We start from the raw sequence: 60,948 nt of genomic DNA on the forward strand, positions 1-60,948 counted from the left end.
ACTGCCACTACCAGCCTCCACACATACAAACTACAAAATACAAAAACGTGCTCCTCCTTCAGAACTCCCACTGAAACTCCCCTGTTTACAGCTCTGTTTGCTGGCTGCTGTGTCGCTGCAGCTGTCTATGAACTATGTATTGAACTAGATCACCGAAAAGTTGTGTTGTGCAATGGTAGTAGAGTTGCCAGGTGTCCGGATTTCGATCAGAATGCCCGGTAAAAAAGGGACCCTGGCGGCTTCGGTCAGCACCACTGACCAGGCAATTAGGAGTCCGGTCAGCAGCACAACAGAGCTAAGGCAGGCTCCCTGCCTGCCATGGCACTGCGCAGCTCCCAGAAGCAGTGACATGTCCCTCCTCTGGTTCCTACACATTGAAGCAGCCTGGAGGCTCCACATGCTGCCCCCGTTCTAAGCATCGGCTCTGCGGTTCCCAGCCAATTACAGCTGCAGGGGCAGCACCTGCAGACAGGGCAGTGCAAAGAGGTCCCTGGCCACACCTCCTCATAAGCGCCAGAGAGAGGACATATCAGTGCTTCCGGGAGTTGCTTGAGGTAAGCGCCATCTGGAGCCTGCACCCCTCACCCCCTCCCATGCCGCAACCCCCTGCCTCAGCTCTGATCCCCCTCCTCTCCTCTGAACCCCTCGATCCCAGTCCAGAGCAGCCTCCTACACCTCAAACCCCTCATCCTCAGCCCCACACAAGAGCCCGCACCTCCAGCCAGCACTCTCATCCCCCTTCCTGCACCTTAACCCTGTACCCCAGCCCGGAGCTCCCTTCTGCATCCAGAACCCCTCATATATAGCCCCACCCCAGAACCCATACCCCCATCCCACAGCCTGTACCCCCTCACACATCTCAACCCCTTGCCTCAGCCCAGAGCCCCCTCCCATACTTTGAACCCTGGTGCCACCTCCCAGCCTGACGCCCCCTCCTGCAGCCCAAACCCCTCATCCCTAACCTCACCCCAGAGTCTGCATCCCCAGCCAGAGCCTTCACTCCCTCTTGTATTCCAACCCATTGCCTCAGGTTAGAGCCTTCTCCCACAGCCTGAACCCCTCATTTCTGGCCCTATCCCAGACCCCGCACCCCTCACCCCTTCCCACAACCCAATTTCCTCAACCAACCCAGTAAAAATGAGCGAGTGAGTGAGGGTGGGAAGAGCAATTGACAGAGGGAGGGGGGATGGAGTGAGCAGAGGGGAGCCTCAGAAAAGGGGCAGGGCAGGGAAGGGGCCTTGGTGGAGGGACAGAGCAGGGCAAGGCAGCGATGTTTGGTTCTATGCAAGTAGAAAGTTGGCAACCCTAAATGGTAGTAATTGATGTTGTTGCAGCACATGAGAAGGGAATTGTATGTATGTGTTTAAGGCTCTGTTCTACACAGTTGCATTGTATTTGATTACTGTGCAACTGAAATGTAAGTTAACCAATGATCACTTTAGACTTCTGTTTGCTAAGAATAGTGTAAGCAGAGTCAGGCTGAGCCCTGCCCTGACATCTGGTGGTGAATTGTGGCTAGTGTGGAAAAGAACTTGAGGGACTGATCTTGTTTGCATAGGCACACCCACCCTGCCTAGCATGAGCCCACAGCAGCCCAAAATGGTTACTTTGGCACAGGGGTGGCTCCAGGTATTTTGCCACCCCAAGCACGGCAGGCAGGCTGCCTTGGGCGGCTTGCCTGCGGGAGGTCCCCGGTCCTGCGGATTCGGCAGCACACCTGCAGGAGGTCCGCCAAAGCTGCGGGACCAGAGGACCTTCCACAGGCAAACCACCGAAGGCAACCTGCCTGTCCCCCCCCCCCCCCCGGTGGCTTGCCGCCCCAGGCACGCGCTTGGCATGCTGGGGCCTGGAGCTGCCCCTGACCTCACTAAAGTTATCTATAGCTGTGAAATAAAATACCTGGGGCAAGATTCAATTTGTAACTTGGTTAAGAGCTCCCTCTGTGGGACAATGAATGCTGCTGCAAGGCACGAGAGAATCTTTTTCATCAGTTTCTTTTCCTATAGCCATGTTGTTTTATTCAGGAAAGTAGGATAAAAGTTGAAAAGACCCATAGCACATATATTTTTGCAAAGAAAAATTGCTTTTTGTGTACAGCAGAAATGGGGTCAAGCCACAAAATAGAGATCTGGATTTTCAAACCCACACATTTCAGTGGTTTGAGGTTGTCTCTCTCTCTCTCTCTTCCCTCTCACCCCCTGACCCATCTCAACTTCAGACTTGGCTAACTACCAAGTTTATTTTTTCTCAGAATTTTTTAGAGTCACATAATATAAATGCAGACCAGCCACTCTCCTATGGTCCAAAAATGCTGTTATGGTAGCCCTTTCAGAGTTTAATGCAGCAATGTTAAATTCACTAGGAAGAGGGCTGGATTCCATGTTTATTTTTGGTTCAAGGGCCAGGATACAAATTCAGGACTTTATATTCCCCTTTGTCCCCAGGGAATTACACCCTGACGTAAGAGAGAGGCTTGCAATGCGATCAAGGGATAAACTCCTCTGAGTCATTGTTTCAGACTGTCTGCAGACCCAGGCAGACATGCCATCACTTTATGCTCAGGTCACATTTGGAAGGTTCTGTATGCAACCAGGAGGGCTAGACACTTACTTTTATTTTTTAAATGAAAACTTAGGTTCTTCACGACCTAAATATGTCATATTAGTCACCTAAATACATCACAATGCCCTGATCTGGCCTGGGGGTCATATGTTTGGCATCCCAGGTGTAGTGGAATGACTTTTGCCATGGAAGATCTAATATGAATCTTTTGCAGTTTATGCAACTATTGAACCTTTACAAAATCCAGTGTTACCTAACAGCTCTGTGTTCTTGGGGAACCAGGGCACAGTAACCAGCTTGTATGACTCACAAAATACCTCCCCCCTCCGCCCAGCCCTCTGCAGCCTCTGCTTGAACCAAAACCAAGCAGAAGAATGGCTTACAAAAAGCAATGAAAAGACAGTGGGAGACACCCTAGACCCCTGAGACAAGGGTGACAGGATTAAGGAAACTCCCCTAGCCTTATTTGCATCAAAGATGGGACAAGGAGGCATTGTCATTAGCATACAGAATGGAGAACAAAGATTCCAAGGCAAGAACCGCATGGAACTCTGGGACCAGAAAAGCAGGAAGCACTGCATGATGGGGGATCACTGCTCCAGATGTTAATGAACCCAGGCCTGCACGCACCCTGCTCAGTAGTTATCAGGCCAATTATAGTAATCAATCCTTTATTGGTATCCAAAATATTGAAGCTCCCTAATTGCATTGTGAGCTCCCTGGAAGGAACACCATCCACAGCCAGGAATGACCAGCTCCCATTGTCTAGCCTGAACAAAACAACTTTGGTATACAACCTTGAGCCATCAGTTTACACATAAACAAGTCTGGTGTTCTCCCTTGAACTATTATTGTTTCTTTACAAAAACCCCTACCCACACTCAAGTAAGTGTTCTGATCAGCAGTTCCACTGGGACTTCATCTTCTCCTGATTGATTGTGCTGGGGGCTCTGCCTGTCTCTGGACATTAAACTCTGCCACTCTGCATTAAATTCTGCATTAAACTCTGCCACTCTGGACCCTCAGCTACCACCACCACTTGGGACCCCTGATTGATTCAAGCTTCACGGAGTGGTGAGAACCCAGCTCTCTCTCTCTCTTGGTATAGCCTTTTGACTCTGATTTGTGTGGTCAGTTATAGTTTTTTAAACCTGACTTTTATAATCAAATTTAGGTTAGATTTAATATTATAACTGTTTTTTTCTTTGGCTCTCCTTGTATGGTTATTACCTAGCAAGAAATAACTTTAATGATTAAGCTGGTTTCTTCTCTCTCTCACCCTATACGGAAAACCTACTGACCGCTATGCCTACCTTCATGCCTCCGGCTTCCATCCCGGGCACACCACACGATCCATTGTCTGCAGCCAAGCACTGAGGTACAACCACATTTGCTCCAACCCCTCAGACAGAGACCAACACCTACAAAACCTTCACCAAGCATTCTCAAAACTACAATACCCACACGAGGAAATAAGGAAACAGATCAACAGAGCCAGACGTGTACCCAGAAGCCTCCTACTGCAAGACAAACCCAAGAAAGAAACCAACAGGACTCCACTGGCCATTACATACAGTCCCCAGCTAAAACCCCTCCAACGCATCATCAGGGATCTACAACCCATCCTGGACAATGATCCCTCCTTTTCACAGGCCTTGGGTGGCAGGCCAGTCCTTGCCCACAGACAACCTGACAACCTGAAGCATATTCTCACCAGTAACTGCACACTGCACTAACTCAGGAACCAATCCATGCAACAAACCTCGATGCCAACTCTGCCTACATATCTACACCAGCGACACCATCCCAGGACCTAACTAGATCAGCCACACCATCACCGGTTCATTCACCTGCATGTCCATCAATGTAATATATGCCATCATATGCCAGCAATGCCCCTCTGCTATGTACATCGGCCAAAGGGGACAGTCCCTACGGAAAAGGATAAATACATCTCCAATACATCTGTTAGTCTATAAGGTGCCACAGGACTCTTTGCTGCTAGTACATTGATGGAATTACAGAAATGCCACCCCTCCCACTCAGAAGAGTAACCCTAATAAATTAGCATACCCCAAAGTAACAGGCAAAGCTGGTAACACCAGCCAGTAAAAGAGTGGGTTTCCATGATGTGAAGATACAGTTCTGCCAGCTCATTTACCCTTGTTTGACTGGAAGTTTCTCTGTAAAACAGAGGGTAGGACAACAGTGCTAGGAAAAGAAGAGTGAAAAAATGGTATTGTAACAAAACTATTTTGAAATTTGAACTATACTAATGCTACCACTCATGCTGTAGTAGTCATACTGGAGAACTTCATCCTAATCCTTCTCGTTGTCAATGTTGGTGAAAGAGAAGGAGCTAGAACATGCTGCATTTCGCTTCCCATGTCATAGATGAGTGAACGTATTTGCCTGTTTCCTACCTCTTTGCTCAGCTGTGTAGATGCCTCTGATGATGCCCCACACTGGCTCATAAGGGGTTAATAGAGCCATAGGGAGGCTGCGCAGGAGGCAGCCAATCACAGAAGGGCTTATAGGAGCAGCCAATCAGGGATGGGCAGGCCCATATAAGAAGAGCTGCAGTACAGAACAGCTTCAATCACTCCCTGGAGCTTGAAGAGGGAGGAGGACTGGCTGCCTTGCAGGTATAGGGCAGTAAGCAGCTGGGACTTAACAGTGCTGCAGGCAGAGACCCAGGGAGCTAAAGGCAGCTCCTGGTGGGCTGCAGGGATCTGCAGCCTGAGGCCCAAGAGCAAGTAGGGTGCTGGGGCTGTGGGGAAGTAGCTCAGGGAGGTCTTCAGAGGAGTCGGAGGGGATGCAGCAAGTGGTGGCCATCTAGAGTGGCTGAGACCCAGAGGAGTGGGCAGGGCCCAGGTTCCCCCCCGCCCCTGCTCCTACTTGCTGCTGAGGATGTGGCTGCAGTTAAGGATGGCGGTACTGTCCCCTAGAAGGGGGAACATGGAGTGTGGCACAGCTGGTGGGCTGTGTAATGAAGAGGATGCTGCGGTCCTGGGAGTAACGTGGGTCCCTGGAGCATAAATGACAGTGGCAAGACCAGAGGAGATTGCACCGGCATACAGAGCTAATCCCCAGGACAGCCAGCAGGAGGTGCCACAGTGGTGAGTCAAGCCCTCTCACAATGCCTAAGAAAATCTTTGTTTCCATTCCAGCCATTGCACAAGGTTGGCAAGACTGGAAGTTTCTGGGACCTGTCCTCTATCTACAGGATGAAGTTCTTGGTGCATAGCAGGTTGCAGCCCCTACTTCAGTTCCTCTAGAACCTCTTGTTGAAGTTCTCACTGCACTCCTCCCACACTCTTTTCCTTTTGTTCACTCCACAATGTACCAAGCAATCTGTGTAAATCTCTTCCTGGCATTGGCCAAACTGTGTAAGAGGCTAGGAAGAGGAAACTCATTCATTGCAAGGCTCCCTCTGCCTGTATTCATTGCATTGGTTGTTCCTGCATCCAGACAGAATTCCTCTGTGGAGCATGGGTCTTGGAGCAGTGGGTATCATGCATGGGTCTCTGCTTGGTGTCCCTGCACAGGCAATCTCTATTATCAGCTTGACCTACTGCCTAGACCCAGAGGCAATGTGTAACTGTTCGTAGTTGCGGGGGGAGGCAAGATTTAAAGGTGTGGGTGGGGGACATGATGACCCCAGGCATTGCCTCTGAATCTAGAACAGAGGTTTTCAAACTGTGGGGTGTGCCCTCAAGAGGGGCACAGAAGCATGTTTGGGGGTGGGGGAGCGGCAATGCCGCGGGGCTTGGGGAGAGAGTGCCACCTCCACCCCCTGACTCAACCAAAAACTGTAACTCCAAGGTGTGTGTGTGTGGGGGGGCAGCAGAGAGGCTCAGCTCAGAAAGTTCCCCCTAACCCAGACAGGCTGGATAGCCTGCTGACATGAGTTGGGGATGGAGGTGGTGCTCCCTCCCAGAGCCCCACCATGTGGAACTGACCTGAGCTGAGCGGCATCACTGCTCTTCTCCCCCCACACCCAAAAAACCCCCCAACATTCCTCCAAGCTCTTTGAGGGAGGTGCACCCCAGCTCGAAAACCTCTGAAGCTGTTGCTAAATGGAAGGCATAAAACTGGGGGAAGGGTACGTGACCCTCACACACCTTGCCTCTACCCAGAACTACACTTTTGTGTCCTTTGTCCCATTCCATTAACCTCCATTTCTATCCATAAAACTTTAAAAATGACGTTTAGAGTAATTTGTACAAATTTGTAATATGCAAATTAATGTATTGGATACTTTGCTTAAATTTGTCACACAATGTCTGGCAGTTAATGCACAAAGGAGTGTTGAGTCAGTTTTCTTGAACTGAATGCTCATATATTTTGCTTTCCTGTTACAAACACTGACTGTGGGGATCAGGAATCTGCCTTGCTATGGCTTGTATTTATTCAAGTTGTTCAAAATAACCAATCAGGCAAACATGACTGTTAGAGAGAGGAGTGACAGGGGAAAAAAGTCACATGGTCAGTCTCCTTTGCAGTTTTCAGATGCTGTTGTCTCCTGATGTAAAGAGATCTGGATGAGCTCCCACTGGCAACTGCTGGTAAGTGGAACTATTTCTGCTTTTCCTTTGTAACATAAAATTCTTACTAGCTTTACTGTTCTTCTACTTTGTGCTGTAGCAAAGCTGTATTGTATAGTTTCTGTAAAATTTATTTTCGCTTTCTAAATAATGCAAAATAAATGCTTTAACAATAACACTCTGCACTTTTGAAGACATTATCAAAGCATGTGCATTACACGCAGATCTATTGCTCCTCAATAGCTGGGAAAAATTATTTAGATTGTAGTCCGAGTACATAATAGATCACCTTAATTTAAGCATAAGCAGAGAAGGAGTCTGCACCACTCAGATGTAAGCCTGGGGGCATTTCACAAATTTTAGGCTGTGTTTGAAGTGTGAATACTGAGCAGACTCAGGGCTGCGCAGTTTAGGAGAGAAATGTATTATAATGGAACTAAAGTTCAATAGTAGAGCTGGTTGGGGTGGGGAGGCAATTCGTTTCAGTGAATATTTTCAAAGGAAACAAAACTGGTTTTACTTTGTTAAAAAACTCTCTCAAAATGTTTCAATTTTTCTATCAAAAGGCTTATTTAAAAATGTGATGCAAACTGAAATGAAATGTTTGGAATTTGCATCCCCTCCCCTCGGTATCTTTCCTTTTCTCCTCTAGAGATGGATTAGGTTTTTTTTTAAAACAACTAACAAAATCATCCAAAGCACAGGACTTGGTGGTGATAGTGGATGTCAGCTACCCAAACATCTGTTGGGAAGATAGTACAGAAGGGCACTGATTATCCAACAAGTTCTTGGAATCCATAGGAGATTCTCTTATTTCAGAAGGCGGAGAAAGCAACTACGGGAGAGGTGGTTCTATATTTGATTTCTGACAAATAGGAAGGAACTAGTTGAGAATTTCCAAGTGGAAGGCAGCTTGGGTGAATGTGATTGTGAAATGATAGAGTTTCTTATTCCAAGGAAAAGTAAGAGAGAAAACAGCAGAATAAAGATAATGGATTTCAAGAAGATAGATTTTAGCAAATTCAAGGAGTTGGTAGGTAAGATCCCTTGGAAAGCAAGTCTGAGGTGAAAAACAGCTTGAGAGAGTTGGCAGTTTTTCAGATATCCATTATTAGGGGTCCAAGAGCAAACTATCCTACTGCATAGGAAAAATAGGAAATATGGCAAGAGACCACTCTGTCTTAATCAGGAGATCTTCAATGATCTGAAAATCAAAAAGGAGTCCTACAAAAATGGAAACTAGATCAAATTACGAAGGATGAATATAAAAAAACCCCACAAGCATGTAGGGACAAATTTAGAAAGGCCAGAGCAAAAAAACAAGATTAAATAAACTAGAGACAAAGGTAACAGGAAAACATTCTATAAATACATTTGAAGCAAGAGGAATACCCAGTATAAGGTAGCCCGTTACTTAGTGAGTGGGGAAAGACAGTAAAAGAAAATGTGGAAATGGCAGAAAAGCTAAATACCGTATTTGATTCAGTTTTCACCAGAAAGGTTAGTGATTGGACATCTAAAATAATGAACATGGAAAATTGTAGAAATTCCAGAGGATTGGAAGATGGCAAATATAGTGCCAATCTATAGAAAAGAGAATACGGACAGCCCAAGGAATTAGACTAGTCAGCTGAACTTCAGTAGCCAGAAAGATAATGGAGCAAGTAATCAAGCAATCAATTTGTAAACACCTAGAAGATAATCAGGTGACAAGTAACAGTCAGCACGGAATTGTCAACAACAAATTATGTCAAAGGAACCTGCTAGCTTTCTTTGACAGGGTAGCAAGCCTTGTGGAAGTGGTAGACGGGGTATATCTTGACTTTAGTATAGTGCTTTTGATCACTATGGGCAACCTGACAGTTTGTTTATATTTGCAGGGCTGCCCGCAGCTCTCAGTGGCCACAGTTTGCCATTCATGGCCAATGGGAGCTGCGGGAAGCAGTGGCCAGTACGTCACTGTGGCCCATGCCGCTTCCCGCAGCTGCCATTGTCCAGGAACCACAAACAGCAACCACTGGGAGCTGCAGGCGGCCATGCAAATGAAAACAAACTGTCTAGTGGCGTGCCAGGATTATCCTGACAGGCTGTGTGCAAGCCGCAGGTTGCCCACCAGTGCTTTTCATACTGTCTTCTATGACTTACTCATAAACAAACTAGGGAAATATAGCCTAGCTAGCGCTACTATAAGGTAAGTAAATAACTCGTTGGAGAACCGTTCCCAGAGAGTAATCATCAGTGGTTCACAGTCAAGCTGGACGGGTGTATTGAGTGGGATCCTGCAGGGATCAGACCTGGGTCCAGTTCTATTTTATATCTTCATCAATGATTTAAATAATGGCATAGAGCAAGGGTGAGCAAAATTTTTGGCCTAAGGGCCACATCTATGTATGGAAATTCTATGGGAGACCATGTATGCTTATGAAATTGGTGTTGGGATGCAGGAGGGGGAGGGCTCTGGCTGGGGGTGCAGCCAGAAATGATAACTTCAGGGTGCAGGAGGGGTCTCTGGGCTGGGGCAGGGGGTTGGGTGAGGGTTCCAGCTGGAGGTGTGGGCTCTGGGGTGGGGCTGGGGATGAGGGGTTTGGGGTGTAGGAGGGTGCTCTGAGCTGCAGTCAAGGGGTTCGGAGGGCGAGAGGGAGATCAGGGCTGGGGCAGGGGGTTGGGGTGCGAGAGGGGCCCAGGGGTGCAGGCCCTGGGCGGCATTTACCTTAAGCAGCTCCTATAAACAGCATCATGTCTGCCCTCCGTCTCCTACACAGAGACATGGCCCGGCAGCCCTGCGCGCTGCCCTGTCCACAGACACTGCCCCTGCAGCTCCCATTGGCTGCAGTTTCCAACCAATGGGAGCTCTGAGGGTGGTTCTTGAGGTGGGGGCAACATGAATAGCCCCCTGGCTGCTCCTACATGTAGGAGCAGGAAGGGAGACATGCTGCTGCTTCCGGGGTCCATGGCACACATGTGCAAAGTGGCCCCTGACCCCACTCCCCGGCTGGATTGCAGGAGCAGGGAAAGCTCAGACCCCACTCCCCAGTGGGAACTCAAGAGCCAGATAACATTGGCTGGCAGGCTGAATGTGGCCAACTAGCCATAATTTGCCCACTCCGGCATAGAGAGTATATTTACAAGGTTTGCAGATGATACCAAGCTGGGAGGGGTTGCAAATGCTTTGGAGGATACGATTAAAATTCAAAATGATCTGGACAATTAAAGAAATGATCTGAAATAAACAGAATGAAATCAATAACAAATGTAAAGTATTTCACTTAGGAAGGAACAGTCAGTTGCGCACACATACGAAATGGGAAATAACTGCCTAGGATGGAGTACTGCAGAAAGGGATCTGGGGGTTCTAGTGGATCACAAGCTAAATATGAATCAGTGTCAGACTGTTACAAACAAACAGAAATCCTTCTGGGAGGTATTAGCAGGAGTGTTGTAAGCAAGACTTAAGAAGTAATTCTTCCACTCCACGCTGATAAAGCCTCAACTTGAGTTTTGTGTCCAGTTCTAGGCTCCACATTTCAGGAAAGATGTGGACAAAGTCCAGAGAAGAGAAACAGAAATGATTAAAGGTCTAGAAAACATGACCTATGAGGGAAAATTGAAAAAAATATGTTTGTTTAGTTTGGAGAAGAGAAGACTGAGGGGGGATATGATAACAGTTTTCAAGTACATCAAACGTTACGAGGACGGTAAACAATTGTTCTCTTTAACCTCTGAGAATAGGACAAGAAGCAATGAGCTTAAGTTGTAGCAAGGGTGGTTTAGGTTGAATATTAGGAAGAAACTTCCTAACCATCAGGGTTGTTAAACACTGGAAAAAAGTGCCTAGGGAGTTTGTGGAATCTGTCACTGGAGGTTTTTAAGATCAGGTTAGACAATCAACTGTCAGGAATGGTCTAGTTATTACTTAGTCCTTCCTTGAGGGCAGAGGACTGGACTAGATGATCTCTCAAGGTCCCTTCCAGTCCTACACTTCCATGATTTTCTTCAGTGGACGAGAGGGGGATGGAAGGGGTAAGAAAGGGGGAAGGGAGAAGAAAAATGAGAAAAAGTTTTGAGTTCAGTGAGAAATCAGAAAAAAATGAAAGGATTCAATTTTTTAAATGCAGATGTTCATGTTCAAAAAAGATATTTTTCATCAGAAAACTTTTTACACAAAAACATTTGACCCTCTCAGATATCGACCTGTGTCTTTCCGACAACAGGTGCATGATAAGGAGATGTTGCATTCCTGTTTTATGGAGGAGACAGGGGTCTCACTTGCTTCTGTCCCCTCTGGGGATGGTTATACAAGCTGTCAGTGAGAGTCATGCTAATGCAGTCTCTAACCTGCAGTATTCCAGGTGAGAGCACCTCAGCAATTTATAATGTCATTGCATTTTCAGTATTGTTTTATATCGTGTTCTTTTGCTTTTTTGTCCACTCTTGTGTATTTATTAGTTAATATTGCAGGAGCAAGATAAAACCCTATTGTGATATGCTCTGTACAAACAGAGTTAAAAGGAAAGCCCCTGTCCCAAAGAGTTTAAAATTTAATTTAAGACAAGATACATCAGTGAGTGTAAACAGCCGGGGAAATGTAAATAGATGGTCAACTCTTCCCAGTGCCAGAGAATCTAAGAGTGAAATCTGGGCACTGGAGGGCAAAGGCCAGTCAGACCAAAGCTGGCTGCTAGGAAGTGGTTGGGCAACAAAAGGACGGGTGCTGAAGAAAATGAGGAAACAACGTATATCTGGTTGGAGAACTTTCTAGGAGGTTTGCGGATGGATAGGGGGGCTTAGTGGAGCTGGGTCACTTGCAGGAAGGGTAAATCAAGCATTAGCAGTTGAGGATTGTGGAACTGAGGGGCTATGATTTAGTTAGTACAATTCTTCTCAGTGCTTGGAGAGTTAAATGGAAAATGTCCAAGGTAAAGCTTCCAAGCCGTTAAATCATAAACGGCTATCACATCCTGTAAACAGTAACAACATTAGAGAGCAGAACATCTGCTTAGAAAGAGCTTGTGAGAGTAGCAAACACAGTGTGTGTGGAGGGGAGATAGGAGGATGGAATGGAGAAGGTCAAAAGGAGGCAGCTAATAGCATAACAGGCAGTAGATACTGGGAGCTGGAGCAGATAACATCCAAGGGTCTTTCCTGCATCAACAGTGATGATATTCAGCCATTCACTGTGAGGTTTGTTTTTTAAAATTAAGTTAGAAGTAAATGTCATGTGCCTGATTCATCAGTGCCACGTAGCTAAGTCAGGGTACATTTACTAAGCCCACAGCAGTGAGGCTTGGAGCCTGGATCGACAGGTTTGAGCAACAAATGGCAGCTCGGAGTAGAGCCCCCCTTCCTCCATAGGCTTGAGAATCAGAGCTTCTGCCTAAGCCACAATGTCTGGGCAGCTATTTTCTGTCAACCCAGGCTCTGAGACTTGCTGCTGCTTGCTGGGTAGATATACCTCAGTGGCCACTATAAAGGGACCATTCTAGAATCATGCCTATTTCTCCATCCATTACTGTTTTCTGCTCCACACATGCCCAGACTAATCATTGCCCCCCACCCCCAACCTTCTTAAAATAGCCTCTCTCTAGGGCAGGAGTCCCCAACGTGGTGCCCGCGAGGGCATCTTAATGCACCCCCATCCTGGCCCCTAGGAGAGCACCCACCAAAATGCCACAGCGGCATTTCGGCGGGGACACCTCTCGATGACGTGCTTGCTGTTGACAAGTGATGTCATCGAGAGGCGTTGCCCCCGAATTTCAGCGGGGACGCCTCTCGTTGATGTTGCTTGTTGATGGCAAGCGACATCATCGAGAGGCGTCTCCGCTGAAATGCCGCTGAAATTTGGCGGCATTTTAGCGGGTGCTCCACCACCGCAGTGTTCCTTCAGCTGGCGCCTGCCAGCCAGAAAAGTTGGGGACCACTGCTCTAGGGGCATGTTTTACACCCCTTTGAAGTCAATAACAGAAAATATCATATAGCGGTTATATAAATTCATGTTAAACCCACATCTTGAATACTCCATGCAGATGTGGTCAAAAAAGATATATTGGATTTGGAAAAGGTTCAGAAAAGGGCAACAATAATGATATGGGGTGTGGAATGGCTTCCATATGAGGGGAGATTAATAAAACTGGGACTTTTCAGCTTGTAAAAGACAACTAAGGGGGCTATGATTAGAAGTCTATAATCATGACTGGTGTGAAGAAAGTAAATAAGGAAGTGTTATTTACTCCTTCTCATAACACAAGAACTAGGGGTCATCAAATGAAATTAGTAAACAGCAGACATAAAACAAAAGGAAGTCTCTATTCACACAACACGTGGAACTCCTTTCCAGAGGATTTTGAAAGGCCAAGACTACAACAGGGTTCAAAAAAGAACTAGGTAAGTTCATGGAGGATAGGTCCATCAATGGCTATTAGCTAGGATGGTCAGGGATGGTGTCCCTAGCCTCTGTTTGCCAGAAGCAGGGAATGGGCAACGGGATGGATCACTTGATGATTACCTGTTCTGTTCATTCCCTCTGGGGCGCCTGGCATTGGCCACTGTCAGAAGGCAGGACACTGGGCTAGATGTCCTTTGATCTGACGCAGTATGGCCGTTATGTTCAATGAGACTCTCTTCATTGACTTCAGTGGGCTTTGAATGAGGCCCAGAGTTAGGGGGGTTTGTGTGTAACATGGTAAGTTACTAGTATCAGTGAAAAGACATTTCTTCCTTGTCATTTACTGTAACATAGAAGCTCATTTAATTCCCAGTAGATTCTGGCAATTCCTTCTCTTTTGTGCAGGGCCTGCCTTTCTTTACTATAGTGAAGGAAAAACTTTCACCAGCAGGTGTATTCCTGGAAAACCTACTGGACGGGTTTTGATTGCTGGTAATGGAGGGAGGGGCAAAATGTGGAGGGAGCGTCAATAGATTGAAAGGGTGGGGGAAATCTGAAAACAGCCTTCTAGATTAGAGACCTTCAGTGGCACAATAAGATTGCCAGTGATTGACAGAAACTGACTATCCAACCAGACCAGCTTAAAGATCTCGCTGGAGATCAATCCAAGAGTCACTCAGTCTGTAAGGAGGCCATGTTATCTTGGGATTTGCCATGATGATGAGAATGAATTAACAAAAAATAAATCCCTGATGAGAAATTCTAGCAGCAGGTGGTTCATATTGTTTCAGATAATCACAAATGATTATTAAAGAAGTTAAAACCTGAAGTTCAAGGTCATAGGGGATTAAAAAAAACAGGTGCCAGGCATATATGAAAGGGTATTTCCAGGTTAGACTCCACCTGCCAGACACATGTATATCTCTCTGCGTAAGACTATCTATTGCAGTACTAAAGGTTTGTTGAACAGATCAATACAATTTCTAAATGCAGCTGTTGCAGCCTTAAATCCAGTTTCAAGCTGAATTTCTCCTTCAGGTAATGGGGAAAACCCAGTCATCTGTTTACTAAGGGCCTGATTCAATGCTCATGAATGGGAATTGTTCCCTTGACTGCAGTGAGCCCCTAAATACAACACTTAAAAATGGAATTTCAGTAGTGGGCAGGAGGCTTGAAGTTCCCATGTTGGGGCAGGTATGTGGATATAAATTTCTAATTCTTCGTGCATATGTAGGGCTAGAGTCTGGGACTATTACAGTGGCCCATCTGGAGGGGAAGATGTGGAGTTACACTGCTTTGGGACACAAACACTCTCATACATACACTCTGCCCGCACCCCATAGCACCCTGTTGATCCATCCTGCCTCACAGATAGGTGCACTGGGGAATAAGGCCATGGCCACATTTCTCCCCATCCTTTTTGGTGTCATTTCTGCTTTTTGGGTGGTAGGAGAAGAGAGAGCAATTCTTGTATTTCTCCAACACAGGAATCCCTGTGGAGGTGACTGGGGTGGGTACGGAAATGGTACAAAGACTGGGAGGTTTTACCAACACTATTGATTCTCACAACAGTTCTGATTAGGTAGGGAAATTATCCCTTGATTTCATCTCTGTCTCAGTGACTTAACTTGAGGGAGAGGGGTCAATTTTAGTTGGAATTAGATCCCAGGGGTTCCTGGCCTCTAATCCAGTGCTCAGACCATTGTAACCTTTAGGGACAATTACTAGTTATTACTGCTGCAAAACATTTCCCCAGGAGGTTGTCAGATCCCCAGGAGCTCCACAATTCCTCTCCTCCCCTTTCTTCAACATCCTTCACTGCTCCGAATGTCCTATGTTGCATTAAGACACTGTTCGACAGAGGAGAGCCACTTGCAGCTCCTACCACAGCCTCTCCTTGTGTCAGCCCTAGAACAAGTACGACCATAACTCTGGCCGTGCCTGATTCTAACTGTGCAGCCTTCACATTCTCCTATGGGAGGGATTCGTCTGGAACTGCAGGTCACTTGCAGTGATTGCACTGATCCACTCATTACCGTGTGTGTTGCTGATTTTTACTGTATGTTTCCACAGGGTCCTGCTGGTATTGTATCAAAACGTTACCTGCTAGTGCAGGCCTCCTCAGCAGGATGAGTTACAGAATGATGAGCCGGTGCCTGAGTATGTATAAATTCCTTCTAGTACCGAGACATATCTAAGCATAATATTAGTTGGGCACTGAAATATGTGTCAATCTCTGCTTTAAGCCCTTTTTGCACACTATATTCTGGAGCAGCCGGGACCTATCTGACACTTTGTGTAATCTAGATTAGCTTCAGGGCTGCTCCAATTTATGCTTTACTTTCCATGGCCCAACAGGCCAAAAATAGCAGCAGTGCAGGGCAGTTTGCCCATTGTGCTCTTCAATCCCAACAATAGTAGCATCGATGTGGTGGCAGAGTCTTCAGCATGTACTAGCAACCTGAATATATACGTCAGCTTGTACTTGGGGGCACAGATTAGCTGCCTATGTCTCCACTACCATTGTTACCCATGTTAGTTAGATTAAAGCTAGCATTAGTATTTGTAGATTCCATGACCAGAAAGGACCATTGTGATCATCTAGTCGGACCTATATAACACAGGCCAGAGAACTGCCCAAAATAATTCCTAGAACAGAGCTTTTGGAAAACATCAATCCAGTTTTGATTTAAAAATTGCCACTGATGGAGAATCTACCACAACCATTGGTTGGTACATTGTTCCAACAGTTAAATTACCTCACGTTTAAAAAATTATACTGTATTTCCAATCTGAATTTGTCTAGCTTCAAATTCCAGCCATTGGATTGTGTTAGACCTTTCTCTGCTAGATTGAAGAGCCCATTATCAAATATTTTTCCCCACATAGCTGTTTATAGATATGATCAAGGTCCCCCCCAACCTCCTCTATAAGCCAATTATATTGAGCAACTTGAGCCTATCACTGAGGCATGATTTCTATTGCCTGTCTGTGCTACAATCACACCCTCATATTGCAGTGCACACATACCCAGAGCCCTTACTCCAGCTCTACATTGGCTGTGGAGATCCTCTGCATGAAGAGTATCCTCAGGGATTCATTTCTACCCCATTTAGGGTCAACTTTCGCTGCCAGAACAGAACAAAGGGACCTTCATGAGAGTGGGAATCAGGATCTGCTGGTGCAGCATCTATAAGCATTTCATTCTCTGCACTAGCTCAAGCCCAGCCTTAGGCACACCACTCTGTTTTACTGAGCAGTAACATTCACCAGACTTACCTGAGTATGAAGAACACAAGAACAGCCATAATGGGTCAGACCAATGATCCATCTAGCCCAGTATCCTGTCTTCTGACAGTGGCTAATGCATCACTGGAACTATAGGTGAATAATTACCACTGCTTGCTTTGGGACCCCACATTTTGGCTCTCTTGGGGTATGTTTTGATCCAAGGCCAGCCCCAAGTGCCTGCCAAAAGTGCTGGGCAGAGAGTACTTGAGATAGAAGTCCTCAGTTTGTTCAGTGAGGGCCTTATTCACTAGTGTTCTCTGTCCTGAAAACTGGCCACAAAGCAGCTGACCAGCTGAGTCCTCTCCCTGCTATCCATTCTGGTAAGGGGACTCCCTGCCAGGCACAGAGGCAGCTTTATTAACTCTCCACTGATATTGGTGGAGCTCCCAGAAGAATGAGTGAGAGGAGGTGTGGCTGCAGCATCCCTATGCCTTGTGAAGTCCCAGCTTGTAGTCAGGCCTGTGGCAGTTAGGGTATCCCTCAGAGCTGCTCTAAGCTACCCAGACAGTTAAACTGATCCCTCAAAACAAATCCTCCGATAAGCACAGGATGGGGAACAGCAGCAATGAAAACTTTTTATGTTAGCCCTTTCCAACATGCCCCAACCCTGTCAGGATGCACTACTTCTGTGCCTGTTCCATTCTTGGCCACCGTTCTGAGGTTGCCAGCCTCTGAGATGAGGCGGCTGAGTGGTAAGGGCAATGGACTGCTAATCCCCTGTTCTCTGCATGTATAGGGCTGAATCTTCCACTTTACAACTGGAACAACTTACCAAGGGCTGTGGGAGAGTCACCAGGACTGGCAATTTTCCAATCAAAATTGGGTGTTTTTTTTTCTAAAAATAGATGCTCTGGTTCAACCAGGAATTATTTCAGAGAAGTTCTAGGCCCTTTGCCATATCCTAGGTCAGCCGAGATGATCAATGATCCCTTCTGGCCTAACAATCTATGAAACAAGAGTGCCAGTTGCAGTTCAGATACAGATTCTCTCCCCTGCCCACATCGCCAGAATCCAGGGATGTCTGAATTTGGGATTCTGGCTCACACTTCTCTAAGGAGATGTCTATACTTAACGGCAGTGTGTAAAGTACATTCACTGCACACACCCCTAGTACAGCTATAAATAACCATGTAGATGGTTAGGCACTGCTTAGGCAAACAGAAGAGACCTGGTGGGTAGGTACCCTACATGTTTCTGCATACCCAAGCTGTGCCTCCCCCATCTGTGCTGCAGTGTCCCTGTGTGCTCACTGCCAGAGCCTTTCACCCACTGCAGAGAGCTGCCAGAACCTTTCCCTGGTGCTTCCTCTCTGCCAGAGCCTTTCACTGGCACATGTATCTATACATCACAGTGTAAATGCCGCCTGCTTTTCACTGTGGCGTGTAGCTACACATACCCTACATGCCACCAACATATATGAGGCCTAATTGTGATCCAGCCACCTCTCCAGTAGGAAATGGACAGAGCAAAAACTGCTTAAACATAAGCCACCCAACCACCATCAGAAAGGTTAACGTTTCATCACAGCCTTTCTGGTCCAGATTCACATTAACATCCCTGAGGAACAGGTCCCCATTACCCTTCCCCTGTCCTAGATCCCCAAATGAACATGGTTTCATAGATCTATACTGCATAAGACTAATTAGCCTGGCTCTTCCTGTCTTCTCTTTCTCTCTAGTGCTGCTGCTGGTTTTCCATTGGGCTCCAAAAACAGCAGAAGCCCAAGAACATAGAATTGTTGGTACAGGCTCTTCAGTACTGTTGACTGCATTGCCCACCCATGACCAAACAGTCATAAACCATATACAGTGGGAATACATAAGTAGTGTCCCAGCTCTCAGTGTTGTGGATTACTATGGAACTGGAACAGAACCTATTGTCTTTAAATCCTATAAAGACAGAGTCATTTTCTTTTCATCCAATGGCTCCCTCTTGTTGAAAAACGTACATGAGACAGACAGCGGGACCTACAGAGCTACCGTCAATTTGAACAAAATTAAAGCCAGGCAAACTACACTGCTAGTCTTAGGTAAGTGAAAGAGCAGAAGTAGTTATAAAACAGCTGGCAGCACAGAAAAAATGCCAACTCTCATATCACTACCGTTATTTTCTGGGCAGTCTCACATCAAAGCCATCCTAACTTGACCCTGATTAACTTATGAAAGCAGAATCAAAAATGGTGTAGCTGAAGAACTGAGACACTCTGGTTCTAGCGACACTACACTTGTACATTTTGACCCAAGCAAGAAAAACCAATTTTGGTTTCACTGAGTTGCACATTAAGGTTCTGCAGCATATAGTCATAACATCCTTTAACCTTGTATATGACACGGAGAAATAGTCTTTCCAAAAGTGGTGGAGACTCCATCTCTGGTAAACTGTATAACCAGACTGAAGAACGTAGTGAAATATATTGTAGGGAATAACCCTAAACAGATCCCTAAGACTGGGAAGGGAGGGGAATGATAGCTCAGTGGCTTGAGCATTGGCCTGCTAAACCCAGGGTTATGAGGGGGCCATTTAGGGAACTGGTATAAAAATCTATCTAGGGATTAGTCCTGCTTTGAGGACTACATGACTTCCTGAGGTTCCTTCCAACCCCAATATTTTATGGTTCTCTCAGGATCATATAATTTGAGAACATGAAATTTCAAAATGGGTTAGAGCAAAGGAGTAAGGAGACAAACAAAAACTAATAAGGTTGAAAGACAATGGTGTTAAAAAAAACCTCCCTGGAGATTCAGTATCTCAGAACTCTTGTACTGAGGAGTACCTAGGCTATAAAGATTTAGACATAAGCTGATAAAAATTGGCTTTTGATGTCTGAGCTATTAATCAAGCCTACATCACTGGATGTTAGATGTTGTCAAGTTCCTTCCCCACTCTGAACTTTAGGGTACAGATGTGGGGGCCTGCATGAGAACCCCTAAGCTTAATTACCATCTTAGATCTGGTTGCTGCCACCACCCAAATTGTTAATGAGTCATTTGGGAAACTCTGTCTACCTCCCTTCGAGAATATCTCCCTCCCAAATACTATAACCCTTCCATGGGTAGCCTTGAGAGACTCCTCCACCAATTCCCTGGTGAACACCTATCCAAACCCTTGGATCTTAAAACACGGAGAAATTAACCATTCCCCCTCTTTTCCCCCCACCAGTTCCTGGTGAGTCCAGATCCAGCCCCCATGGATCTTAAAACAAGGAAAAATCAATCAGGTTCTTAAAAAGGCTTTTAATTAAAGAAAGTAAGGTAAAAATCATCTCTGTAAAATCAGGATGGAAAATAACTTTACAGGGTAATCAGATTCATATAGCCCAGAGGAACCCCCTCTAGTCTTAGGTTCAATGATACAGCAAACAGAGGTAAACCCTTTAGCAAAAGGCACATTTACAAGTTGAGAAAACAAAGACAAACCTAACACACCTTGCCTGGCTGTTACTTACAAGTTTGAAATATGAGAGACTTGTTCAGAAAGATTTGGAGAGCATGGATTGATGTCTAGTCCCTCTTAGTCCCAAGAGCGAACAACCCCAAAAACAAAGAGCACATAAACAAAAGCCTTTCCCCTACCAAGATTTGAAAGTATCTTATCCCCTTATTGGTCCTTTGGGTCAGGTGTCAGCCAGGTTACCTGAGCTTCTTAACCCTTTACAAGTAAAAGGATTTTGATGTCTCTGGCCAGGAGGGATTTTATAGTATTGCACACAGGAGGGCTGTTACCTTTCCCTCTATAGTTATGACAGATGTAGTCCTCAAACTTGTGAAATCATCATCTATCAAATAGATAAGCAGATTTAATTGTTTGATTTAGATGCCTAACTTGGACTTTTAAATGTGTATATAATCTCACTCTTCCCCCAACCCTCCCAGAGCCTGTGTCCAAAGCTCAGATACAGATAAATTCTACTGTGGCCGGTTCATCCATTGAATTATCCTGCAAGGTGCTGATTGGCAAAGTGCAAGCTATTGACTGGAAGAAAGATGGGAAGCCCCTACCTAGGAACAGATGTTACCAGGTCTCTGAAAACTTCAGTCTTTTGTACATACCAGAAGCACAGAAATCGGATTGTGGAGCCTTTTCCTGCAATGTCAGCAATGATATAAGCTGGCAGGAAACCTCAGTGAATTTGACCATTGAAGGTAAGTGTTATATTAGCATCTTTGACTGCAAACACCTGTCCTGGCTAGTGCCAAACCTGATGCTTAGCAGTGTCACATGTTACCCTCTTCAGGTTGCAGATTAAATTAAGGATAAAATGAAAATGCTAATCTCTCATATTCTCCCCCTTTCACAGTTCCTAGTCTTAATTCTATTAGGCATCCATGGAAATAACACAACCTTAGAAAGTAAAATTGCATAGAGTGATGTTAGAATATCCTCTTCGGATAACATTACAAGTCTTTTGCTATGTGGTAGCAACACTGCATACAGAAGGCCTGATTCACTGCTGCAGGATACCAGTTTTGAAACAGCATGTAACTCCTCTGAAATCAATGAGTTACCCCAACACAAAACTGAAGCAATGCAATGGTGAATCAGGCCCAGCGAAACGTACATGTTGATGCTTCCTGATTTATGCAAGGGTTTATACAGACAGTCCCAGGAAGGATGAAAGTCTGAGGCATGTAATTGATTTCATCTTCACCCCTATTGTGGAGCCCTGTACTTAGCATCTTTAAAAGCTTCCAATATTTGCATGAGACATCCGATTCCATTTTCTGCAATACCTTGTACTGTTTTCTAAAATGTTACATACATTTAAAACTTATGGTTGAAATTTACAAGCTTGGGTATCCAAAGTGAGACATCTAGGCTTAGATTCACAAAGGGACGAGGTGTTGTAACACTCAGCGCCACAAAGCATAACTTTTAGACCCCTAGTGAAATCACAGGAACAAGACACGCACAACCTACATTAGGCATCTCATCTCCCTAGACAATGATAGGGAGAGAGATGCACTCAAGAATCCAGTTCACAAAAGCCAGCATGGTAGGTGGGGAGCCACCAAAGCTAGCCACTGGAATATGCCAACAAGAGGAGTCTCCTCTAAGGCAGGGGTTCTCAAACTTAGGCCGTGATTTGCTCATAGTAAGCCCCTAGTGGGCCAAGCCAGTTTGTTTACCAGCCACATCTGCAGGTTCAGCCAATCACGGCTCCCACTGGCCGTGGTTTGCTGCTCCAAACCAGTGAGGGTTATGGGAAGGGCGGCCAGCAAGTCCCTCGGCCCATGCCGCTTCCCACAGCTCCTATTGGGCTGGAGTGGTGAACTGCGGCTAGTTGGAGCCACAATTGGCCGAACGTGCGGACGTGGCAGGTAAACAAACTGGCTCGGCCCGCCAGGGGCTTAACCTAAACAAGCGGCTTCCCAAGTTTGAGAACCCTTGCTCTAAGTTTCTCCCATCTCACTGACATAAGCACCTAAGTCCAGGCTACAGGGAGGCACCACGTCCTGCTTGTGATTCCCAGCTGGTAACCCTTCTCCTGGACTTATTGGAGCCAGAGGAGTGGATCCTGATCTGCCACCAATAACCACCAGGCTCCAGAGTTAGTCATTCTCATTGGTCCAGTGATTAAGTGTCTAATCACAGTGGAACAGTTTCAACAGGAGAGAATGACAGAGCCCCACATCAGAACATCCCGTAGCTCAATGGTTTGAGCACTCAGAGGTGGGAGACCCATGTTCAAATCCTCTCTCTGCCTGAGGGAGGAATTGAACTAAGGTCTCCCACATCCCAGGTGAGTGCTCTAACCACTGGGCTAAAAGTTACAAGGTGGGTAGCACCACCTCTTCCTCCAGCCAGATTTTGAACAGAACCCAATCTATCATGCAGCCTCAGAGCACGCCTACATGATTGGGCCCCACAGGTGAGTTAGGTTGACAAACACCTAACTTCCTGGCTCGTGAATCCCACTGGAGTTGCAGTCTAAAACAGGCACCTGGACAAGTAGGAGGCAGCACCCATGTGTGTTCCCAGAGGCAGAAACTTAGGCATCCAGGGTACTTTGACCCTGAAAATGTAGGTGCAAAGTGAATTTAAGTGTCTGCAGGGTTCAGTGGGAGTTTTATGGGCAGTAAGGGAGCCTAAAACTAGGACTTAGGCCCCGAAATGTGGGATTTAGTGAATCTAGGCCCTAAATCCATATCTAAACACCTTAATCAAGTGATTGATTGTCAGCATGGGCTCCAGGCTTGTATAATTTTTAGTGGTGCCCAGAATGAGTCCAAGCAGAGCCCTCCCATCCATAGGACAGATGCTTCAGGGGGATGTGGGGGTCCAGGGCAGCCTGAGAGGTTAGCGGGGGCCTGGCACCGGCAGCAGCTTGTTGGTTGTTGGCAGCATGTGCCCCACCAACCTCCCAGGCCACCCTGGACTCATGGGGGTCCCCAAAGCCCAGTAAGCCCAATCACTGGTGGAGCCAGGCTCATGTTCCTAAATACTGGCAGAGCATGGGCACCACAGGCCCATATAACTCGCCATCTATGATTGTCAGTGGGTCTGAGAATCTACTGCTCCCTTGGCTGTCAAGGGAGCAGCGGATGCTCAGTATCTTTTTAAAAACCCACTTTTTATTGCCATAATATGGATTTAGGGGCCTAATTTTAGCAACTCAGGCTTGTAAAGTTGAGCACAGGCTGTTTGTGGAGTAAGATCTGACTTAAATGAGAAGTAGTGGCAGATTTTGACCCTGACAAAGCTACAGCATGAAGGTGATTTGGAGACACAAGTGACATGGTAATTAAACATATATAATATTTTTAGGCAAACTGAAAAAGTTTGGAGAAATGAGTAATGTTGCACTGCTAAGTATCAGGTTTGGCACTTCATCTTATCGCTCAGATCATCACAATCATAGCATAACAGAATCTTCACTAGTACCAGCCATCCTCCTTCACAGAGGATCCAGTTAATTCTGGCTCATTTCTCATGTTGAACAATCAGCAGCCTAAGGCAGGACTTAGGGACTCTTCAGAGGAAATTCTCCATTAAGCTCTCAACATACCTACATAGGTTTGAAAGCTTTGCTGCCCCTGCCAGGTGTCAAAGTTTAACAATTTCTTTATTCATTTGTATTACTGTAGTGCCTAGGAGCCCTAGTCATAGAACCAAAATGCTGCCCCAAGGGGCTTGCTTTTCACTGTATCTAAAGTCCCAGCTAGAAGGTTCATCCCCATTTTAGTCTTTGGGACACTGAACTGAACTGCAGACAAAAAGAAAATTGTACGTATGTAACCCACACACCTTCGGGTGGGAGGTTCTGTTCCATCTAGTGGCACTGAGACCACTTACAGAAAGATTAATGAGCCTGCTCTACAGTCTGAACTAACAGCCACATGGGTTTGGGCTCATGCACAAAGCTCCCAGACATCCCAAATTCAATCCCACCTGCAGACAACTAGGGTCTGTTAGTGTTACACTTACACTGTCCTTCAAGCAGAAAGGAAGAGCAGGGAAAACAGAGCAGCTTTCAGTCCTCCTGAGGCCCTTCTGTTTTCAGCTTTCCAGTGATGGTTTGGATTTGTGTGTCCATATTGTAGGGATCAGACCTTCACTAAAGCTTGCACTGGAAATTTCTACTGTTGCTCTTGTTATTGCAACAACATTGGCTGCTGGATCTGGATTGGGCTTCATTATTTTGTGCTGTCAGTCAGAGAAGAGAAAACTTAGTAAGTATTTCAACTCATTTCCCTTCAATCTTTGACAGCATGTAAATTGCAAATAAACCTAAAATGTGCTTAATTTCTTCCACGTATGAAAACATAGGTGATGGGGTAGAGGTAAAAGGCAAAAAAGTATGTGGTCTTCTGGCAATATCTGATGGCATTGTATATGTGCCTGTAGCAGGATACTTCAGTTATCTTCACTATAAATCAGTTTTCATGTTCACATCTAATTAGATTTATCCTCTTCAGTATGCTACGGCCAACATTTTCCAGCCTGGGTTCCTAATGCTAAAGTCTGAAATTCATGTGGAGACACCTAAATGAGTGACCCGATTTTTCCTTCATAATTCTTCAGTATTTAAGGTAAGTTAAAACAATGTGGTCTGGTGGACGAGGCACTGGCATGGGAGTCCATAATAATAAAGGCCTCTTCAGGACTCCCATGCCGGTGCCCCATCCACTAGACCCCATTGTTTTAACTTCCCTTAAATACTGATCAGCCTTTCCTTTCCTTTCTCTCCCTTCCTCTCTTTCCCAGCTCATTTTAGTATCAACTCCTCTGGGTTTCTCTTTAGCGAGTGGGCTACTCCACCTCATGCTAGTATGAGGCAACTTTCACCCCACGCCTCTTAACAAAATACAGAGCTTATTCCTATTATGGCATGGAGGTCCCCTAAACCTGCCCCACTTCCAGATTTCTCTTTAATTACACACATACGAGGCTATAACTATGTCCTCACTTCTTTACAAAGTGAGAGGCATGGGCACAGCAATACTTTAAGATCCTTTCCCCATTAATTCTCCTATAATTGACTAATAGATTAGGAGATATATTAACACAGCCCTAATTAGTTATAGAAGTTCTTTTTAATATTAACTGGCACCACTCTCCTCTTGCGTGTGTGTATAGTGAATTATCTCCATTCATCCCTTGGATAAAGGGGATCTCCTCTGAGCTGCAAGGTTTTGCCTTATTGTAGAATCTGGTCCAACCTTTACAGCACTTTTGGCCAGATGCTAGTTTTGGGCCACTTCCACAGGCCACATATGGACAAACGTGCACTACAAAATGGCATCTACCATGCAGCATGATCTTGCATGTACAGTGCATGCAAGGTCATGCTGTGTGGAGGATGCCATTTTGCTCTACAACGTCCACTATGGATCATGATCTTGGATGGAGGACGCCATGTTGTAGAGTAGTCCACTGCCAATAGGGGTGGTGATGTCACTCACTAATGTATCTGTTGATTTTGTAGCAGGAGAGCTGTGGAGATGGCTTGTTGTATTCATCCATGGGTTGGTGTGTGTCTCGGCTATCCTGATGTTCACTGCTGCTGTCTTCTGGATGCAGGAAGAAGGTAGGCCCACCCTGGTTCTCATATTAAAGTGTGTACGTGCAGTGAATGAAGCAGATGGAACAGATTGCAGAAGGAAGATGAAATGTACTTTGAGTCAAAGGAGCAGGTTCAGCACTAGACACAAAGCAAAAGCACCTTATTAATCTCATACCGGGAAGATTCAGAGGCAGGATGTCACCCTGTAGCTGTAGCATGGGTTATATGGACTATAGAATCATAAAATCAGCAAAAGGGGAGAAAGGGCAGAAAAGGCAGGAGGCCACTGTACATATCTGAGATGGGAGATTTGAAATTAAAGCTCTATACAAATCAAAGCTCTAACCAGCACTAACTCCCAGAAGATGGCAACTACTTCTTCATCCCCAGGCTCCTCCTTCATTTTACTGCAGCCAATGAGCCAAACTTTTCCAAGCTGTTTCCCTAAGATAGATGGGGCTACATGAGGGTATACATCACAGCACTCATGGACCCCCTCCCATGTCCTAAAATGGAGTCGAAGAGCCACTAGTAAGTAAACCTAAAGCTTCCCCCCTGGGGTGGAGATATATGCCCCTAAGATAAGTGCTCAGGTCTCCAATTTTATTATGAAAACCAGAATGAAGGAAGGAAGAGAGAAAGAAAATCAGTTCCAGTCCCTCCCATGTTGCCGTTCTGGCCCCAAACCAGCACAGCACCAATATTCCAGACAGCACTTAAACATATAACTTCAAACGTGTGCTTAAATCCGACTGAAGTGATTAGGACTTTAACTTGTATTTAAAGTTAAATACGTGCCTAAGTCTTTTTGTAAACTGGCCTCCCTGACCCTTTCCATGCCACCTCACCCACTTGGCATCCCCATTCTCACAACTTGCATTGTGGTCATGCCACACAATTCCTTATTAGCTTAAACAGATTTTTTAAGATAGATTCATGTTTTTTTCATAACTTTTTCCCTTGTGACATCCCTGCAGGGAGGAATTAAGGTTGTTTGGGTGTCTTATCTGTATGTTTCCACACTCTGTCGTGTTTGGATGTTTTACATCTAGCCTTAAGTAGGAATCTCTTGGGTCTATAATGCTTTTGAGGATGGGATGTTTATTACTGATACATATTCTCATCCTTAACTCCAGTTTAACATGTTTTGGCTGGCAGTTATTAAACCACAATGAAACAGAATTAACCCAAACAACCCTTCTGTCATCATAACTAAGACCCAATCCTGCTACTTACTCCATCTTGGCAGACCTCCAAGGGGACTCCTTGTGGTTGCAGGGGTCTGCCCAGGCAGAGTGATTTGCAGGAGCAGAGCCTAATTATAGGTACAGCAATTCTAGTTTCATTCTCCATTTCTCCACAGGTTTCTCCACAGCCCTTGTATTTTATATGATCTTCCTCACGGGGGTGATCCTGGTAACGCTTCTCATAAGTGCGGTCTTGGCGATTTGTCCCCAACACCTTCAGATGTTTAAAAAGAAAACAAGTAAGTAATAAGTTATTTGTGCATGTACCTATATATCTGTGACATTTATGAAAAGGTTAGACAAACATCTGTCAGGGATGGCCTTTGTATAATTACTCCGGCCTCAGTGCAGACCGATGGACAAGAGGATCTCAAGGCCTCTTCCAGCCCTACATGTCTATGAGTCTCAGAGTGAGTGGTGTAGTTGTAATGTATTGTAGTGATTATCATTGGTTACACAATACATTTCTTGAAATGCTGAGCTTTGTTGGCACAGTTGGTCTGAAGCATGACAACCAGACTCCCCCAGTTAGTGGCCTTAGGTTTAGTTTTTCCAGTTCCAATTGTCCTCATATGAGCTTAACACTGTGCCCTAGTTGTGGAAGGTAATAGCTTCTATGTAGGCTAGGTATGTACTCACTTGCCTCTCCCATGGCTGCACTGCTACTTTTAGCACGGTAGCGCGTTGAGAGCTTGTGCAGGTCTGTCTCCTCGAGCTGGGAATCACCCCAGCCAGCTCAGAGTGTAAATGTATCCTATATGTTGAGGGCAAAGTTTTGGCTGCCCGTGATCATGGCTAGAGGGAGAAGAAGATAGAAGGAAAATTTCCCCTCCTCACCTAGCACATCTTACAAGGAGCCAGACACAAAACTGACCCAGCAATAAGCTGTGCAGTTGGCTAGCATGCCTGCAGAATTCCATAGCCAGCAGGACTGTGATGTGGGCAAGGCCCCCACGCCTCCTGAGCAGCTGCTAGTATTTGGCAGCACATGAAGTGCACTTTGTACCTTTCCCTCTTCCTGGCTGCTGTTTAGTAACATTTTCCCATTTCTGCGTTGCCTTAAAACATTAAACAAAGAAAGCATGTGTACAGAGAGCTTAACATCACATAACATGTTACGAAACTCAAATCACTGCAGACCTGTTGACTCCTGTTGCTACTTGCTTCACTGAAGTCTCATGAGTGAGCTGAGACTCACCTTGGGTCACCTCAGGAATCAGGTTTCAAAAGCTTTTGCAATTGTACAGAAGCAGGAATGATCCTACATACAAAGAGAAGAAAAAAACAATCTCCATCTACATTCAATTGTGATCAATCCAATATGGCAGCATTTTATTATTTCTTTTCTCTTTCCAAGTGCACCGCGTCATTCTGGATACTGCAGCTCCTGGGGGAGTGATTCTAGTTGTGGTGTTTGCCATCTTCCTTACACAGAACATCCAGCATCTCCAAAGTAAGCCCCCATCTCACACGGATTAACATTTATATGGTGTGGTTTCCTGCAAAAGTGTATTTTTTTTTAAAAAAGGGAACTTATGTATATTTGGTGCAAAATAGAGATTTCAAGTTCCCCCCCAAAGCCCACAGCAGCTGAGAATCTCCATAGCACTCATTACTACAGGGATCTTTGGGCACAGTGTGTCCTCCCCATCTCCAGCCCTGTCCCCAGCCAGCCTTCTACACCAGGGCTTGCAAAGAGGGTGTGGTGTTCTGTCTCCATAGCGGCACCAATACCACTTAGAGAGAGAGCGTTAAAGCCAGTTGGCTTTTAGCTCATGCAGTAGAGACTCGGGCACTAAGCTCCAGAAGTTCCCTGGTTTGATCCTGACAGCCGGGATCTGTGGATGTTAAATATGTAGTGTTGCATCAGGAGAATTCTTCCCTGCCAGCTGTAGGGCTTGTGAAACCCAGAATCCCACCTGCAAAACTTCCCCAAACAAATGAAATGGAATTTCATTCCTTTCTTCTTTTGACCTCCAGGAAAAGGCTGCTCACCATTTTTTGATGGCACAGCTGCCATTCTTATCGCTGCTGCAATTTCTCTCCTTATTCTTCTAGCGCCCTTTGTGTGGTGTAAGTATCAACCCTGCTCATTTTATGCATATTTTAAAGCCTTTTAAAAGAACTGTCACTGTTACAGCATATTGCACCATCAATTTTAATATGCCTTATTTCCCCGGGAGCTATAAAGAAAAAGGATAACCTTATAAAGGCAATTAGAAGGCAAGGGCAAGTAGATGAAATATACAGCCCATCTACCAACATTTAGTGCGAGCTGGGATAGCAAAGATCTCTTTAACTTGGAATCTTCTTTGGGATTAAAAATATCAATATATTTGTATACATCTCTCAGGCCTCCCTTAAAGTGAGATTCACCCCATGCAGAGAACTAGCACCAAGGTCTCGGTCACCGATGTCCCACTTATGCCCTTTAGCTCTAACTTCCAAGTATTCCCAGAGCTGCACAGTCCAGGCTTTCTTCTTCTCCTTCTCTACTCATGGCTCCTTCTGCGTACACCCTCTCTCCCCCATGCCTCAATGCAGCACAGTAGGCAGGGATAGGAGGCCAGTACAGCTGCTTCCCCATCCTAAGGCAGCACATTTCACCCCCAGGAAGAGGCCATGGTGTCATAAACAGATAGTTAAGGGTTAATGTCTCTTTTACCTGTAAAGGGTTAACAAACAGTAAACCAAAAACACCTGACCAGAGGACCAATCAGGAAACAAGATACTTTAAAATCTCGATGGAAGGAAGCCTTTGTTTGTGTTTTTTGGGTTTTGCTTTGTTCTCTCTGGATTCTGAGAGGGATCAGACATGTAAGCAGATTTCTCCAATCTTTCTGAAAAAATCTTTTCTGTTCTAATTTTAGTAAGTACCAGGACAAGGCGAGTTTAGTCTTTTGATTGTTTTTGCATTTGCAAATGTGTAGTTTGCTAGGAGTATTTCAAATTGTATTTTGCTGGGGGGAGGCTTCTCTCTAGTGTCTATAAGCTGAAAGACCCTGTCACTTTTACCATCTAAATTACAGAGACAACTTTTCCTTTTTTCTTTTTTATTAAAAGTTTTTCTCTTTAAGACCTGTTTGATTTTTTTCCCCTTGTTGAGGCTCAAGGGAATTGAGTCTGTACTTACCAGGGAACTGGTGAAAGACAGAGAGAGAGAGAAGGGAGGGGGAAAAAAGATGGAATCTCTTTGTTTTAGATTCACGGAGCTTGAAGCTGTCTATCTCTCCAGGATAGCCCAGGGAGGGAACGCCTGGGATGGGGAGAAGGGGGGGGGAAACAAACCTGATTTCTCTGTGTTGTGATTCAAGGAGTTTGAATCACAGTAATCTTCCAGGGTAACCCAGGGAGGGGAAGCCTGGGAGAGGCAACGGTGAGGGAAAGGGTTTACTTTCCTTGTGTTAAGATCAAGAGGGTCTGGGTCTTGGGATCCCCGGGCTAGGTTTTGGGGGGACCAGAGTGTACCAAGCACTGGAATTCTTGGTTGGTGGCAGCATATCAGATCTAAGCAGGTAATTAAGCTTAGAGGAATTCATGCTGGTACCCCAACTTTTGGACTCTAAGTTTCAGATTGGGGAAATATACTATGACATGGTGAGCAGCGTTGGGATAAGAATCCAAAAGCTAGTAGGATTATTATTTTTCTTCTTTTCCCTCTGCTAGATGTTTGTAAGCAGAGGAGAGGGTTTTTAAAACTACAGCCAGAAATTTTTTTTCTTTTCTCCTTTCTGGTTGTGCAGAGAGACTGCCTTCAGGCAGAGACATTAATGTTTAACAAGGGTCTTTTATTAAACAAAGCAGGCTTAAGTGGTCAGCAACAGACTCCAGCAAAGCACATCTGCAAATGAAAGGGTTTTTTATTTCTTTTTACTTTACCGTGAAAGGCTAGTGGAAAAAGTTAGAAAGGCACTGTTGCTAGGCAACCCTAAGAAGGCAACAAATAAGCAGCAGTTCAGGCAGTAAACACCAGAGGGCACCCCAACACAAGAAAGCGGGAACAATGACTACCAAGGACCTGAAACAGGAACTGGCAAGACTGGGTGCAGAGGAACACATCAGAGACGCCGACCACAAGCGAGACATAGAAAGAAAACAAAAAGAAATAGAAATAAGAGAAAAAGAGGTGTTGCTGAGAGAAAGAGAAGAAAAAATCAAAGAGGAAGCCTACAAAAGAGAACAAGCAACCAAAGAGGAAGCCTACAAAAGAGAACAAGAAGCAAAAGATGCAGACCACCAAAGACAGATGGAACTCCAGAGGGAGGCCTACCAGAAGGCCCTGGCATTAGAACAGGCTAAGCAACAGAACACAGCCAATCCTAACAACACTTCGCCAGTTGTTGTTCCACATCCCCAAATTCCCACCTACAAGGCAGATGATGACACTGAAGCCTTCTTAGAAAATTTTAGAAGGACTTGCCATGGATACAGCATCTCTGAAAACCAGTACATGATAGAGCTGAGGCCACTTCTCAGTGGACCCTTAGCAGAGGTGGCGGCTGAAATGCCTAAGGAGAACATGAATGATTTATAAACTTTTTCAAACCAAGGCCAGATTCAGAATGGAGATAACACCTGAGCATGCCCGTCGGCGGTTCAGAGCCCTAAAATGGAAACCAGATGTGTCATTCCCCCGACACGCCTACCACATTGCAAAGAATTATTAAGCCTGAATATCAGGAACAAAGGTTAACAATATGGACGAGCTGCATCTCCTAATACAAATGGAGCAGTTCTTAGAGGGTGTTCCTGAGGAAATAGAAAGGTACATCTTAGATGGGAAACCCAAAACAATAACTGAGGTGGGGAAGATTGGAGCCAAATGGATGGAAGTGACAGAAAAGAAAAAAAACACTGTCAAGGGGAGCGAATACCCCAGGGGGCACACCATCAATAATCCCTACAACCGAGGGCAGCCCAAGACCCCACCTACAACCCAAGGAAAGCCCCAGACTACCTATTATCCCACCTCACTAGTCTCCAGTAACCCACCTCGGCCCAGTGACCAGTCAGCTAGACGATGCTTTAAATGTAATGAACTGGGACATATAAAGGCCAACTGCCCAAAGAACCCCAACTGAGTGCAGTTCATTACACCACCGTCACACCAACGATCCCCAGGCCCAGATGCCTCTCAAATACCCTTGGAGCGAAGGGAAATTTTGAGAGTGGGCGGAAAGAAGGTTATCGTGTGGAGAGACATGAGGGCACAAATGTCAGCTATCCACCAATCCCTGGTGGACCCCAATTCATCAACCCAAAGCCCAAGTGACAATTTACCCCTTCATGACACAAGCTGTAGACTTGCCTATAGCTGAACTGCCTGTCCAGTACAAAGGCTGGTCAGGAATGTGGACTTTTGCAGTCTATGACAATTATTCCATCCCCATGCTACTGGGGAAGATTTGGCCAACCAGGTAAAGCGGGTCAAGAGGGTGGGAATGGTTACACGCAGCCAAACCAGGCAAGCTTCCAGACCCATCCCTGTTCCTGAGCCGTCCACAGGGGCCCCGTCTGTGTTAGCAGAGACCCAGACAGAGGTAGTGACCCGGATCCCCTACCAGCGACTGAAACAGCCACAGTGCCTCCAGTCCCAGTCCAGGAACTGGAAAAGCAACCAGCACCAAAACCGTTTCCAGCACTGACGCCAGCGCTTGCAAACCCATCTTAAACCCCAACGCCAGAGGGCACCAGCGAGCCTGAACTGGCAGAAGCAGCAGACAACCACACCCAAGAGGCTCAGCCAGAGCCTGAAATACCACCTGGTGCATCAGCAGAGAGCAGCTCACCAGCAACGAAAGCAACCCCATCACCTACATCACTTCCAGAGGGACCAAGCCCAAGTCCACAGTCTAAAGAAGAACTGGTGTCTCCAGCTTCAAGGGAACAGTTCCAGACTGAGGAGGAAGCAAATGACAGCCTTCAGAAAGCTTGGGCGGCGGGACGGAGCACCTCGCCACCTCTCAACTCTTCTAATTGATCCCGGTTTGTTGTAGAACAGGACCTTTTATACAAGGAGATTCTTTCTGGTGGACACCAGGAAGACTGGCATCTGCAAAAACAGTTGGTGGTTCCAACTAAGTACCGAGGGAAGCTCTTAAGCTTAGCCCATGATCATCCCAGTGGCCATGCTGGGGTGAACAGAACCAAAGACAGGTTGGGGAAGTCCTTCCACTGGGAGGGGATGGGCAAGGACATTGTCAAGTATGTCCGGTCTTGTGAGGTGTGCCAAAGAGTGGGAAAGCCCCAAGACCAGGTCAAGGCCCCTCTCCAGCCACTCCCCATAATTGAGGTCCCACTTCAGCGAGTAGCTGTGGATATTCTGGGTCCTTTCCCAAAAAAGACCCCCAGAGGAAAGCAGTACATACTGACTTTCGTGGACTTTGCTACCCGATGGCCGGAAGCAGTACCTCTAGGCAACACCAGGGCTAAAGCTGTGTGCCAGGCCCTAACAGACATTTTTGCCAGGGTAGGTTGGCCCTCCGACATCCTTACAGATTCAGGATCTAATTTCCTGGCAGGAACCATGAAAGAACTGTGGGAAACTCATGGGGTGAATCACTTGGTTGCCACCCCTTACCACCATCAAACCAATGGCCTGGTGGAAAGGTTTAATGGAACTTTGGGGGCCATGATACTATCATAAACCTAGTCCCAGATTTGGACCTTAGCGTCCAAAATATGGGGGTTAGCATGAAAACCTCCAAGCTTAGTTACCAGCTTGGACCTGGTAAAGCTGCCACCACCCAAAAAATTAGAGTGTTTTGGGGCACTCTGGTCCCCCCAAAAACCTTCCCTGGGGACCCCAAGACCCAAATCCCTTGAGTCTCACAACAAAGGGAAATAAACCTTTTCCCTTCCCCCCCTCCAGGTGTTCCTGGAGAGAGACACAGAAGCAAGCTCCGTGAATCTAAACAGAGGGACTCCACCCTCCCCGTTCCCAGTCCTGGAAAACAGAATTACTTCCCTCTTCACCCAGAGGGAATGCAAAGTCAGGCTAGTAAATCTAACACACACAGATTTCCCCCTGACTTCTTCCTCCCACCAATTCCCTGGTGAGCTGCAGACTCAATTCCCTGGAGTTCCCCACTAAAGAAAACTCCAACAGGTCTTAAAAGAAAGCTTTATATAAAAAAGAGAGAAAAATACATAAAAATGGTCTCTCTGTATTAAGGTGACAAATACAGGGTCATTTGCTTAAAAGAATATTGAATAAACAGCCTTATTCAAAAAGAATACAATTCAAAGCACTCCAGCAACTATAGACATGTAAATACAAAACAACAAACCATCTTTGTACTCACAACTTGGAAACAGAAGATTAGAAAGCAGGAAATAGAAAAATTCACTCCTCATAGCCGAGAGAGTACAGGCAGAAGACCAGAACAAAGGACTTACACACAAAAAACCCTCCACCCAGATTTGAAAAAGTCTTGTTTCCTGATTGGTCCTCTGGTCAGGTGTTTCAGATTACTTCTTTCCAGGTGTAAGAGACATTAACCCTTAGCTATCTGTTTATGACACGCCCCCCCAAATTGCAGACAGTGGGGAAGCTAACTGGTGGTGATTTCCTCCTAGAACTTTAAAATAACCAGATTAATACAACACATGCACCTTTACATATACCACTAAGTATATAACTAACAGACTACTACATTTTAAGAACACTTTTTAACTACTGGATTTTGGGAAACTCTCACGGGAGAGTGCATCAGCTACTTTGTTAGAAGCTCCTGAGATGTGCTGAATTTCAAAATCAAAATTTTGGAGAGCTAAACTCCAACGAAGAAGTTTCTTGTTGTTCCCCTTGGCAGTATGAAGCCACTTTAGTACAGCATGGTCAGTTTGTAGCTGGAACCGCCGTCCCCAAACATATGGGCGTAGCTTTTTTAGGGCGTACACAATGGCATAGCATTCCTTTTTAATGACTGACCGGTGACTTTCCCTCTCACAGTTTTTTGCTGAGAAACATGACAGGATGGAAGTTGTGATCTGTTGCTTTCTGCATGAGCACTGCTGCTATACCACGCTCAGAGGCATCCGTGCTTACTAGGAATGGCTTGTCAAAGTCCGGGGCCCTGAGTACAGGGTCAGACATGAGCGTCGCCTTAAGCTGGGTAAAGGCCTTTTGACACTTATCAGTCCACTTAACTGCATTTGGCTGGGTCTTTTTGGTCAGGTCGGTCAGTGGGGCAGCAATTTGGCTGTAGTGTGGTATAAATCGCGTGTAGTACCCGGCCAAGCCTAAGAAGGATTGGACCTGCTTCTTGGACCTTGGGACAGGCCACTTTTGGATAGCATTCACCTTGGCCTGTAGGGGGTTTATGGTTTCTCGACCCACCTGGTGCCCCAGGTAAGTTACTCTGTTTTGGCCTATTTGACACTTTTTGGCCTTAACAGTTAGTCCGGCCTGCCTGATGCACTCAAAGACCTTTTCCTGGTGTAGTAGGTGTTCGGGCCAGGAGTTTGAAAAAATGGCCACATCATTGAGGTAGGCAACTGCATACTTTCCCAGACCATCTACCAGCCTCTGGAAGGTAGCGGGTGCATTTCGAATGCCCAAAGGAAAGACATTAAATTCATACACCCCCGCATGGGTGACGAATGCTGACCTCTTCTTGACAGGTTTATCTAGCGGTACTTGCCAGTACCCCTTGGTTAAGTCTATTGTAGAGGTGAACTGGGCCCGTCCCAACTTTTCCAATAGCTTATTGGTGCGGGGCATTGGATAGTTGTCCGGACGAGTTACCGCATTTAGCTTACGGTAGTCCATGCAAAAGCGTATTTCCTCATCTGGTTTGGGTACCAGAACCACTGGAGATGCCCATGTACTGGTAGATGAGCGGATTATACCCATCTGTAGCATGTTTTGGATCTTCCGTTTTATAGCAGCTTGGGCATGAGGAGACACCCGGTAGGGTGGGGTTCTAATGGGGTGAGCATTACCTGTGTCAATGGAGTGGTATGCCCATTCAGTCCGTCCTGGGATGGCTGAGAACAATGGGGCGAAGCTAGTGCACAGCTTCTTGATTTGTCGCCGCTGCAGACGTTCCAGGGTGGTTGAGAGGTTTACCTCTTCCACGCCACCGTCTTTTTTTCCTTCGTAGTAGACACCGTCAGGCCACTCAGCATTATTTCCCTGGACTGTAAACTGACAAACCTGTAAGTCTCTGGAATAGAAAGGCTTGAGAGAATTAACATGGTACACTCTGGGCTTTAGTGAGGAATTGGGAAATGCTATGAGGTAGTTTACAGTTCCCAGGCGCTCTTGGACCGTGAATGGCCCTTCCCATGATGCTTCCATTTTATGGACCTGTTGCGCCTTTAAGACCATAACCTGGTCTCCTACCTTGAAGGAACATTCTCTGGCATGTCTGTCATACCAGGACTTTTGCTTTTCCTGAGCATCCTTTAGGTTTTCTTTAGCAAGGGCTAAGGAGTGTTGGAGGGTGCTTTGTAGGTTGCTTACAAAGTCCAGAATGTTAGTTCCTGGAAAAGGCATAAACCCCTCCCATTGCTGCTTCACCAACTGTAATGGCCCCTTAACCTTGTGGCCATACACAAGCTCAAATGGTTAAAACCCTAAACTGGGATGTGGTACAGCCCTGCAGGCAAACAGCAACTGTTGCAACACTAGGTCCCAATTATTGGAGTATTCATTGATGAATTTACGTATCATGGCCCCCAAAGTTCCATTAAACATTTTCACCAGGCCATTGGTTTGATGGTGGTACGGGGTGGCAACCAAGTGGTTCACCCCATGCATGTTCCACAGTTTTTGCATGGTCCCTGCCAGGAAATTAGATCCTGAATCAGTAAGGATGTCGGAGGGCCACCCTACCCTGGCAAAAATGTCTTTTAGGGCCAGGCACACAGTGTTAGCCTTGGTGTTGCCTAGAGCTACTGCTTCTGGCCATTGGGTAGCAAAGTCCATGAAAGTCAGTACGTACTGCTTTCCTCTGGGCGTCTTTTTTGGGAAAGGACCCAGAATATCCACAGCTACTTGCTGAAATGGGACCTCAATTATGGGGAGTGGCTGGAGAGGGGCCTTGACCTGGTCTTGGGGTTTTCCCACTCTTTGGCATACCTCGCAAGACCGGACATACTTGGCAACGTCCTTGCCCATCCCCTCCCAGTGGAAGGACTTTCCCAACTGGGCCTTGGTTCTGTTTACCCCAGCATGGCCACTGGGATGATCATGGGCTAAGCTTAAGAGCTTCCCTCGGTACTTAGTTGAAACCACCAACTGTTTTTGCGGCTGCCATTCTTCCCGGTGTCAACCAGAAAGAATCTCCTTGTATAAAAGTCCTTGGTCTATAACAAACTGGGATTGATTAGAAGAGCTGAGAGGCGGTGGGGTGCTTCGTGCCGTCGCCCAAGCTTTCTGAAGGCTGTCATCTGCTTCCTGCTCAGTCTGGAACTGTTCCCTTGAGGCTGGGGTCACCAGTTCTTCCTCAAACTGTGGACTTGGGCTTGGTCCCTCTGGAAGCAATGTAGGTGATGGGGTTGTTTCCGTTGCTGGTGAACTGCTCTCCGCTGGTGCACCTGAGGGTATTTCAGGCTCGGGCTGAGCCTTTTGGGTATGGCTGTCTGTTGCTTCTGCCAGTTTTGGCTCGCTGGCGCCCTCTGGCGTTGAGTTTGAAGATGGGGTTGCACTTGCTGGTGCTGGTTGCTGTTCCAGTTCCGGGCCTGGGACTGGAGGTGCTGTGGCTGCTTCAGTGGTTGGCATGGAATCTGAGTCCACTACCTCTGTCTGGATCTCTGGTAACACAGACGGGGCGCCTGTGGACGGCTCAGGAACAGGAATGGGTCTGGAAGCTTGCCTGGTTTGGCTACGTGTAACCATTCCCACTCTCTTGGCCCGCTTCACCTGGTTGGCCAAGTCTTCCCCCAGTAGCATGGGGATAGGATAATTGTCATAGACTGCAAAAGTCCACATTCCTGACCAGCCTTTGTACTGGACAGGCAGTTCAGCTGTAGGTAAGTCTACAGCTTGTGACATGAAGGGGTAAATTGTCACTTGGGCCTTTGGGTTGATGAATTTGGGGTCTACGAAGGATTGGTGGATAGCTGACACTTGTGCCCCCATGTCTCTCCACGCAGTAACCTTCTTTCCACCCACTCTCAAATTTTCCCTTCGCTCCAAGGGTATTTGAGAGGCATCTGGGCCTGGGGATCTTTTGGGTGATGGTGGTGTAATGAATTGCACTCAGATGGTGTTCTTTGGGCAGTTGGCCTTGATATGTCCCAGTTTATTACACTTAAAGCATCTTCCATCTGATGGGTCACTGGGTCGAGGTGAGTTACTGGAGACTGGTGAGGTGGAAGAATAGGGCGTCTGTGGCTTTACTTGGGTTGTATGTGGGGTCTTTGGCTGTCCTCGGTTGTAGGGTTTATGGTCGGTGTGCCCTCTGGGGTATTCGTTCCCATTGACAGTAGCTTTCTTCCTTTCTGCCACATCCATCCATCTGGCTCCAATCTCCCTCGCCTCAGTGAGATTTTTGGGTTTTCCATCTTGTATGTACCGTGTTATGTCCTCAGGAACACCATCCAAGAACTGCTCCATTTGTATGAGGAGGTGCAGTTCTTCCAAGGATTTAACATTGTGTCCTGATATCCAGGCCTCATAATTTTTCCCAACGTAGTAGGCGTGTTTGGGAAATGACACATCTGGTTTCCACTTTTGGGTTCTGAAACGCCGACGGGCATGATCTGGGGTTATCCCCATTCTGTATCTGGCCTTGGTTTGAAAAAGTTTATAGTCATTCATTTGCTGCTTAGGCATTTCAGCTGCCACCTCTGCTAAAGGTCCACTGAGTTGTGGCCTCAATTCTACCATGTACTGGTCTTCAGGGATGCTGTACCCCAGACAGGCTCTTTTAAAATTTTCCAAGAAGGCTTCGGTGTCATCACCTGCCTTGTAGGTGGGAAATTTCCTGTGCTGCGGAACCATAATTGGCGAAGGGTTGTTAGGATTGGCTGGCGCATTCAGCCCAGCTTGCGCTAAGTCCAGTTCATGTTTTCTCTATTTTTCCTTCTCTTCACTTTCTTTTTGTTGTTTTTCCATTTCTTTTTGTTGTTTTTCCATTTCTCGGCAGTAGGCCACCTCTTCTTCTGCTTGTTTCATTTTGTGGGCCACTTCTTCTTGTAGTTTTCTGTGGTGGCCTGCATTTTTGGCTTCTTCTTGTTTTTGTAGCCTTTCCATATCTTGTTTGTGAGTTGCCTCATCTCTGGCCATCTGTGTTTTGAGCAGTTCTATCTGTTTTTCCATTGCTTCCAGCTGTACTGCGTCTGGTTTTCGTGACATCCTGTTTTCTTGTATTGGGGTGCCCACCGGTGTTTGTTGTCTGAACTGCAGGTTCTCTGTTGCCTCCTGGGGTCTGCCTAGCAACAGTGCCTTTTTCCCTTTCTTCCTCTAGCTAATTTTTTCAATGTAAAGTAAACCAGAAAAACCACTTTATTTGCATTTATATAGTGCTGGTATTTGACTCCTAATGGGAGCGCTATTGTCTGACAAAAGACCCGTAACAGCTCCTTAATGGTTTCTTGCTTAATATGCAAGCCACAACTGCCAGAGAGAGCAGAAAAAAAATTCTCTCTGGTTCCCTTTTAAAACCAAACTGTTTCTCTCTGCTAAAAAGCCCCTAGCAGAGAAAAGAAAATATATAATATTCCTACTGGCTTCTGGATTCTATTTTTCCCACAACGCTGCACACCATATCATAAACCTAGTCCCAGATTTGGACCTTAGCGTCCAAAATATGGGGGTTAGCATGAAAACCTCCAAGCTTAGTTACCAGCTTGGACCTGGTAAAGCTGCCACCACCCAAAAAATTAGAGTGTTTTGGGGCACTCTGGTCCCCCCAAAAACCTTCCCTGGGGACCCCAAGACCCAAATCCCTTGAGTCTCACAACAAAGGGAAATAAACCTTTTCCCTTCCCCCCCTCCAGGTGTTCCTGGAGAGAGACACAGAAGCAAGCTCCGTGAATCTAAACAGAGGGACTCCACCCTCCCCGTTCCCAGTCCTGGAAAACAGAATTACTTCCCTCTTCACCCAGAGGGAATGCAAAGTCAGGCTAGTAAATCTAACACACACAGATTTCCCCCTGACTTCTTCCTCCCACCAATTCCCTGGTGAGCTGCAGACTCAATTCCCAACAGGTCTTAAAAGAAAGCTTTATATAAAAAAGAGAGAAAAATACATAAAAATGGTCTCTCTGTATTAAGGTGACAAATACAGGGTCATTTACTTAAAAGAATATTGAATAAACAGCCTTATTCAAAAAGAATACAATTCAAAGCACTCCAGCAACTATAGACATGTAAATACAAAACAACAAACCATCTTTGTACTCACAACTTGGAAACAGAAGATTAGAAAGCAGGAAATAGAAAAATTCACTCCTCATAGCCGAGAGAGTACAGGCAGAAGACCAGAACAAAGGACTTACACACAAAAAACCCTCCACCCAGATTTGAAAAAGTCTTGTTTCCTGATTGGTCCTCTGGTCAGGTGTTTCAGATTACTTCTTTCCAGGTGTAAGAGACATTAAGCCTTAGCTATCTGTTTATGACAGATACATAAATTCGTCAATGAACACTCCAATAACTGGGACCTAGTGTTGCAGCAGTTGCTTTTTGCCTACAGGGCTGTACCACATCCCAGTTTAGGGTTTTCACCGTTTAAACTTGTGTATGGCCACGAGGTTAAGGGGCCATTACAGTTGGTGAAGCAGCAATGGGAGGGGTTTACGCCTTCTCCAGGAACTAACATTCTAGACTTTGTAAGCAACCTACAAAGCACCCTCCAACACTCCTTAGCCCTTGCTAAAAAAACCCTAAAAAATGCTCAAAAAGAACAAAAGGCCTGGTATGATAAATGTACCAGAGAGCGTTCCTTCAAGGTAGGAGACCAGGTTATGGTCCTGAAGGCGCAACAGGCCCATAAAATGGAAGCATCATGGGAAGGGCCATTCATAGTCCAAGAGCACCTGGGAGCTGTTAACTGCATCATAGCATTTCCCAATTCCTCCCTAAAGCCGAGTTTACCATGTTAATTCTCTCAAGCCCTTTTATTCCAGAGACTTACAGGTTTGCCAGTTTACAGCCCAGGGAGGAGATGACGCTGAGTGGCCTGAAGGTGTCTACTACGAAGGAAAAAGTGACGGTGGCGTGGAAGATGTGAACCTCTCCACAACCCTGGAACGTCTGCAGCGGCAACAAATCAAGGAGCTGTGCACTAGCTTTGCCCCATTGTTCTCAGCCACCCCAGGACGGACTAAACGGGCATACCACTCCATTGACACAGGTGATGCTCACCCAATTAGAACCCCACCCTACCGAGTGTTTCCTCATGCCCAAGCTGCTATAGAACGGGAGATCCAAAACATGCTACAGATGGGTATAATCTGCTCACCTACCAGTGTATGGGCATCTCCAGTGGTTCTGGTGCCCATACCAGATTGGGAAATATGCTTTTGCGTGGACTACCGTAAGCTAAATGCAGTAACTCGTCCAGACAACTATCCAATACCATGCACCAATGAGCTATTGGAGAAGTTGGGACGTGCGTAATTCATCTCTACGATAGACTTAACCAAGGGGTACTGGCAAGTACCGCTAGACGAACCTGCCAAAGAGGTCAGCATTCATCACCCATGCGAGGGTGTATGAATGTAATGTGCTTCCTTTCGGGCTGCGAAATGCACCCGCCACCTTCCAAAGGCTGGTAGATGGTCTACTAGCAGGATTGGGAGAATATGCAGTTGCCTACCTTGATGATGTGGCCATTTTTTCTGACTCCTGGCCCGAACACCTAGAACACCTGGAAAAGGTCTTTGAGTGCATCAGGCAGGCAGGACTAACTGTTAAGGCCAAAAAGTGTCAAATAGGCCAAAACAGAATGACTTACCTGGGACACCAGGTGGGTCGAGGAACCATAAACCCCCTACAGGCCAAGGTGGATGCTATCCAAAAGTGGCCTATCCCAAAGTCAAAGAAACAGGTCCAATCCTTCTTGGGCTTGGCCGGGTACTACAGGCGATTTGTACCACACTACAGCCAAATTGCTGCCCCACTGACCGACCTGACCAAAAAGACCCAGCCAAATGCAGGTAAGTGGACTGATGAGTGTCAAAAGGCCTTTACCCAGCTTAAGATGGCGCTCCTGTCTGACCCTGTGCTAAGGGCCCCGGCCTTTGACAAACCATTCCTTGTAACCACAGATGCATCTGAGCGTGGTATAGGAGCAGTTCTCATGCAGAAAGGACCAGATCACAACTTCCATCCTGTCATGTTTCTCAGCAAGAAACTGTCTGAGCGGGAAAGTCACTGGTCAGTCAGTGAAAAAGAATGATACGCCATTCTGTACTTCCTATAAAAGCTACGCCCATACGTTTGGGGACGGCGGTTCCAGCTACAAACCGACCATGCTACGCTAAAGTGGCTTCATACTGCCAAGGGGAACAACAAAAAACTGCTTCGATGGAGTTTAGCTCTCCAAGATTTTGATTTTGAAATTCAACACATTTCAGGAGCTTCTAACAAAGAAGCTGATGCACTCTCTCATGAAAGTTTCCCAAAAATCCACTGGTTAAAATGTGTCCTTGAAATGTAAAAAGTCTTGTTTACATACTTAGTAGTATATGTAAAGGTGCATGTGTTGTATTAATCTGTTTATGGGGGGGGTGTCATAAACAGATAGTTAAGGGTTAATGTCTCTTTTACCTGTAAAGGATTAACAAACAGTAAGCCAAAAACGCCTTTGTTTCTGTTTTTTGGGTTTTGCTTTGTTCTCTCTGGATTCTGAGAGGGACCAGACATGTAAGCAGATTCCTCCAATCTTTCTGAAAAAATCTCTTCTGTTCTAATTTTAGTAAGTACCAGGACAAGGCGAGTTTAGTCTTTTGATTGTTTTTGCATTTGCAAATGTGTAGTTTGCTAGGAGTATTTCAAATTGTATTTTGCTGGGGGGATGCTTCTCTCTAGTGGGGGAAAAAGTACTGAGGGTCACTGTGGGAAGAGCCAGCCGATGGGCAAAGAGAGGCAACAGCAAAAGGGAAAAAAGAGTTTGGTGACAATTACATGGTGCTCTTGTGCTATTGGTTGTGATTTCCTTTTGGAGGGACTAGGAGAGATTGACGATGATCCTGTTGTGATGGGAGGGGTCGGATCCCTTCCAGCACAAAATGATTTTATTGCCAGAGCTGCTGATATATGTGTGTGTGATGATATAAATCCTCTAGCTTCAAAGCACATAGATTCCATTTTATTGGAACAGGGAAATAATAAGGGAGACACAGGCAGGTATGACTTTGATTACACCAAAATGCCAAAAACTAATCACTTCAGCCATACCTCTTCTTTACAAAAGTGTTTTTCAAATCTTCCTGTTTTCTCTAGTATTGCAGCAAGACAATAGTCTCCTGCAATTTGGATCAGAGAACCACTCTCAGATCCCATTTTTATCAAGGCTTCTAGTTTCACTCTCACACCATAGAGGCTCCCGTGGCTTTCTCAGTGTAACATCTTTTCCTTCCACTGGGTTTGATGCTTAAATAAAGCAGTAAACAGGGGTTAATCTGTCTATGCTTTCCAGATCACAGGAAGAAAAAAAAACAAGAAAAGGATCAGCAAGAAAGAGAACCTGCAGAAGTAAGGATGAAGTGCCCCAGAAAACATTTTCATTGGCCTTTGAAAAATACTCATTGGTTCTCCATAGTACAACAAAAATGGAGAGATCTGTTAATTCAGCCAGGACTTTTCTGAGCTTCCAGTACTTCAAAATACTTTACAACTGCTTGTGTAAATATATAGTTATTTACGCGCGCGCACACGCGCGCGCGCACACACACACACACACGACTATTGTTTAACATTTCCCAGTAAAACACCACATCTTTTTAGGCCAGGAAGGGAAGAATTTCACATGCAGTTGAAAAGCTGAGAATTTCTGGAAGCAAAATGTAAGGAAATAAGATGGACTGTAGCCAGGACAGTGGGATCAGCTCTGCTGCTTTTCTAGTGGAACTCGTTCCATTTTTCATGACCTGGCAGAGAGGAGTTCTGAATTTTGCCTCTGCTCTGCATGACAATGCATTTAGGAACATAATGCCTCCAACGCCATCCCTGGCCATCAGTGCAATTCTGACATCAAGGTAGATTGTAGAGGGTGACAATACTCTATTTCTTGCCTAGCCCCCCTACAACTCAGCAATAGCCTCTTTCTCTTGGAAGGAATTGCATGCCATACAGAAACACCAGTGCTAGTTCTGGCAGCACCTGTTTACTTCCTGGAGCTGCTCTCATCAGGAGCTCTCATTCCCTCTGCTGTCCAAGGAAGTGTCATGCATAGGCTCCTGGAAGATGTTCCTTTGTTGTCCAGGCCTGGAGGTAAGGTGTGAAGAAATCAATCAGCATACAAAAAATCATATTGCATAATCAGAAAGAGATGAATTTGATTTGCCACCAAACTATGCTGTCGCCTTCCTGTGATATTGTTAGTGACAAAATTAAGCTAAAGAATTTTAAAACCATGAATTAAAGGGTATCAGTATTTTTTAAAAATATGAACTCAGTTTAAAAGATAAAACTACTTCTAAAACAGCAATATAAATATAATCGAAAGCAAAGAATGAACGAGTTATTGAATTAAGAAATAATGCTTATGGTGTCAGCATTTGCAATTGATTAAATGTCAAAGGATAGCTGAGGTATCGGATAAATTGCAAGTTCTGTTTACCTAGAAGTTTATAGCTTGAGATTGCTTCCTGTTGGAGAGGTATAATTGAATCCTTTCTTGGGCTTAGTACATTTCAAACTATTATTAAGTCAACAATCTCAAGGTAGCAATCTCAAATTATTACAATGTATTATACTGTGATATACTTTTTCCTCTCAGACTAGAGCTTAGCAAGGCTATTGTGAATCCTTCTGCTTTGAACTCTCTGCGCATGAATTCCTACAACCATGGGACACCTCCTAATCCCAAACTTCCTGATATGTTACCCAACTCTTTCCACTCAGAATGCAGAGAACTGCTCGACTGACAGATGAATACAGTTGTGGCTCGGTCCTAGAGCTCCCTAAATTGCTGGACTAATTCTAGCTCATCATAAAGACTCATATTCAAACTCTATCAGCAGTCTTACATAAATGAGAAAGATGCATTGAAAACTATACATATTGTATTACAGAATAATAACACTGAAGTGTTAGAATCATTCAGAAAGAAGTTGGTCCATACATCTATTCTGTGAGTTCTGTAAATGCTCAGAATAACTGAGAGGAGTAGGCCAGGAAAATTGGATCTAATCCCCCTTTCAACTCCCCGATCCTGGGATGTTGGGGGATGTCTTAGTCCCTGGCATAATTTAGACTAACGTAAGGATGGCTTTAAGTTACACCTGTAAAAATTGAACCTCCTACAAGGGCAGGTTAAGATACATGCACAATAGGCACATGCCTAGGGGCCTAGTTCCTGAAGACACCTGCTAACATCAGAATCTTAGCAGTTTTTTAAAAAACAAGTGTTTATCCCTCATGGTTGTGAAGAAGAGCTTGAAACATGAGCCTAATGTAACTGATACAGTGATGCCTCCCTGAGTTTGCAGAGAGCCTATAACAATAGGCCTGTGGACTTGTCTAGATGAATAATCAGTTAGTAGCAAGTTATGGCATGAATCTATCCCACACTAGCCTGCTGGCCACCAAGTGTCTGTGCGGACTGTGCTACTGCACACTTAAATTTCCCTCGTGCTCATTGGTCTACTCATGTTCCAAAGCAGGGTACATCAAAGTGATCCAGGGAACTGTTAGTGAGCAGCCGCAGAGTCCATAGGGACAGTTAGTGTTTGACCAGCTGGCACAAAGTAGGTTCTCACCCCAGCTTGCCATGCACTAATTGTTTGTCTAGACAAGTCCCGACAGTCATGAACTGCCCCCTTAATTTCAGTGGAGTGTTAACTGTGAAATTCACTGTACTCCTGCTGACACCACCTGAGGGTTCTGATGTGCAGGGGCCTCTTGCTGCTGCCACCTAGCATGGTTCTGGAGGCGATGACAAGGCCCTTCATACACAGGGTATATGCTTGAGTGGGTGGGGCAGAGACTGAGGAGGCTGCATCCTGCCAGTAGAGGAGATGTGGTGGGGTCCCTACCAGCCCAGAAGTTTGGTGTGTGTGTGAGACCTGCCACTATTACCTCAAGTAGGGTGAGGGGCATGGTGAGACTCCATAGGGACCTGAATTACCTTAATCTGGCCCTGATGCCCTAGAGGCCACTTTGCCAGCCAGGGATCCGTGGAGCACAAGGTGCTCTAGCCTTATCCCCTCTTGCCATTTTCATCTCCTTAGGTTGATCAGGTGGCATAGAACTGGCCATCCCATCTTTTAAAACACCTGAGGATTCTTCTACATCAGAGGAAGCCCCACCTGCCACTTCAGGGCAGTTTTCTGATGCAGGATGTTGCATGAACACCACAAACTGGTGGCATGGGAGCTATTTATGGTGTCTTTGGTGCACAGTTTTTCTTTGTGTTCATGTAAAGGCTGTAATGTGTATCATGATGACAAATTTTATTTATTCTTATTCTAGCTATAACAGTCCTTGGATGGCCAGAGCTGCAGAACTGACCAGCCAGCTATCATAAACAGATAGTTAAGGGTTAATGTCTCTTTTACCTGTAAAGGGTTACAAGCAGTGAACCTGGACCACCTGACCAGAGGACCAATCAGAAGATAAGATACTTTCAAATCTCGGTGGAGGGAAGTCTTTGTTTTGTGTTGTTTGTTTGTCTGTTGTTCTCTCTGGATTCTGAGAATAACCAGACGTACCTACAGGCTTTCTAATTTTCTGTTCAAATAGTAAGTACAAGTAGAAGGTGGTTTAGTCTTTTTGATTGTTTTCTTTATTTGCAAATGTGTATTTTGCTGGAAGGATTTTAATTTGTATTTGTGCTGGGGGGAAGGCTTCTGTCTAGTGCCTATAAGCTGAAAGACCCTGTAACCTTTTACCATCTTAATTACAGAGACAACTTTTATTGTTTTTTCTTTTATTAAAATTTTTTCTTTTTTAGACCTGACTGATTTTTTTCCCCTTGTTGAGGCTCAAGGGAATTGAGTCTGTACTCACCAGGGAATTGGTGGGAGACAGGGAGAGAGAAGGGAGGGGGAAAGGTGGAATTCCTCTGTTTTTAGATTCACGGAGCTTGAATCTGTATTACCTCTTGGGGAGGGGAAAAGAGGAGGGGGGAAGGTGCATTTCCCTTTGTTTTAAGATTCAAGGAGTTTGAATCACAGTGATCTTCCAGGGTAACCCAGGGAGGGAAGCCTGGGAGAGGCAACGGTGGGGGAAAGGGTTTACTTTCCTTGTGTAAGATCCAGGGGGTCTGGGTCTTGGGGTCCTCTGGGAAGGTTTTGGGGGGACCAGAGTGTACCAGGCACTGCAAGTCCTGATTGGTGGCAGCACTACAAGATCTAAGCTAGTAATTAAGCTTAGGGGGATTCATGTTGGTACTCCATCTTTTGGACACTAAGGTTCAGAGTGGGGGTTATACCATGACACCAGCAAACGTGGTTGAAGGGATGCTTGAGGTGATAGCTAACACAGCAGAACAAATTTCAAACATTTTCATTGCTTTCCTATGTCGATACAGTTAAATGAGGGTCCAGAAGTGGAAAGCCAGGAATGAAAGGTATGTATCCTTCAGGTCAGTGGTTCTCAGGTGGGATTACAAGACAGTATTAAGTGTATCAGAATATAGGATGCAACATGGTTTCTGCTTAAAACTGAATTAGTCCTCCTTCCAAAGATACAATGATCTGCTTCAAATTTGGAATGCTCATTCAAGACCCAGGGTAGAGTTTGTAATACAAATTTGGAGTCTTGTAGCCATGTGTTTGTGACATAGAACCACCCTCAAAACAGGACCCATGAAAATAAGGTCATTTTTTGTGTGAGAAGAGATAAGGATTGATCAGGAGACAAGAGACACCTGGAGGGAAAATGATCTCTTCTCCCCCTGCTTCCCCCCCGAACAATTTGTTCTAGAAGAAAGTCACTTACAGAACAATGGGGACTGCGGGGAGTGGCACAGGCTGAGGGATGTGCTGGCCACTGCTTCCCGCAGCCCCCATTGGCATGGAACGGTGACCCAAGGCCAGTGGGAGCTGCTATCTGCCGAACCTGCAGACGCTGCAGGTAAATAAACCATCCCAGCTCGCCAGCGGATTTCTCTGGCGGGCCACTTGCCAAAGGTTGCCGATTTCTGAAGTAGACTATATAAAAGTGGCACCTTATTCAGCAGTTCTGCCTTTTTTTCCTGTTAACTGAGCACATTTGATAGGGAATCACTGAAGTTATGTTTACATTGCAATGATAAAAACAAACAAACCCTGTACCAAGGCACAGAGTCCAGCTAAATTGACTCGAGCTTTCAGGGCTACAAATAGTAGTGTAGACATTGAAGGTCTGGGCTCTGAGACCCTCCCCCTCATGAGCCCAAGTCAGCTAGGCTGGCCCAGCTGCAGACATGATGTGGGTCTTTTATTGCAGTGTAGATGTACCCTGAGAATCAGTCACTTTTCAGGGTAGAATCATGCTCTGCTCACCATGTTTAATGTACCCATGGGCTGGCAGTGGATCGCTAGAGGTTACAAGATTTCACCATTTGAGAATTTGGAAGATGAGATGGGGCAAAACCTCCAAACTACCTGTCAGCTTCACTGGCACCTAGGCCAAATTAGTTTGGAAGACTTACATAGAAGTTTTCTTCAGACTTCTTTCCAAAGATTTTCTTCGGAATAATTCATCTTCATTCATTCTCTGCTGAGGTAAATGAAGAATTCATTCCTCATGTTCATTCAATCCTGATCTTTCTCACACTATTCCTTCAACTGATCTCTATCAGGGTTAGAAATAGACCAGCTTTTCCCCAAAAATCTCATTTTGAGCTAGAAATGGACCCGCAGCTTTGCTGCTCAAGTTTATGGTAAGTATGAGTGAGAGTGTTGTGTTGGGACAGTTAGTTTGTGCAGGTAATAAATGAGGGGTGTATGCTGTGGTGAGGGGCTGTGTGTGTTAGCTGTGTTGATTTGTATGTAGAAAGAGTTGGGCTGGGAGATTTGTATTGTGTGCACATGACAGTTGGGCACACAGGTTGAGCAGTTGGTCCACCTTCTGTGCAGTCTCCCTCATACAATCAATGAAATCGCTGCATGCAAAGTAGCTGTAGAATAAGGGTGGTGATTTGTTGTATTACCCTGATATCACTATGGTCTAGGACTCTTGGCATGGCACAGACATTCCATACTGTAGCTGTACACTGCACAAGTGTACTTTGGAAAATCAAAATGGCAGAGAACTTAAAAATGGGATAATAACAGATTGCAAAACTCAGTGGTGATTCCTCCTGGTGATATTCTGAATGAAGTGCTCTCAGCCATGATTGCAGCTGTTTCCATTGCTTCACACTGACTCAGAGCAGGCTCCAGCATGACAATCCTATTATATAGACTTTCAAAATTTCTGATTGTCGTAGGGTTTCTCTCACTTTTCTTGTCACTGAGTGCAAGAAACTAAATAATATCTGAGGAGAGCTGGTGTGTGTGTGTGTGTGTGTGTTCCTTTTAGCCCCCTCCCCTTCCTTTTGCCAATCCGTAACTTTTCAAAACTTAAACTTTTACAAAAAGTTATGGCATGGCAGAAGAAAAAGTGAAAAGTTACAAAGTGATGTAGTTTCATTTTTCTTTTTGCACTCTTCTGAATTTCAGCTTTGATTCTGCAGACATCTTTCACATGCCTAACTTTATTAGTGGGAGTAATCCAATAATTTCAATGGAACTACTCAGAGTAGTAAAGTTATGCATATTCATACATGTTTGTAGAATTGGAGCCATGAGAGTGTTCAGAAAAATTGTGTCAAAAGGGAAAAAATGGAAAAAGTGAAAGAAACCACAACCCTTAAAGCAAAATCTTGGCATTCATTTTGTTTCAGTCAGTGGCAAAGGCACAAGAAAGTGGGTGGGAGGTCGTGCAGTCTCAAATTTAAAAAAAAGCTTCCTTTTGAGGAAAAAGAGAGAAGGGGAAGGTATGGGGTGGTTTTTTTTATTTAATTGTTTTTCTCACCTCTTCCAGTGAGGAAAGAGGAAAAGTGTTTGTTTTTTAAGTGATAAAAATGAGAGGGAAAAAGTCTGAAAACAAGTGTATTATTTCAGTGGACAAAAAGTAAAACAAAATGAAAAGTGCAATTTAGAAGTAAACAAAATTAAACTTTTCCATCTCATTTCAAAGGGGAGGACAGAGGTGAACGGCTAGAATGAGGTGTGTTTTGAAAAGGGGTGTGTGAGTGCAGGGATTAGGGAGGAGATAGTGGTGGGGCTTACCCCAGTATTTGCTGGGTAGAAAGGTTTAAAAATCCTGTACAGATGGCCTTTTGTGGGTGGATTGTGTGATGTGTATTCATAGATTCCAAGGCCAGAAGGGACCATTGTGATCATCTAGTCTGACTGCCTGTATGACACAGGCTCTAGAACTTTCCCAAAATAATTTCTAGAGCACACCTTTCAGAACAACATCTAAAACATGTTGGTGTGCTGTGAGCGTGCTGGTGTGCTGATGGTGCAAAGGTGTGTTAGAAGAGTGTGCATTTTGGTATGTGATTGTGTATGTGTGTGTGGGGGTGTTTGGTACAATGCTCTGTGATATTTTTAAAAAAGAAATGAAAACTCCTTAATTGTGTAATAGAAGATAGGCTGGAGAGCCTGAAAGCTGGAGCCAAGGAATTCTGATATAGAGGTTTTAATATTTTTTTATATTTTTATATTGAATATATATATTCAATCTTCTTGATATCTTATTACTTAGCTTTTTATCTTTTGAAAAGATACTGAGTTTACTGGGTTGGTGTGGATTTTATTTTCAAAGCTAAGCAGTGTGCATGTTCCCCTTTGCCTGCTTTCCTTTGCCATATCACTGTGGCTTGCCATAAATAGAAACAATGGTTGCTAATTTCTATTTTGTTAAAAATGGCTGGTCATTGCTTTGTCACCAGCTGATCTTTGGTAACTCAAGCCCAGAATGTCAAAGGCATTTAGATCATGGGGGTTAGGCACCTTTGAGAATCTGGATCCCAGTTTATTTATTGCCAGAACATTTTAAAAAAATCGTTCTGCTCTCTCTTTTGCTTATAACAGATATATTTGTATTTTTTATTTAATACTTTAGTTTTTTGTTTTGGTCTCCTGGGCATTTTTCCAATCGCCGCCTAGAGGGTCAGAAAGGAATTTCTCAGAGTTTTTCTCCTCTTTAAAAAGAGGGGTTTTCCCTCTGGGTTTTTGCCTTTCTCAGGAGAACTACTGAGGACTAAAAATATATTTTGCCAGTTTGACTCAGTTAATTTGTTGATAATTTGACTCAATAAATTCACTGCCAGTTGGGCTCAATAAAAAACTTCCATTTTTATAACTGAACCTACTTTCGGTGCCTTTTCTTTCATTTGTATCATTAACCTCTGGACGGCTGTCTGACCACAAACATGTCTGAGAAAAAGATTTAGCATAAGATCCAATTGAATACATGTAACATTGCAGGAAAAAACTGGCTCCACTCAGCCAAAATGGAGCAGAGGAGCCTTTCCCAAGATGCAAACTACACCTACTACCATTAATCCCTGTGGTGTGTAAAATCTTATGCTTGACCTTGAGGCATCAAACCAAAGTCTTTTACTCCATGTACATGTAACATGCACTACCCATGTTCCATACATGGTACTCACAAAGCATCTGGGTGAATGCTCCACTCCCATCACAACCAGTATTTTCTTCTTAGTTTCAGTTTTAATGTGACATCCAAGTTGCCCCGGAGGCTACCTGGGAAGTTACTTACTGTTCTGGCAGCTAGGTCAGTGCAATTGAGCTTCTTTTCCCCTCCCCTACCTGGCTGGCATGTGGGGGAAGAGTGTCTTGGCTCCCTGACACTTGATGGATCATGGTTGGGCATCAGAAAAGATAGTGAGGGAATGGTAACCAAGACTGCGAGAGGGAACATAGAACCACAGGATTCCACCTAAGCCAACCCCCCCATATTTTGACTCACCACCAGAGGAAAGTTGAGGAAGTGCTAAGTAGTTCTGGAAGTACAACTGGCTGCTAGGCCAAAGAAGGCATTCCTTTCTTCCAAGTAAGTAGAATCTTTCATGAACAACCCTACAGAAAGAAATGGAGTGTAATACAACACAGACATTTCCTACCTTCAGGGCAAACCTCTATGAACATTACAGCTGCTTGGAAAAATAGGTCTTTTTCTCCTGTGGTTTTGTCAAATCCATTTTTCATTTTCATCTAACCTTTCACTGGAAAAGGTTGACTTTTTCACAAAAATATTGAAAATCAAAGTATTTTGGTCAAAAACTAGAATGTTGATTCACAATGGCACTGTCCCATACCATGGAGGTTGGTCTTACACTCTCATTCTTGTCTCTAGGCCAGACTGTTGGGCCAAATCACATCTCAATCATAGTGCACCACCTTTTCCCCTCTTGGTGAGTGATGTGGGTGCATCATAGGAGTCATGGCCCATGGTGCCACGTGAGTATGTAGTCCAGATAGAGACCCCAAAGAAGAGAATGGGAGCAGAAGGCACCCAAATTACAACTTGTACAAGGCACGGAGCCACCATTTTGACTAAAATACTTCAGGTTTTGGCCAAAACTTATAAATTTTCAGGCATTCCTTTTTAATGACAAAGTAAGTTGTTTTTTTTTTGCAGAAAGATTCTTTTAGCAAAAATTTTTGATACGTTGAAAACCCAAGTTTTGTCAGAAAAATTTCAACCAGCCTTAATGTACGCTGACCAATACTACAACATGCACTTACCTACAGCAGCAAACAGAAGGAACAGGGGCAAGTAATACAAAATAAAGAGAGAAAGCACATGCACTATATGAAGTCACCTCCTGCAGAGAGATCTAAACAAGGGAAACCACCATCTAGCTCTTCCCCTCTGGATAGGAATACCTGGTGGAGGAATAGTCTCCCTGCAGGACAACAGAGGGGAACCCACCAAGTGGACAGACACCAGTGGTAAGAACAGGGTCAGCTTGGCCAGTGAGCTGATGTCCATGGCACTTGAGCCTTGCATGCAACTACTCGTCTCAAACCTCCCATAATGGGTAAGATATTAGGCAGTCTCCAGCTAGTATCATTCTGGGGGCCTTAGACTGGTCCAGGAGACTCTGCCCCCAGAGCTACTAGAACTCTTTACAGTAATCCTTTTGACTTTCTTTTTGGTCATTATTTGACTTAGTTTACACCTGTACAGAGCAGATGCTAAGATTGTCTTATGAGGACAGGGTTAGCTACCTTGTAAGACTTCTGTTAGCACCGAGAAATTACATTTTTCCATTATATTTGCTATTTCATCATCCAATTTGGCACACAGTAAACCCCAATACAGAAAACTATCTTTTTAACTGAAGAAAGCATTATCTTCTCCCATTCCCATGTGCGGAGAGCCAGAGGCACTCTGAACCACAACACATACCTTTTGGGTGATTGGTGTAGCTGTTGGATAGAAAACAGACTCTGGAATTCTCTAGATTGTTTAAATAGCTTATATGCCCATGTCCAGCAGATAATGTCTACAACTTTTTTGCAGCTCACAAGTAAGGGAAAGAGCAAACCAATAACAGCGAGGGGTTTTTAGTTAACTATCACTTTTCAACAATATTGCAGGCACATATAAACACTAAAGCAAGACAGATGCATATTATAGATGAACATAAAATATATTATACCCTCTACCTCACAGCACCCCCCTGAGGTAATATAGATTAAGTAGACAGATAAGTGAATAAGTAATCTAGTAGTCTACAGGACCATTAGGAGTATATATTAAAAGTTCTGCACATGACCAAATGCCATTGTATTTTTTTCTTCTATTAGACAATGGTATCTAGATACTAGCGCCAATGTTTTCAAACTTGTGTGTCTTCAATAGGAGATAAAAGAGGTTAACTCCTCTGAAAAAATCAGTCTGCTTCTATTTATGTGCCTAAATGTGGCTTGAGATGACAAACTTCAGATGCAACAGGTTAGAAATTTTTAGTCTTAAATTTTGTTTAGTTTTAAAAATAGTTTTATTAGCTTGTAAAACAAATGGAAAAAGGAAAAAATATATAACCAAAGATAACTTTAAATGAAATAGCTATATAGGAATTGGTATATGCATATAGTTTGCATGCATATATGAATGTGTTACATGCTGTATATACAACATAAAGGCCTAAATCTGCTATCCTTCCCCATGAGGGAATTGAGATCTTTCTAGTCTTCACAGTGGTAAGAAAAGCAGCAGGTAACCTAACCTAACCGAAACTCCATATTCCCCAAATGGGAAGCATGGAAACTCCATTTACCTGCATTTTCCCCTCACCTACGCTATTGATTTTTCCCATCCCCCAAGTCTCTCCATGCAAGAGGACCCCCCGGAACTGAATTCTGTCCTACCTGGGGGCACAGGTGTCCTGCACTGACTACTGGAACCTTGCCTCCCCATATGTGCAGCTGCTCAGTCAGGAGAGGGGCAGGATTACCCCTCCTTCCTCCATCCCAATGTTACTGCAGTTTCCTTTTGAACATTCCCTTATTAGTGCCTCCCTGTCTTCTCTGTGCCCCTGCTGTATGTTTTTCCCTAACAACAGCCACACATAACACTAAAGCAAGACAGATGCATATTACAGATCATAAAATTCTTTGTGCCTCTACTTCACCTTCTCCAACGTAAACTCACCCTTAGTGCTTTTATCACTTAGAGAAACCCCATTCAGCGGAAAGGTGGTCTGAGCTTGCATTTATGAGATCTAGGCTTGTGTGTGTGGGATTCACTCTGCTCCTGTACAGCTGGAGTAGTTGGTGTCTGTGCAGGTGGAGGTGAAATTCACTGCTGCAGCTCAGGCCCAGTCCCCTCCTGCAGCCCCTCCTTCACCTCGCTGCAGCTGCTACTTCAGACTTTGGGATAGAATAGCAGTTACAGCCCTTCAATACTGGTCCTACAGTACAGTGTTGCCCCCGACACCAACCAGCCATCTTCAGCCCTCTCATAAATTGACTATGGGCTGGCTTAGAATCCAGTTCTGCTGCTCACAGTGGGTGTCCAGTCACTCCTGTGCAACCACTCATGTGGTCAACCCCTAGCACAGCCCCTATGTGGGGCTAACGTGGTGCAGAGACTCTTGCACCAGCCTCTTTCCTCAAAGGCTACTTTCAACCAGAGGCGAGCAAAACCCACTGCATAACCTTTGCAATGGTTTCATGCCTCATGTCCTTACCCCACTCACTGATACTTGTTAGTAACCTCGTAAACATTCCTAGGTGCTCTTGATTATATTGCACTAAGATGCCACTTGCACACTGAGAGCCTCTCTGGAGGGTGGGCCATAGAATGAGGAGCCAGTTTATGCCTTTCAGAAGGCAAGACAAATATTTAGGAATTCATTGGTGAAAATGGTTAATTGGTATCCCATCCCAGAGTATTGTATTGACAAAGTAATGTACAATCCTCACCTCCACCCTAAAAACAAAAGACAACCCCCTTCTTCCCCAAACTATGACTTTCTACCCCCCAGTGGCTCCTTCTTGTTGAAAAATGTAAAGAGGCTGACACGGGGGGGTCTACACTTTTTCGAGTGATTTCAAAGTAGCAAGACAATTTGGAATGGAAGTTACAGGTAAGTGAAAACAGCAGAATGAGATAGTACTCTGAGTATTTCAGAGTGTGGTTCTGCTCTGAGAAGAGAACGTCAAAATGGCATGCTGGGATTTCAAGTGTATTGGAGCTCACCTACCCTGGTGTACTTCCTGATGTAAGTGAGATTAGGCCCTTGTCTCAGTGATTCCAAATCAAATTTTCTCATGTTACGATATATTCTTAACTGCCAGCCCTGCAAACCTGAAGAGTTTGAGAATCTGAGTCAGTCAAGTTGGTTCTTTTCTGGGCAGTACATCATCACCAGAAATAAAGACTGTGGGAGTCACACACTAACCTCAGTTTCACCTAGGCCGCCCTATTATCTTCAAATTCTGCCCTTGGTTTGGGCTAGGCAACTCTATTGAGCTACTTTCCTACAGGCATGTTGGCTCTGTAGGACAAAGGGGGGAAGAGGGTAAAGCAGACTTAAAGCTGCCCTAGGCCTGGTTCCTGCAAGGGGACATTCTCAGGTGGTGTACATAGCTCTACATCACCTTTTCCCTCAGCCTCCCGCAGCATAAGAGGATGTGGTGGGATCATGTCAAGGAGCTGAAGGGGTATGGATGGAGTGCACTGTGCTGTGGCAATCCCAGTTGGTGTAGTGTCACTCAGTGGCAGATCCAGTTTGTAACAGCCTCAGAAGTTACCCTATATTGAACATGGGGTGGGGAGCAGGAAGACAATGACATCTCTCACATCTCCCTGCCCAGGGCCAGAAGGGTGGAAAGGCTGTGGTATATCACCTTTGCCCCTGCTCCCTTGTCAAGTGGACCAAATACTGCTGGGCGCACCCAACTGTTTGGCTCAATGTTTCCATGTTCTTTTTCCTAATCCCTTATGGAAAAGTTCTATAGAATTTAGTAGAAAACAAACAGAATCATAGGGCTGGAAGGGACCTCAAGAGGTCTTCTAGTCCAGTCCCCTATACTCAAGGCAGGATTAAGTATTATCTATACCACCACTGGTGTTTGTCTAACCTACTCTTTAAAATCTCCAATAGCAGAGATTCCACAATGTCCCTAGGCAATTTAATCCAGTGCATAACCACCCTGACAGGAGTTTTTTGCTGATGTCCAACCTAAACCTCCCTGTGATGGTACCTCCCATAAGGCTTTATGGAAATATGCTTGAGGACGTTCAAGGTAGCGTGTAAACAATGGATGCTACCTGTAAAAACTGTGAGTCATGCATGGACATGTGACTTGCCCAGGTGACTCTAAAACTCCATCTTGGAGGTGGACTTTGCATAGGAGAGAGGAGGGGTCTTCACCCACAAAAGAAAGTCTATTTAAACCCCCGGGAGACCTCTCCATTTTGGTCTTCAGCTGGCTAAAGAGAGGAACCATCATGAAGAATCTCCTAGGTACCACCTGAGCTGGAACAAGAGCTGTACCCGGGGAAAGAATTGTGCCCAGGCCTGGAAGGTGTCCAGTCTGAGAAAAAAAAACTTACTGAAGCATCTCTGTGGGTGAGATTATCTGTATTCAGTTTAAGTAGACATAGATTTGTGCATTTTATTGTATTTTGCTTGTTGACTTACTTTGTTCTGTCTGTTACTACTTAGAACCACTTAAATCCTACTTTCTGTATTTAATAAAATCACTTTTTACTTATTATTTGACCCAGATTACATATTAATACCTGGGGAGCAAACAGCCATGCATATCTCTCTATCAGTGTTATAGAGGGCGAACAATTTCTTGGTTTACCCTGCATAAGCTTTATACAGGGTAAAATGGATTTATTTGGGTTTAGACCCCACTGGGAGTTGGGCATCTGAGTGTTAAAGACAGGAACACTTCTGTGAGCTGTTTTCAGTGAAGCCTGCAGCTTTGGGGCAAGTAATTCAGACCCTGGGTCTTTGTTGGAGCAGAAGGGCGTATCTGGCTCAGCAAGACAGGGTGCTGGAGTCCTGAGCTGGCAGGGGGAGCAGGGACAGAAGTAGTTTGGGCACATCAGGTGGCAACTCCCAGGGGGTTTCTGTGATCCAACCTGTCACACTCCCTTGTTGCAATTCAAGCCCATTGTTTCTTGTCCTATCCTCTGAGGTTAATGAGAACAATTTTTCTCCCTCCTTGTAGCAGGCCTTAGATCTTGATTTTTTAAAATCTTAGAGGCACAGCTGTGCAAAATGCATGTACAGCTGCCACCACTGCAGGGTCACCCTTAAAAGACAATGGGCCTGCATTGACTTTATTATATATAAAAATATTTAACTAGCTGTAATACTAGTTCGGTATGTAGGATGTTCTTGGTATTGGGCCCAGCTTCTTTCTCTGGGCAGTCTTTCCTGGCAGCTAGGGAATGGCAAAGTATCCCACGGACAATTGAGTCCTTTACTTGCAGCACATGCTGAGAGTGAAACTGATTATGATGTGATTGCAGAGTATTTGATTCGTAAAAGGTGCTCTAGGTAGTGCATTTCATTGTAGGAGCATCAAGCTACTCTCTACAGCTGCTGGTTATAATTTAAGAAAGAAAAAGGCACCGACAGAGACAAAAAGGTTAGGAAGAAAGAAGAGGAGAAAGGAGACAAAAAAATGAAGGAAGGTAGAAATACAACAGTGCTGGTCTAGGTCCACAAGCTTTTCACCTCATACTTGTGTCCAGCCTAATGTCTGCAATGAAAATAGGGGGCTACAAAAGTTTAAAGGCATGCTACCAAAACATGGCTTTTGGCATTTACTGCAGTACGAAGCTACAGAAGAAATATTCATAGTTCAATGTAATGCCTTACTACAAGAATTGATTAGATACCAAGGTGATGGACACCTTGTAAATACCACAGATTTGATAGTTTTTTTAAAAATACATACATTCTTTGTATAGATGGGGCAGAATTTATTCTGTCTACAATTAAGCATCTTAAAATGCTGAATATATTTGTTTACAGATCCTGTGTCCAAATCTCAGCTACAAAGCAATATGAGTCTGATATCAGCAGGTTCAGACCCTGAGTTATCTTATCTGGTATCAGAGGGCAAAGTGGATCAGATTGTTTGGAAGAGGGATGGAAAACCTCTTACCCAGGAGAAAAGTTACCACCTTTTTGAAAACCTCAATGTTTTGTCTCTAAGGAAAATAGATAATGGATCTTTCTCCTGCAATGTCAGCAAGTAGGTCAGTTGGCCGGAAATCTCACTGAATTGACCCTCTCAGATAAGTGTTGCTTTCATCCCTTGGGCTGAGATTTGTCAAAGTTTACTAGGATTTAGACCCACAGCTCCCAATAAAAATTGAGCTGGGCTTCAAGTCACCATTGGTAATGTTGACAGATAGCTTGCCCTACAGGTCTGGATTTGGGGTGTATCTCTCTAATTTTTCTGAACTAGCTCAGGGTATAGTGAAGCTTTATAATTTGATTAATATGTATTCAATTTTCTTGATGAAAGAATGGAAAGGATTATCCATGAGCCTATTGTTACCACAAGCTCTGAGCTTTATTGGAATGTTAAACAATCTAAAAACAGTGCAGGTAATGTCTTTGTCTTTATGATAATCCATGGTTTCTAGAGAATTTTAAAAGCTCTTATTTTGATTTACAGGAGAGAAATGCTACCAAAAACCAAGTAGATCAGGGATTGGCAATCTTTGTCATGCGGCCCGCCAGGGTAAGCCCCCTGGCAGGCCAGGCTGGTTTGTTTACTTGCCGTGTCCGTAGACTCAGCCGATCGTGGCTCCCACTGGCCGTGATTTGCTGCTCCAGGCCAACGGTGGCTGTGGGAAGCAGCATGGGCCAAGGGATGTGCTGGCTGCTGCTTCCCGCAGCCCCCATTGGCCTGGAGCAGTGAACCGCAGCCAGTGGGAGCCGTGATCAGCCAAACCTGTAGCCGTGGCAGGTAAACAAACCAGCCAGGCCCACCAGGGGGCTTACCCTGGCAGGCTGCGTGCCAAAGGTTGCCAATCCCTGAAGTAGATATTTTGGATTGGGGAGTTCTCACATTTTCCCCATTCTGCAAGATACACAGTTTCAGGGAATTGTTATAAAAATGCATCATGACTATTTAACTGCTGAAATTGGAAGGGATTTATGGATGGCTGCATTAAATATGTTGGGGGTGGGGGAAATGTGCTAAGTTCCAATAAGCTCATTTGTTAGTCAGTAGGCTTGTATGAATGCAAGTGAGAGCAGAATCATGTGCATTATCCTTATTAATTAATCAAAAGGAGGTAATGAAGTGACAGCATTTTCTGCATATGGATTCAGAGAACCATTTAGGAAATGAAATGGAGATTTAGAGTTGGATTATATCCTGGCAGATTGGACCATTTGTGTGCACAGGTATAAACTGTGTCCATATAGAACAGCGGTACTGTGGTTTTTATTTTCTTCACTGTAAGATTTAAGATGATGACACAGGATAGGGAAGGTGCATCCTGGGTCATTGAGTCTAGTGCTCTGTTACTGCATGCAGCCTAATCATACACTCCCATGCATAAACTCAAAGCTCCATCCCAAAACCAGTTAGGTTTCTTGCCCGCACTGCTCACACTGGAAATCTGCTCAGTTCCTCTCTGGTGGTTAGAAAAAAATAATAATTTAGTGATCTCCAAATGAGTTACATAAATTTTTACCATTTAAACCAGAGTTCTGTAATAAGCGTGAAGGGATGGTACATTTTCTACACAAATATGGCTGCAAGGATGCAGGAGAGTGCAAAAGGTGGTGGGTAAGAGGGGAGTACCTACAGGATCCAATAAGTATGCCAGGAGCTTTCATGCCTCTCTTCTGTAATTCAGCTCAGTGTCTCATTGTTAGCAGTTCTTGCTGCACTTTTAAAAAGCTGTCCTTAGTTCCACATGGCATGATGTGAAGCAAAGTGATAACTGAGAACCCTAGGCAGCCAGAGATTTGTAATAATAGAAATGGAAAGAACTAAATAGGTCATTTGGTCCATCTTCCTGCCAGAACCAAGTGTCAGAACACAGTCATACAGACCAACAATACTATTCCCACCAGTTTAAATAAGGATTAATATGGATTACCAGTACTACAGTTATGCCAAGGAGCGAAGCTCCACAAACAAGTAAAACAATCTTTGCCAGAGATTATAATCTGCACTGATGACAAGATGCAGCTGGTGGAGGCAGGAGCTGGAAGGACACAGTTAATAGTAAAATGAGTACAAGTTGCATGCAAGACAGTGATTTTGCTTTCGCTACTTAGCAAA

General features: G+C 44.9%; 1 protein-coding gene across 5 annotated transcripts; it reads left to right on the top strand.

Moving 5' to 3' along the window:
- The first annotated feature begins 7,033 nt into the window (after window positions 1-7,033).
- LOC115657658 (hepatocyte cell adhesion molecule-like) lies at window positions 7,034-51,501 on the top strand. Of its 5 annotated transcripts, none has more exons than XR_004002022.1 (13): window positions 7,034-7,130; window positions 14,530-14,685; window positions 15,565-15,651; window positions 18,461-18,811; window positions 20,655-20,924; window positions 24,324-24,452; window positions 25,709-25,810; window positions 27,150-27,272; window positions 28,391-28,486; window positions 29,014-29,106; window positions 43,632-43,851; window positions 43,888-44,425; window positions 46,628-46,749. XR_004002022.1 is itself a non-coding variant. In XM_030575736.1 (11 exons), exons 1-10 carry the CDS (start codon window positions 16,647-16,649, stop codon window positions 46,631-46,633), a joined length of 1,263 nt encoding a protein of 420 aa, XP_030431596.1. In that variant the 5' UTR covers window positions 16,601-16,646; the 3' UTR covers window positions 46,634-46,669; window positions 47,596-51,501. The 5 variants fall into 5 exon arrangements, 1 of the variants encoding a protein (XP_030431596.1); XR_004002023.1 differs by lacking the exon at window positions 7,034-7,130 and adding an exon at window positions 9,218-9,300; XR_004002024.1 differs by lacking the exon at window positions 14,530-14,685 and having other exon boundaries at window positions 7,049-7,130.
- Window positions 51,502-60,948: the final 9,447 nt, after the last annotated feature.

The sequence above is a fragment of the Gopherus evgoodei genome, chromosome 9 (genome assembly GCF_007399415.2).
Source record: "Gopherus evgoodei ecotype Sinaloan lineage chromosome 9, rGopEvg1_v1.p, whole genome shotgun sequence".
Taxonomy (NCBI): Eukaryota; Metazoa; Chordata; order Testudines; family Testudinidae; genus Gopherus; species Gopherus evgoodei.

What these genes read in the sequence shown, in the direction of transcription:
- LOC115657658 (XM_030575736.1), top strand. Translation starts at nt 16,647, where the DNA reads ATGAGAGTGGGAATCAGGATCTGCTGGTGCAGCATCT. An exon ending in GATCTGCTGGTGCAGCATCT is followed by an intron (nt 16,684 to 18,460) that starts ATAAGCATTTCA and finishes CTTTCTCTCTAG; the next exon opens with TGCTGCTGCTGGTTTTCCAT. An exon ending in GAACATCCAGCATCTCCAAA is followed by an intron (nt 28,487 to 29,013) that starts GTAAGCCCCCAT and finishes TTTGACCTCCAG; the next exon opens with GAAAAGGCTGCTCACCATTT.